The 65,817-nt window shown below is 50.4% G+C and overlaps 1 protein-coding gene across 2 annotated transcripts; it reads right to left on the bottom strand.

Annotated features, from left to right (window-relative positions):
• Positions 1 to 5,080: 5,080 nt before the first annotated feature.
• Positions 5,081 to 20,324, bottom strand: LOC133344766 (homeobox protein DLX-6-like). Of its 2 annotated transcripts, XM_061554905.1 has the most exons (4): positions 20,208 to 20,324; positions 16,628 to 16,966; positions 14,533 to 14,726; positions 5,081 to 6,816 (listed from the first exon to the last, which is right to left on the bottom strand). In XM_061554905.1, exons 2-4 carry the CDS (start codon positions 16,908 to 16,910, stop codon positions 6,550 to 6,552), a joined length of 744 nt encoding a protein of 247 aa, XP_061410889.1. In that variant the 5' UTR covers positions 16,911 to 16,966; positions 20,208 to 20,324; the 3' UTR covers positions 5,081 to 6,549. The 2 variants fall into 2 exon arrangements, with proteins under 2 accessions (XP_061410889.1, XP_061410888.1); XM_061554904.1 differs by lacking the exon at positions 20,208 to 20,324 and having other exon boundaries at positions 16,628 to 17,055.
• Positions 20,325 to 65,817: the final 45,493 nt, after the last annotated feature.

Below are 65,817 nucleotides of genomic sequence, written 5' to 3'. Positions count from 1 at the left end.
TCTGTCTGTGTGTCTGTGTGTGTCTGTGTGTGTGTCTGTCTGTGTGTGTTTCTGTCTGTGTGTGTATCTGGGGAGCGGTAGTGTACCGGTTAGCGCGCTGCGCTATGAACCCGGCGACACGGGTTCGATTCCCGCTCACGGCCAACACCAGTGACGATTATCTGAACCGGTCCCGGGCCTCCCCTAGGTCGACTCAGCCTCAAATGAGTACCTGGTGCGGTGTGTAAACATCGCCACTGGGGAGACAAAGGCGGTCGGGCGTGGTGCTGGCCACCCACCCCCTTGTGTACCGTTGCGGCCTTCATAGGTGCTCGCAACAGCACTTGCCCCTACAGTCTGTTAAGGCTATACGGGGGATCTTTATCTTTATCTTATCTGTGTGTGTCTGTCTGTGTGTGTGTCTGTGTGTGTGTGTGTTTCTGTGTGTGTGTGTCTGTATGTGTGTCCGTGTGTGTGTCTGTGTGTCTCTGTCTGTGTGTGTGTCTGTCTGTGTGCGTGTGTCTGTGTGTATGTAACGAGGGGGCGGTAGTGGGAGCGGTTAGCGCTACGCTGCGCTACGAACCCGGCCACCCAAGTTCGAATCCTTCTCACGGCCAACACCGGTGACGATTATCCAAACCGGTTCTGGGCCTCCCCTAAGTCGACTCGGCCTCAAAATGGATACCTGGTGCGGTGTGTGAACATCGCTACTGGGGAGACAAAGGCGGTCGGGCGTGGTGCTTGCCACCCACCCCCTCGTGTGCCGGGCCGGTCTTCATAGGTGCTCGCTAAGAGGCTAAGAGCACTTGTCCCAGCAGTATGTTAGAGGCTATACGGGGGATCGTTGTCTTTGTGTGTAATGACCCTGTGTAAGTGCATATATGCACTACACGTGCAGTGTGGCGTGTGTTTTGTGAAATTACTACGTAGACACGTAGGATCAGTCATAATCATGTGACTTATACACGTACATGTTTACCTACGTGTGCGCGTCGATGTATACACGTGTATGCACGGACGTACCTGACGTATGCATGTGCGCGTGTGTGTGTATACACGCGTACAAGCATACACGTATGTATCGTGCATGTTTGTTGGGATAAGGGGTAAGGACGCCCGCCGCCCCACTCCCCCCGCACGTGTGAGCGGAACACGAGGCAGGAAGAGGGGGGAGGAGGGGGGGATGGGGTGGGATGGGAGAGGGATGGGATGGGGGAGGGGTGAGGAGGGATGGGGAGGGGTGAGGAGGGGGAAGGAGGAGGGAAGGAGGGGTGAGGAGGGGGAGGGATGGGGAGGGGTGAGGAGGGGGCAGGTGGGGGAAGGAGGGGGGAAGGAGGGGGGAGGAGGGGGGAGGGATGGGGAGGAGTTAGGAGGGGTGAGGAGGGATGGGGAGGGGTGAGGAGGGGTGAGGAGGGGGAAGGAGGGGGAATGGGGGGAGGAGGGAGGAGGAGGGAGGAGGAGGGGTGAGGAGGGATGGGTAGGGGTTAGGAGGGATGAGGAGGGAGGAGGAGGGAGGAGGGGGGGGATTAGGAGTGATCGGGTGGGTTAAGAGGGATGAGGAGGGGTGAGGAGGTTTGAGGAGCGGTAAGGAGGTGTGAGGGGGGATTAGGAGGGATGGGGAGGGATGGCGATGGGTGAGGAGAGATGGGGACACGGGAGGCGATGCAGGACAGGGAGGGGGGGATGCGATTCCTCTTTTGTTGGCGGTGGTGCCGTTTTGCTGTTTCCTCCGTAATTTCGGAGCACGAGGAAACAAAAAGAAATCGCACTTAATTAGGTGGCCGGGTAAAAAAAAAACGGGAGGGGGGGTCGGAGGGAGGGGGTTGCACGCGTCTTAGAAGCCACTTTGCCGGAGATTATCTCAATTATTTCTATTCACACTGCGCCTGCAGTCACAAAGGGAATAGAGATGCTTTAGAGACATGGTGTGTGTGTGTGTGCCGTCTGTGTCTTTGTGTCTCCTGCATGTGTGCGCGTGTAATATGTGGGGAGCGGTGGCGTAGCGGTTAGTGCACTGCGCTACGAGTTCGATACCCGCTCACGACCAATGACAGTGGTGAAATAATTTGAAACCGCTCCGATACAGCCTTCAAAATGAGTACCTGGTGCGATGCGTAAACATCAAGAGTGCTGAACACACACCCTGTGTGTGCAATCCCGGCCTTCATAGCTGCTACTCGCTAACAGCTCTCGCCCCAACAGTCTGTTAAAGGCTATACGGGGGATCCTTGTGTGTGTGTGCCGCACTTTTTGAAGCTAACGTCTACGGAACTGTGGATTGAATGCTTCCAAGATAGCGCGCATAGCCTCCCGAACACGTGCTTTTAGGAGCAGCTGAAAATTGCGAAGTACAATTATTACTGAAAATGTCGCTGCGGTATGAAGTGGGCGGATGAAAAAAATAACAAGAAAAACATCTGAAATGAATGAATGTGCGTGTATGTGTGTGTGTGTATGTCCCGGGCCATCGCTTAGAAATTAGATTTTAATCCAAAATTCCCTGCATTTATTAATTCGTTTTAATCTGCACACCCGACCAATAACATCGATCAATGGGAATACTCTTGTCATTTTATGTGTTTTACTAAATTCGTTTTACCGTGGTTGCAGCAACAACAACAACAACAGGTTATATATAGGACGCACGTGTGTGTGCGTATGTACGCATGCCATCAATGTGTGTATTATGTATATATATATTATGTATATATGTTATGTATGCATGAAGTGTCTGTCTGCAGCTGTAATCTGTTGTGTATTAGGTGCTTAATTTTAGCTGGAACATTTGCAACTCTGATCCGGTGGTAATTATCTTGGCTACTCGCCACATCCATCGGTCTGGCGCGTATGAACACGTCCATATATGATTGTTTTGAATAATAGTGTCCAATAATACGGGATTATTATGCTAGATTGCCATACCTTGCATTGTAGTGTTAGTGCCTTATGCCAACGACGATCCCGACGGCCAAGCACGGACAGCCCATAGTAACGTGTACGTACCACGTGTATGTATCTTGTGTATGCACTTTCTGTATGTACCTTGTGTATGTCCTTTGTGTAACTACTTTGTGTGTATTTACACCGATAATGCCGGACTACAATATGCATATCGAAAGTAAATTAGTTATCAAGGTATTTGATTGACAAGCGGGATGTAAACCTTCATTATATATATGTGTGTGTGTAGTGATGCTATACAAAATGTGCACGGTTAAATGCACGTCAAATGTATATACAAGTGGCGTGCTTAAAGTTTGTATGCAGCGTCTTTGAAATCACTGCAAGAGTCTTGATCAGTGCATTTATGTAACTCCTGCTCACTGCTGCTGCCTGCATGTGTGTGTAGTGCATACTGTGTATACACATATATGTTTACATATATGTTTACATATATGTGTATACACAGTACGGTAGTGTCGCGGTTCGCGCGCTGCGCTACGAACCCGGCAACTCGAGTTCGATTCCCGCTCACGGCCAACACCAGTGACGATTGTTTGAATCGGTCCTGGGCCTCCCCTAGGTCGACGCCGTCTCAAATGAGTACCTGATGCGGTGTGTAGTAAACACCGCCACTGGGGAGACAAAGACGCCCGGGGGTGGTGCTGACCACCTACCCTCTCGTGTGCTTGTTGCGGCCTTCATAGGTGCTCGCAAACAGCACTTTCCCCAACACTCTGTGAAGGCTATACGGGGGGGTCTTTGTCTCTGTATTAATTTATTGCGAGTTGTGACGTCACTAATAATTATTTATCAATCGAGCTACGTTCATGGTTTGTGTTCAGTGTTCACCGACTGATTGATACTCGACCCCGTGAGCAATTTCTGAATCTCTTGGGGGGTGACTCATTGGCTTCCTTGCGGCCACACGCACAGCAGCCGCCATTCGCCACGCGGTGACCGCAGTGTTTGTGCCAGGCTAGGTGCACTGCCAGGCCGTCGCCTGAAGTGTGGAAGGCTCCCTGCCGGCAGGTCACGTGGGGATATATCCCAGGTGTTATGGGCTGTCTAAGATATGACTGATAGATGCATCCACCTGTGTTTCTCCACTGTGTGCCAATTGCGGCAGCGAATGGTGAGCTGTGTGGTTGTCTACACACAGCTACCAGCTACACCGCCGTATACGTATTCACAAATATAATGCCGTGCGCTACTTATAATTGCAGTATTACAACAAGGATATATGTATAGTGTGTTGTACTTGAAACTGTGAAGAGTACAATGAATTGCACGTGCCGATTGGTTTTGAGCGTGACGCGAGCGTGACGCGTTTGGTTTTAATTGTGACGCAATTGTTTGTAATTGTGACGCGATTGTGAGGACCTAGCCCTGTCGCTCACCAGCGAGTGTTTTTGTTTTGTGCGTTTTAAAAGCGATTTATGTATTTATTTGTCCTGGATTGTATGTTTGATTGCTGATTGATGTTTTATAACGGGTGCCTTGTACAGCATCATGAGCGTATAATGGTAGTATTTATAATATAAAATCAAGTCATTGTTAACGGTAACATTATATTGCCTTTATCTTGACACACGCGCTTCTTGTTAATGTTGTCACGGTTTACGTACGTATGTGTGTATGTATATATGTGGGGATCGGTAATGTAGATGTTGGCACGCTGCTCTACAAACCCGGTGACCCGAGTTCGATTCCCGCTCACGACCCCCAACAACCAGTGACGATTTTCTGAATCGGTCCTGGGAAACCCGCTAAGTCGACTCAGTTTCAAATGAGTACCTGGTGCGATGTGTAAACAATGGCACTCGGGAGACAAAGGCGGCCGGGCGTGGTGCTGGCCACCTACCCTCTCGTGTGCCGTGCTGGCCTTCATAGGTGGTTGCTAACAGCACTTGCACCAAAAAGTTTGTGTTGACCGGTCTGGGTAATCTTTGTCTCTGTATATATGTAAACACATTATATGATGCATTTTTAATAACCTCAACTGTGGCGATAGGAAGATATAAAGTCGACACAATGCTGCACGTTTATAGTTCACGCGGTGTTGTTGTTGTTTCAGCGACATGTAAAAGCAAACATAATAATAAATGAACACATCGAATCGTTCAACAGAACCGAGTCGCGACAGAATGCACGTTTTTTTTTATTCTAGCAACATTTATTTATTTCATCGTGACGGCTTTTGAAAAAAAACTACAAACCATGTAACATATATTCCGTTATGTACATCTAGGAAGAAAGTCCATATATACAGAACACGGGTGGGAATGCCACGCAATCGATCAATATCCTTCCGTCCCGTCCTGCGCTGCGATCAGTAATTTCTCAGTAATTTACAAATTTTGGGACGAAGTCAAAATTCCAGTGGGGAGCGGTGGTGGTGGTGGTGGTGGGGAGGGGGGGCGGAGGGTAGGCAAAACGTCGCTAGTTCGTGATCATTGTTAAATGTCACAAAACCGCTTCCAATCCACGGCCAATTATACACAAATAATGGACTGTGTACATCCAAGCGGACACACGTGTACTGCAGTAATAATAAACACGGATGGTCAACACGTCCAACAATAGCAACGACGACAAACAACAACGACTCCAACGACAACGTCTTCTTCTTATTATTATTATTATCATCATCATCATCAAAGGGACGCGCACCCTGCCATGTCCCGGCCACTCTCTGTCTGCACCAATCAATGGATCCGGTCCGAGATCTGTTCCTAGTCCGGCTCGGCGCGGCCTCCTCCGTCTGTGTGTGCGAGATCGTGTGTGCTCGTGTGTGTGGCCTCAAAGTGCACCTAGCCTGGCACAAGCGCCGTGGTGATGTCACCACCACTTGGTGGCGAATGGCGGCCGATGTTGTTGTTGTTGATCGTGTGTGCGTGATCCTTCATAGGTGCTGCTCGCTAGCAGCACTTGCCCCATACAGTATGTTAGGGATATACGGGAGAGCTTTACCTTTGTGTGATCCTTCATTCGATTCGGAGGTGGGACGTTCGCTTCATAATTCACCCAGTTACGGAGGCCACGATGCCCCGAACGAACTCGTTTCTGCGAGGCCACGAAGCCGCTTTGGGTTCCGGCGGGAGTGTCGGTAGCTGAGAAGTGCCGGCAAGGTGTCTGATCGTCTACTCCTGATTCATCTGCCAGACCGGCTTAGCCCAGAAGCGTCGCCGCTGTCACTGCTGCGCTGAGGACCCCGTTAATTGCTCATCGCCTGCAGATAAGTCACGAATTGGAAACCACCAACAGCCTCGTCAGTTCGGTTCTGATCACTCGCGTGCGTGCGCCCGTGCGTGCGTGTATATATATATATATCCACGTGTGTGCGTATCTGTAACGTAATCGTGCGTGCAAGTGTGCGTACGCGTGCCACAGCGGTGTGCGCGCCGGTGCAGTCGTGTATGCCGTGTGTCAGCGCATCCCCGTGTGCCGCGTGGCGAGTGAGAGAGCGCGCGTGTGTTCAATTCTCTTAAAAATATATATATTTACAGCTTATGCAGTTTAAATTAAACCGCGGCACCGAAGCTCCGTCTGGGAGAGGGGTGGTTTCGCGGGCAGTCGTGGATGGAGGATGAGGAGGAGGAGGGACGCACACGTCCCGCGGAGACCTGGCTACATGACGGGCTGGTTGGCCATGCTCTCTTGATGCGCCGATGGTGAGTACCAGTGGGAGTAAGGGGGCATGTAGGCTCCGGGGGACATGACCGTGCCCTTGACGGCCGGGGGGCCCATGTCCCACACCGCTTGCTGGGGGTGCCCTGACACCGGGCTGGGCGGCAGGCAGCCAGTGTTCACTAACGGGTTGTTCTCAAGCCCGGCGCCGCCAGCCTTCATCAGCTTCTTGTATTTGGAGCGTTTGTTTTGGAACCAGATTTTTACCTAAAAGAGACAGAAACACACGCTTTTGGTCAATTAATATTCACAGCAGCAGCAGCAGCATCAGCATCAGGCTATGGTCGATCTCCTGCTGGATTAAGGCCCTCCACCACATCCTGTCAGTCATGGGGGTGGGGGTTGTTTGACCATACTTCACCAGCGATGGTCAATACGGGTTGGTGAATTCAATTGGCTGGGTTCACCACTCATCACAATACTATTTTATAATGCAGTTTTTTTATTAAAATGCAATTCAAGGACTGTGCTGATACTGGTATACAATCATGTTTAAAACACACACATCTTCATAATGAAATACGACACCAAAATATAACAAGAGAAAAAAATTTCCGAGACCGATGGTTCGGATAATGACCTTTCTTCAGAGCTGAGAGAGGGCAGATAGATGAAATGCAGTATAGTTAAGTCTGTGCTCTTACGCGATCATTTACATGTTAAGTAAAACAGAATTTTAGAAAATTAATATATCGGCTTTTCATCTAATCGATCTTTGATCACGAAAAATATTGATGTTGTTACAAAACATCAATGATAATATACACGCGCTCATAGGAGTGTACAAACACTACTGTGTTACAAATTCAGTTAATGAGGATCCACTATCCCACAGCATCAGAAGCGTCTCTAAACATATTATTGCAACAAAATAATATCGTCCATTGTGCATTGTCCGTTATCCCTGGTTGGTTGTGAGGCGTATGTGCAGGCGTATTGCCCACAGATACGGCGGTGGAATTGCATTCGGTAATTCATCATAATCAATTATCATCGGCAGTAACAGTAGCATCCATGATCAATCCACTGCTGGATGAAGGCTTTCCCATGTCTACGTCAGCGCTCAATACAACCATCAACCCCACCCAGAACCCACGCCCGTGCCGATCTAATCGCTCCATCTCCGAGGTCCACGCCATCCCTCCCTCCTTCGGCTGCTGCTCGGTAGTTCGTCTCGAGCTCGAGACTGGAAATCGCGCTGCCCCTCCGGGCATTGACTGTGCATCGTTACGAGAAGGACACACACACACGCGAGTAGGACACACACATCATCCTGTACACTTACCGTGGGCACAATCATCGCTCACTCTCGAGGGGAGACGACGACTCGGAGTCGCGAGAATGCAGCCACGTGGTGAGCCGACCCGAACCCCCCTCGACACAACCCAGCTCTGCTGTCCTATATCTATATTATATATTACAGACGAGACTGTTAAAGTCCACATCTGTTGTACCGCATTCTCCTGGCGAGCCAGGAGAATGCGGCACAACCTCGTTGTCCACGACCGGTAGGGAGTTTTATAACAACATTCGTGTGATCCATCAACCTCGGATTACAGGCCATGTGCATAGCCACCGCTGCCTGGCGATGTTTGTGGTAGTGACGTGTGTGTGTATACATCGAGTGTATGTATATAGGGTATATATATTAGTATATATATGTGTAGGGGGCAGTAGTGTAGTGGTTAGCACGCTGCGCTACGAACCCGGCGACCCAGGAGTTCGATCCCCGTTCTGGACCAACACCGGTGACAATTATCTGAACCGCTCCTGGGCCTCCCCTAGGTCGACTCAGCCTTAAATGAGTACCTGGTGCGGTGTGGAGTAAACATCGTCACTAGGGAAACAAAGACGGCCGGGCGGGGTTCTGGCCACCTAGGCCTTCGTGTACCGTGCTGGCTTTCATAGCTGCTCGCTAATAGCACTTGCCCAACAGTCTGTTAAGGCTACACGGGGGATCTTTGTCTTTATATATATGTACTCGTGCTGTGTGTACGAATGCATTGAGTCGCATGTACTGTTGCAATACGCTCCATCTGCTAGTGCAGAGTGTGTGTGTGTGGGTGTATATATATGGTCATCAAGTACCTAAACCATATATAGGCCTTCATCAATCCACTGCTGCATTGGGGCCTCACCCGGGCTCTGCAGGTTGCGTGATTGTTCGACTTTCACAATAAGAACACAACCAAACGCAACACAAAATGGAACAACAACGAAAAATGGCCAGATTGGTGCGCTATTAGAAAATAACAAAAACCCATTGTCCTCGTGCTTGTCAGGGCACGGTACACAACAATTGGATATCGTGTCGAGCAGTGGCTCCGCTTGTGTTCGGCGTTGACGACAAGGCAGAGACAAATCGCTTGCCTCGTCGTGAAAATGTCTCCACTTTACTTGCGAAAGTGGACGTGAAGTTTTTTGTTTTTCGTATAAATGACGCGGCTGGTTTAAATAATTGGCGCGCGAACAGTTTAGATGTTTGTACACCCGACTGTTGTGTAGCCGATGGCAGTGCAGCACATTGCACTGTTGTACTACACTCCTATGCTTCTATGTCACCACCCTCACCAACCCCGTCACTGACCAGCGCGGTGAAGTATGGCGCGGCGTGTCGAGGTGGAACACCACTTACTTTAAACAAATGCTGCTGCGGGACAATATTGGATGGAAAGGCCAATGCAGTGAAGCCGATTGATTAGAACCACCACTGCGCAGTTGACACGTGGAAACGCATCGAGACGCGTCAATTCATCTCCACGTTGTGCTCGCAACGTGGACCCGTTGCCATGGAGATGCAGCCGCGCCGCGTGGGGCGACTGAGCATCGCCGATCGCGCCCGGTGCTGTGATTGGTCACCAGGCGGCAGTGCGCATGGGGCTCTGCGTGCGGTCGCCCCCCCTCCAGTCCCCCCCCCCTCCAGCCCCCCCCTCCAGCCCCCCCCTCCAGCCCCCCCCCCCTCCAGCCCCCCCCCCCTCCAGCCCCCCCCTCCAGCCCCCCCCTCCAGCCCCCCCCCCCTCCAGCCCCCCCCCCTCCAGCCCCCCCTCCAGCCCCCCCCTCCAGCCCCCCCCTCCAGCCCCCCCCCTCCAGCCCCCCCCCTCCAGCCCCCTCCTCCAGCCCCCCCCTCCAGCCACCCCCTCCAGCCCTCCCTCCAGCCCCCCCCTGCAGCCCCCCCCCTCCAGCCCCCCCCCCCTCCAGCCCCCCCCCCTCCAGCCCCCCCCTCCAGTCCCCCCCTACATCCCCCCCTCCCCTCCACCAACTCCCCCCCGCCCCCTCCACCAACTCCCCCCCCTGCCCCCCCCCAACATTTTTTGTCCCTCTGAGTAAATAATTTCGGTTGCCTGGCTAGGTAGATCAGTGGCGGTCGCCAACTAACAACTGTCCGAATGATGGTTAAGGGGATGGCCTCAGCCCATCATATTACACGGTGGTCGATACAATAGGTACCTCCTTTGTACGGAAGTTGTCCTTCTCTTGCAAATACTCGCCCCCCCCCTCCGCCATAGGAATGAGGAATTGCAACAACTGGCTCAGGGCTGTAGGAGCAGAACAATCATCGCTCTGTGTTTTGTCAATTTTGGTTTTTATAATCGAGTCATAGGTTGTTTGTATTACTTGAGTTCTTATATTTGTGTAGTCACAACCCTGCGTGATATATTTAATTTTACAGTCCACACTTTGTGTTGCAAGAGAATAACTGACCCCCTCCCAATCCACACACATTAAGACAAAGATCCCCCTTATAGCCGCAACAGACTGTTGGGGCAAGTGCTGTTAGCGAGCATCTATGAAGGCCAGAACAGCACACGAGGGGGTGGGTGGCCAGAAATACGCCCGGCCGCCTTTGTCTCCCTTCTGGCAAGGTTTACGCACCGCACAAGTACCTCATTTAAGTCTGAGTCGACCTAGGGGAGGCCCAGCATCGGTTCAGATAATCGTCACCGGTGCTGGCCGTGAACGGGATTCGAGCTCTGGTCGCCGGGTTCGTAGCGCAGCGCGCTAACCACGACACCACCGCTCCCCATCACACACACAGCCCCACACGCCTGTGAACATTGTCAAGTCGCGCCACACCAAATGATTACCTGTGCACAAGGGCACATACCAATCTCCCCGCTCACATCGAGTATTCGTGGCCAGGGCCCACACAGTTGATATTGCTTTTTGTCAATTGGCACCCCTGCTTTCTTACGCAACTGCTGGTAAGCATTAGGGACTCCCTCCGCCCAGGAACGACCTCCAGGGGTGGGGGGGGGGGGGTGGGTACAGTATTTGGTCTACTCTTCCACGTCGACCAGACGTGTTGGAAGAGGTGGGATTACCCACACGTCATCCCACCGCCTGTCCATCGACTACAGCATTACAAGTGTGGTGCGCTACACTTTTCAGTGCTGGGTGGATAGCAGCTGCGCAGGGGATTTGAGACACTTTAAACCATTTATATATATACACACACTATATATATATACACTATATAGATAAAACTGCCGCGCCTGAGAGCTGGGAGCTATCGGAGACCCCTTGCACTGGGAGTCCAGTTGTGCGGGCTTGGTGTCCCAGACGTGAATCCTGAGGGGTGACGTCTCTGCCTTCTCGGAGATAACAAATTAACGCGGTGTCACTGTCAATTGTGTGCTGCGTGTGCGCGCGCGTGTGTCGGGTGTTAGTGCGCGTGTGTGAGTGTATTGGGTGGGGAGCGGTGGGGCAGTGCTTAGCGCGCTGCGCTAGGAACCCGGCGACCCGGGTTCGATTCCCGCTCACGGCCAACACCAGTGACGATTATCTGAACCGGTCCTGGGCCTCCCCTAGGTCGACTCAGCCTCACATGCGTACCTGATGCGGTGTGTAAACATCGTCACTGGGGAGAGAAATGTGGTCGGGCGTGGTGCTGGCCACGCACCCCCTCGTGTGCAGTTCCGGCCTTCATAGGTGCTCGCTAACAGCACTTGCCCCTACAGTATGTTAAGGTTATACGGGGGATCTTTGTCTTTGTGTATTGGGTGGGGAGCGGTGGGGCAGTGCTTAGCGCACCGCGCTACGAACCCAGCCACCTGAGTTCGATTCCCGCGAATATCGGAACAGGGTCTTGGCCTCCCCGAGGTCTACTCGGCCTTAAATGAGTACCTGGTGCGGTGTGTGCATATCCGCACTGGGGAGACAAAGGCGGACAGACGTGGGCGCGGCCATACCATCTCACTAGCAGCACTTGCCCTCGAAGCCGGTTTAAGGCTATACGGGCGACCTTTGCGCGCTGTCTTTGTTTTGGGCATGCGTGTGCATGTATATGTATCAGGCGCGAGTGTGTGTACGTGCGTGTACCTGCGTGTTTATACTGGGGGTGTTCGGGGCGGTGGCGCAGTGGTTTGGCGTGAATCCGGTTCGATTTTGGACCACGGGAAGAGCGTCAGTCGCGAGTGACATCTACACCAGGTGCTGGGCCAACACTAGGTCGACTCCGCCTCAATTATAAGTACCTGATGCGATGCGTAAACATCGCGACTTGGGGAGACAAAGGCGGCGCGGGTTTGGGGGGGGGTCGTGCTGGCTACCCGGCTTTGACAGGTGCTTGCCCCAACAGTCTATGTAGGCTACACAAGGTGGGAGGGGGGGGGTTACTCTGCTGCGTGAGAGAGAGAAAAGCGTGTCCCTGGTGCATGCAATCTGCATCCACGCGGTGTCTGTCTCGCTGTTCGCGGCATTGCACTCACGCGCACGTGCGGAAACGAATACAAGTGGCACACAAGCGCAGGTCTAATGGTTTTGCCGATTGTGGTTGCGTCGAAACAATTAGACACATTCCAGAGCTCGCCTCGCAACATCGCACCCCGGGACCCGCTTCCTCCCACGACGGGCCCCGCGGTATCTCACCCGGGAAGGGGTTAGGGGATAACGTGGCAATGGCGTGGTTGATGGTGGTGGTGGTGGTGATGTCGGGTGATAGCGGTGGTGGTGGTAATGCTGGTGATAGTCGTGGTTGTGGTGGTGGACCTGATGTTAATGCAGAGGAATAACTATGATTTTACATTGAGCCAGATAATTGCGTCTTCGAGTAGCGGCGTGTGGTGGTGGTGGTCGTAGTGGTGATGGTGGTGGTCGTAGTGGTGATGGCGGTGGTGTTGTCGTTGTGGGATTAAAGGTGGAGAATGTGTGTGCTTTGGCAGCTTGGGAAATCCTGCCCGGAAATCAAGCGAGTCCGTATCCGCTGGTGGTGCATGTCTGCCATCCAAGGGTTGGTGGTTCACGCATAGATTCGTGTGGAACTTACATGTCCGCTGAGCTGTGAGGTAAGCCAGCAGATGGCGGTGTCAGAAAATGGATTCCTGAATCCATGCGTGTGGAGACTCGAGTGTTGTCCCCTCTAATGTGTGGTAGGGTTTCTTCGAGAATTACATTTTTAGAGAAATACATTTTTCGAACGGAATAATGGGCCAAACATCCTTATGCAGGAATCCATCGAAAAAGAGTCTTGCGACTCATAAATGGCGTTGAAGCCAACACACACCCCCCCGTATCCTACACACACACACGATTACAACCACACAATGTCATGGCGAACGTCAGAGGTGAGTGATATCTAAAATGGGTGATTTTTTGTTCAGTATTTAAATTGAGAGTTCATCCAAGTCGCACACATACACACACGTATATATACACACGAGACAGAGGACATGGCAGCAATCATCAGTTATTGTACCGGACTTGTATGCTCCCCACCTTCACCAAGTCCGCACTGACCAGCGTTAAACAAAACCGCACAAACCAAACCATCTTCATGTACACGGCGCGTGACTCAGAGAGGGCTCTGTATTTCTCCGACGTGAAAAGACAAAGACAAAGGTTCCCACCTTATCGCTAGCACAGACTGTTGGGGCAAAGTGCTATTCGCGAGCACCTAATGGAGACCGGGAGCGACGCACGGGGTGTGTATTGAACACCACCTTTGTGTCTCCAACCCCCCACCCCCCCTCCATGTGCTGAAGTTTACACGCTACAACCGGCACTCGTTTCAGGCTGAGTCGATCTCGCCTAGGCGCAGGACCAGTTCAGATATTCGCCATTCGATGTTGGCCGTTAGGTATCGTCAAAATCGGTCTAACCACTGCACCGCAGCTTCGCGCACGTGAAAGAATACGCACACTCACAGCAGACGCCGTTCGTCCACGAGAGTGACGGTGACCTCACCACCAGCGCTCGTGCCAGGCTTGGTACGCTTTGAGGCCATCACGTGAAGTGTCGACAGCTCGTGGGTAGGAGGAGGTCACTGAACAGACCCAGGTGTTATGGGTTAACTGGCTGAGATCACTCGCAGTTGCACCACCTGTGCCCTCCCTGTTGCACCACCTGCGCTGCGCAACGGCGCAAAGACAAAGATCCCCCGTATAGCCTTGACAGACTGTTGGGAGAAGTGCTGTTCGCGAGCACCTCTGAAGGCCGGCATGGCACACGGGGGTTGGGCGGTCAGCACCACGCCCTGCCGCCTTTGTCTTCCCAGTGGAGCTATTTACACATTGCACCAGGTATTCATTTAAGGCTGAGCCGATCTAGCGGAGGCCCAAAAACGGTTCATATATTCGCCACTGCTGTTTGGCCGTGAACGGGAATCTAACTCGGCTCGCCGGGTTCGTATATATACACACACACAAAAAGACACAGATCCCCCGTATAGCCTTAACAGACTTTCGGGGCAAGTGCTCTGAGCTAACACCTAATGAAGGCCCGGCACGACACACGCGGTGGTGGGTGGCCATCATCACAAAGACAAAGACAACCCCACCCCTATAGCCCTAACTAGACTGTCGGGGGGCAGGTGCTTGTTCGCGAGTTAGCACCCTAACGCGTGCCCGGCACGGCACACGAGGTGGTGGGTGGCCAGCACCGGGGGGACACGCACGCACAGAGACGCCGTGGAGACGCGCGGGGCACCTGGGTCTGCGTGAGTCCCAGGGAGGCGGCGAGCTCGGCACGCTCGGGCAGCGCCAGGTACTGCGTCTGCTGGAAGCGGCGGTTGAGCGCCTGCAGCTGCAGGCTCGAGTAGATGGTGCGCGGCTTGCGGATCTTCTTGCCCTTGCCGTTGAAGCGCAGCTCGCCGTTGTGAATCACCGGCGTCTTGTCGGGGTCTGGGCAGAGGGACACGTGGCCGTTGTTAGTGATGTGAATTAAACGAACAACTATTTGGCGTTGTTGTTGTTGTTGGTTTGACGTCAATATTTTAGTGTAGCGGGTGGAGCGGTGGCGCAGTGGTTAGCGCACTGAACTGCACCACGATCCCGACAAAGCTTAGTTTGATTAACGACTACGGCTAACATCAGTGGCGAGCGATACCAGCGCCGCACTTGAACACCTCCCGCCACCACACACTACTCCTGCACTAAATCACGCAGTCTATCGTGGTGAAGTATGGCCACATGACCGACACGAGCTGGGAAGGCCTTCCTCTTGCAGCGGATTGACCACAGAGCTGTACATTAACATTTGTTTTAATTATTGTTTAAACTACACATAAGACTGCGCTGTTTGTGAATGTGTATGTGTGCGTATAACATCGCTGAACATTTGTCCAAAATGCATTGACATTGATTGTTTTTGTTATTATCAATCAATTAATATCTACAAATCATTGTCCAAGTTGAACACCGCTTAATTGACCGGGCTAACCCGAAACGGCGTCAAACCTCCCTCGTAAAACGTTGAAGACAAACTCGCGGGCAGCATTCGCTCGCCGTGTTATGGTCAAAGATCGACGTAGTTCCAGGCTAGGTGCACCTCGAGGCCGTCACGTCAAGTGTCAAAAGCCTCGCCCGCAGTGGGTCACGGAGCAGACCCAGGCGTTACGGGCAAACTCACCGAGGTGACCGGCAGCTGCACCACGAACGCTTTTGGCGATGTGGGGTTTTGGCTACCGAGTCTGTCGACGATGGTTTGATACCAGTTACGGTAACCAGCAGCAACGGCAGTCCAGCAATTATCCTCTCGGAGGGCAATTACCAAAGCGTGCTGTTTGTCGTCCGATTGTGAAGCTGACAGTGAATACCCCTTCCTCCCGGGGACTAGGACCGCCGCCGGTTTGTTGACGTCGTATGGAACAAAAATTAAATTACAAACGAGATGTCAGAGACACACATATTATAATAATCATAATAATAATCGGGCAACCAACGTTGAAACACACAGCCGTGTAAACGTGGCTGCCCGTATAGCGTGTGCGATAATTCAATGCAAGTGATATATGAACGAATGAATGAATCAATCGTCCCGCAACATCGTTCGCGGATTGCGCGCGAGAATCCAAATCCGGCTAACGATGCCGCCGCTTTCCCGCGCCAAAACTGCAGAATCTACACCGAGTTTGTTGGTTACCGATATAAAGAGTCATATCGATCGATACAGAAATTGTCGACGAATAATAGATGTTCACTGATAATAGTCGGAGTCGTCGTTTACACCGCGGGTTACACGCGCAACGTGTTACATGCGTTCACTCACGACGCGTGTTATGCACGTGCTACGGTGAATGTCGCTTTAAATTTTTGTAGATTAACATTTTTTTTTAACAGAAAGTAAATGATAACTATTAAAACGACGACAACACCACTGCTTGGCTGTAACGTCGAGGTCACAAGTCGTACGGTTATTTTCCGGCTTCGGGAACGCGGCAGTGTCTCCCCCCTACGGCACGGGACATTTTTTTTGTAGCTCGTAAATTACGCGAGTGTCTCTCAATCTCTCTCTCTCGTCGCGCGTCAAGAGCGATTATACCACGCGGCATCATTCACGTAACGAGAAGAGTGCTCTTAATTTACCTTCAAATAACCATTTATGAATAATGAACGGATCAGCACCGCCAAACAAAGCATTGCTAACGCGCTGTTCGCGCACGTCCTACACACGCGCACCGAGGCCGTCTTGCAGTCGCAGAAACAACAACAACCAACAACAACCACGCGCTGCGTTAACAACCACAGCAGCAGCAACAACAACATCGACAACAAGAACATCGATTTGCCGGCGGCGCGCTCACCCGTGTCGTCGAGCCGCGTCTGGCTGAGCGCGCTGCTCGGCTGGTAGGAGGGCAGCGCGCCGAGGCTGTAGCCCCCCGAAGCGCCGCCGGTCCCGCTGCCGATGGGGTTCAGGTAGGGGTAGCCCAGCGGTCTGCTCTGGTACGACGAGGCTGCGGCGGCGGCGGCTGCGGCTGCGGCGGCGGCCGCGTACGAGCTGTCGTGCCCGGCCGAGGGCAGGCAGTGTGACGGGTAGTGGTGCGTGTGGTGCGCCATGGACGTGGCGGCCGTCGATGCGCTCATCATGTGCGGGTGGCCGCCCTGGCCGAACTCGAGGAAGGCCGACTTGCCGCCGCTGCAGTCTGGCGCGTCCAATCCGTCAGCCATTGCGCTCATGGTCATCATAGAGCGACATAACCACGCCAGGCGAGTGCGTCTGGGTGTTACGGGCTAGCCGGGGGGGGGGGGATGAAGGGGGGGGGGGTGGTGGGGGGGGGTTATGATGGGGGGGGGGTGGTGATCGATAAAAGGTGGATTCTTTTTGCGCCCCCCCCGCGCCCCCTCTCCCCCCCCAACAACCACCACCCCCTCCGAAAAAAAATCTAAATATAATAAGATGCTGATGATGATGACGACGATATACGAGGAGGCGAAGACGAGGAGGAGGCTGCTGCTGCTGCTACGATTGCGAGCGAGGATGCCGGCGGCGAGGAGCGGCGATTGATCGGACGCTCTCTTTTACCAAACCCCCGGGGGGGGAGGGATGGCTGGAAGGGCGCGCGATTTAAGCCGAGTCGAGTAAAAACTTCTTCACCACCAACATCGCCAACATCGCCAGAGCCGCTGTCGCTGCTGCTGCTGCCCGGCTACCTGCTGCATATGGATTAGACTGGGGCAGATATTGGAACGGCGTTGTCGCTCGCACGCCGCGCTCCCCCATTGGCTGCCGCCGTGTCGTCACGATCCCGGCTCAACCCGGGGCCACATTAATATTATTACTCGTACTCCTTCCACTGTTACCAGCACCACCACCAACACCAGCCACCACCACCACCACCAGCGACCACCACCACCACCAGCATCATCATCATCATCCTCGTCTTGGGCCAAAATTACCAGTTGAAGGGAAGGGTGTCCTCCGAATGGGCTCGCTGTACTGCGCGTTTATTGGGTAAAAAAAAAAACAAATCTGTATGGATTGTCTAACTTTCTATTTTTGAGACAATTGAATGGGACGGGCTAATTTGTTTAAATCACTGGTTCATAGCCACTTCTGAAATATTTCGTTAGGGGTTCGTTTAATTGATAAAATATGGGCCCGCGCGAATGCAATGGACCGACGGCTATTCCATTGCACGCACACAAAGACAAAGATCCCCCGTGCAGCCTTAACAGACTGTTGGGGCAAGTGCTGTTAGCGAGTAGCACCTATGAAGGCCGGCACGGCACACGAGTGGGTGGGTGGCCAGCACCACGCCCTACCGCCTTTGTCTCCCTCGCGGCGATGTTTACACACCGCACCAGGTACTCATTTGATGCTGAGTCGACTTTGACGGAGGCCCAAAACCGGTTCAGATAATCGTCACCGGTGTTGGCCACGAACGGGAATCAAACTCTGGGCGCCCGGTTCATAGCGCAGCGCGCTAACCGCTACACTACCGCTCCCCACACACTAAAGCACGCACATACGCAAATTCAAACGCACACGCATTTGACGCCGCGCATAGAGGAGAAAAAAATAGCGATCAATATTGCGGCCGCCTACCTCACGGCGTATATAATATAGTGGTTGTGTATGTATATATATGTGTATATGTGTGTATATATATTTGGCTGAAAAACATGGGACACGAATCGCCAAAAAATGTTACTTTTATTGCGAAATTGTATGGTTCTTACATTTGACGATAATAAAACTCTAATGTGGAACCTGTTCTGTGGTGGTTGTTGTTGTGTGGCGATGCTTGTTGTTGGAAATGTATCGCCAGTTGAAAAACGCTGGCGAATTTAAAAGACACGAAATTGCGAAAATTCGTCTATGTGTGTTAAACAGTCCAGCGCCAAAGTGTATTCAGATAAATTCGCCGTGCGTTTAGACGATCAAACGAGTAGATATTTTTTCGTTTTTCATTTACATAACATCATTATTTAAATCGGGCGTCAGAGCGCTCCGTTAAACCGGTTCGATATCGGTTCAATATCGGCGAATCATCGAAGGTCTGCCCGCAATTGATTTCGTTCAACGGAAGTCAATTAAACCGCCTTCGACTTGTTTTGTTGTACAGTTAGATGACGATGATGATGATTATTATTATACCTATTATTTTTAAAGGGAGAATATATATAATGACCTCCAGCTCGAAGGTAAACGCCATTTTAAATGGTCGAAGCTACGTCACACAGGAGAAGCACGTGCGAGCTCGCGTCTCTGTCGAATCTCGCCCCCCCACGCCGCTAATTAACGCAGCTCTTATAGAGATCGCGGAGTGCAGTCAACAACACGAAACAAAAAACTTGCAACATGATGCAGAGCACGATTAGCGAGCCACCAGAGGCAATGTTATATATATATATATGTACGGCATATGTATGCGCTGTGTCTATGTGTATACTGTCATCACGCGTCGCCTAGAACAGACCGGAAAGGATTCAACATGCCGAGCGAACCAGCAACAAGCAGCATGATTAATGTAAACACGTGTTGGATGTTTTTGTTGTTGTTGTTGTTGTTGCTGTACTTCTTAAAAATAACAAAGCGAAATGGCGCCATGTGCGTTACGCGTCCGTGATGTCTACAACCACAGGCGTGGCGTAATAATTCGTAATTACACACCGACAAAAAATCACGTTAAGATAATCTGTTGTCAGTTGTGAAAATAGTTATCGACGCGTGTGTCATTAACATTGCCTGGTGAAGTATGGTCAAAACCACCACCACCACCACCAACCACCCATCTATGACTGACACGGCATGGAGCGCATTCGTCCAGCAGTGGATTGTCAAAGCGCTGAAGATGATAACATTATCATAATCGCGAGTTATAATCTTCTGCAGAGGTGTATGTGTGTGTATATATATGGTGGCTGATGTTTCGTGCTTTCGAGGTGACCGATATGTAAATCACTGCGTAAAGACCAGACGACTGTTACGCATTTTTACAACAACAAAAAATCAGGAGCAGCGCTACTTTCTGAGCTGTGAAGATCCATTCCCCGAAACGCTGTCACGATTATTACGGTGTGTGTTATAACTTAATGCTGATGCCAAATATACACATGTATACATCTGTTTAAATGTGCGATCCATATATATACACACACATATACAGAATCAGAATATTTATTTATACTGGAGGAATCCGATCAACTATTAAGCTTTTTTTCACATATGCCCAGTATGGCGGACAACACAAATATCCATATATACACAGCCTTGTATACATTTGATCGACATGCGAACACCGATTAATAGCGACGGTAATGTGGCATGCCGCGGGGAGTGGGGTGGGGGGGTCTTGATTGGAGTCTCCAGCCGGCAGCGTGCTGCTCTGATAGAACAAGTGGGGGTCCGGTAATGGGGGGGGGGGTGTCGTTATTCCTCACCGTGTGGGGGTGACGGGGGGGGTCCAGGTCACGCCGAGTCGCCCGCAATTCCTCCCCGCGACTTCGTCTTCAGCGCCGCTCGCCGCACGCCGCAGAAACACGCGCGGCGCCTTCGCGGCGAATTTCCGTCGAAACGGACCTACGTGCGTCCCAAGGCGGCATGGCGCTGGGGGTGCTGGGGTGGGGGGCGTGCGTGGTACGCGTAGCAGCGGGGGAGGTGGGCACAGTACACCGGTGTGGGCGTACGACGTGCTATCACTCCTTCTCACGCTCTCTCTCTCTCACTCCTTCTCACGCGCGCTCTCTCCCTCACTCCTTCTCACGCTCTCTCTCTCACTCACTCCTTCTCACGCTCTCTCTCTCTCTCACTCACTCCTTCTCACGCGCGCTCTCTCCCTCACTCCTTCTCACGCACGGGTACCGTGTTGGGTCTCACGCTCGCGCGCGCACCACACGCACGGCCTCTCACGCACAGCCTCTCACGCACGGCCTCTCACGCTCTCTCACGCTCTCTCACGCTCTCTCTCACGCTCTCTCACGCTCTCTCTCACGCTCTCTCACGCTCTCTCTCACGCTCTCTCTCACGCTCTCTCACGCTCTCTCTCACGCTCTCTCACGCTCTCTGGCGCGCTCTCTCACGCTCTCTCTCACGCTCTCTCACGCTCTCTGGCGCGCTCTCTCACGCTCTCTCTCACACTCTCTCACGCTCTCTCTCACACTCTCTCACGCTCTCTCACGCTCTCACTCGGGCGCGTCGAGTCGTCATCGCGCGTTCACGGGGGGGGACGCCGCGGACGCCGGCGGCGCTCGGTGACAAAAATCTTCCGCGCGTAACGCGGACGCCTCGCTCGCTCGGGTGGGGGGGGGGGGCAAGGAGAGAGGAGGGGGGGGGAGATAGAGGAGGCAGCAGCAGCAGCAGCAGCGGCAGCCCTCTATAATTTACCTTACACGTGCTTGCACCATTCAAATAATAACTACACGCGAATGCCCACAACGACTGTTTATCCGAGTCGTGCGCTCTCGAGACGTACATATATGTGTGATACAGTATATATATACAAAGACAAAGGTCTCCCGTGTAGGTTTTTTCCAGACTGTTGGGGCAAGTGCTGTTAGCGAGCACCTATGAAGGTCGGCACGGCCAACAGACAGCACTCCCGGCCGCTTTTGCCTCCCCAGTGGCGATGTTTACACATAGCATCGGGTACAAATTTGAGGCTGAGTCGACCTAAGGGAGGCCCCGGACCGGTTCAGATAATCGTCACTAGTGTTAGCCGTGAGCGGGAATCGAATTCGGGTCGCCGGGTCCTTAACGCATCGCGCTAAACGTTGCACTAGCGCTCCTCATATATATACACACACACATAACCATGCATGCATGCATGCACACACATACACACATATGTATAATACTATAGAGATGCGCACAAACGACGATTAGTTTCAATCAGAACAGTCCGGAACGCTGTTGGTCAGCGGAATTATTTGAGGAGGGCATATTCACCTAACGTGATGTTACCACTCGTGGGGCTGGAGCGATAGCGGCTCTCTGGCTCGCTCTGTGTGAGCCGCGTCGTCTCTCAGAGACGTGGGCAATTGTGGACTTCCTTCCATTTAGCTCTGTCCCATGGTATTTAATCAATGTTCTGGCGCATCAGAAACGCCTCCCAGTGGGCATCCAATTTTGTTAAACTGCGTATGCAAATTAAATTCGCTGTCTTAACTCACTAGAGAGAATATATCGGGTACAATAATATCGGATTGTTATGGATTGCCGTATCGTGCACTGTTAGTGTTAGTGCCTTACGCCGATAACTCCGACCTTGCGACAAGCCAGCCTTGAGACTATCAGAATTGTGGAAAATATCGAGAGAGAAATTAAGCGCGTAGTTTATTTGAATAAATTATCGAATGCTAGCAAAGGCCCATGAGGCTTAACGTATGACGAGTAACGTGATAATATTTTGATTTACATCTCAGGGTCGTGAGCTGGCCGCAGCTTGATAAATGCCTCCAGGCCAGCGGTGACTTGCACAAGGCTCCTGCTCATGACCATCATATTTATAACACGTGCAACACGGTTGGTTGTTAAGTATTTTTGCTATTGGGATGTAATAACGTCGCCTTGTGTGAAATCGGGCTGCGTCGTTTTAACATGCGACTGGGAGTTCAATGTATGTGATGCTGAACTCGGCCCTAAAGCAAAATGGTTTGGTGAGGCTGCTGCTGCTGCTGCTGATGGGTTGGCAGTGGTGCACAAGCACCGCTAACGACAACAAAACTCAATACGTTTGTCAAGAACACTGTGGCCTTAGAGGAAATATACAGCGTGTATATTAGACGACGTTTCGGACAACGGTCCGTTTTCATGACACACATCCCAAAGCCAGATATTCTTTGTTATAAATCAAGGTTGGTTATAAAAATTCGTACGTTTATCTGGTATGCTGGATTTTCAGAATACTAATTATCACATTTTTTTCATGGAGGGGGGAAAACACAATCACATAAATCACTTATATTCACAGGTGGCTCCGTGATTCATTTAATTATAGAATGTTACGGATATTGATTCTTGGAGTGAAAAACTATCGAGTCGCCACTCATTTCGAGTCGACGGGTACTTCCGCTTAACAGTTTTGTTCAATTCATGAATTAACGCAAGAGTCACCGTCGAGTAATTTAAAATTAGCAGCGTCGATTTAAGCGTGCAGCGTCATCATCATCAGCATGCCTTCTGCGTAGGCATACGCGTAAGCATATGACGTGGAGAACACACACACACGCACGGAATATGCAATTATACCTCGGGACCACGCGTTCACTGAGTTAATACTGCCCGAGCTACTCAGAATCAGTATCTTCATTTGCTCGCAAATCAAACAAAGTCAGCACCAATATATTTACGTAATGTGGGTGAGAGAGAGAGACTTTTAAGTATACGCTTATTTAATTTGTTACACAGATGACGGTCCCCGCTTAGCCAGTTATTGTCCAGCTATTGTACACATGGAGATCCGTGGTGATTCGTGGGAGCACCAGAAGCAACAACAACAAAACAAGGACCAAAAAACCAGCCAACATTGCCGAGAACGAGTACAAGGCCCTTAAGAAGCGAGAGAGACCGAGATCACAGCTCATTAGCAAGCGAGATCTGTACAAACAAAAACCATGCCCACTTCAAAGAGCATTCAAATAAAAAAAAATCCCCCAATGTCTAAAGGATAAGTCAACAAATAAGAACGCCTGTAAACTGAACGCAATGTATCCTGTGTGTGTCTGTGTGTGTGTCTGTGTGTGTCTGTGTGTGTCTGTGTATGTGTCTGTGTGTGTCTGTGTGTGTGCGTGCATCTGTGGGAAGAGGTAATGTCGTGGTTAGCGCGCTGTGCTACGAAACCGGCCACCCGAGTTCGATTCCCGCTCAGGGCCAACACCGGTGACGATTATCTGAACCGGTCCTGAGCCTCCCCTAGGTCGACTCAGCCTCAAATGAGTATCTGGCGCGGTGTGTATTCATCGCCGCTGGGGAGACAAAGGCGGCCTGGCGTGTTGTTGGCCACCCACCCCCTCGTGTGCCGTGCCGGCCTGCATAGGTGTTCGCTAACAGCACTTGCCCCAACAGTCTATTAAAGGCTATGCGGAGGATCTTTGTATTTGTGCAAAGGTGTGTGTAAGAGGAGCGGTGGCGCTCCGTACCTAGCTTCCCGAGTTCGATTCCCACTCACGAACAATAACCCAAATTGGGCCTCCCCTAGTTCGACTCAGCCCCAAACGAGTTTCCGGTGCATTGTGGCCTTCATAGGTGCTCGCTACCAGGCTATAGGGGGGATCTCTGTCTGTGTGTGTGTGATACGCGTAAATCACGTTACGTCTGTTAGCTGATCATGTTTGTGTGCAGCGTGAGGTGTGTCTCGCCCGGCACGCGACGGTATCACGATTCCTTGCCCTCAGGGCCCAACCCCTCTGTCGATAGCGATGATGATGATGATGCTGCTGCAGATAATGCTGATGCTGCTGCAGATAATGCTGATGCTGCTGCAGATAATGCTGATGCTGCTGCAGATAATGCTGATGCTGCTGCTCCTCCGATTTCCCGCACCTGCGATGAGCATGATTAGCTACGTACGGTGCGAAAGAAGTTCAATATCGATACACACAACTGCTGCTCACGATGACGCTGATGCCGCAGTAGATGGCCATGCTGCTGCCAAGTTAATCGAACATGAGCTCCTTGAGTAGCGATGGTGTATTGTCTTATTAATGAGGCTAATTGTAATTTACAGGCGTTAACCAACCCAATTACACCCCCCCCTCTACCCCAGCGTGTCTGGCTGGGGGGTTGGTCTCACCAAGCTGGTCAGTGCCGATGACCGATTTGGACATCACTCGCCACTGCATTTGACAGTACACGCGTGTGACATGTTAACTACCTCGCCTAGTATGCAGGAGGACATGGGGTTGATCCCGACCCTGGCATTTAGAAACGTGCGTTTAGATTATTTGGCTGCTTTATATTTTCCACGTGACAAGCCATTTCGTTGAGCTGTCGTTTGTGGCCAGGTCGTTTCTGACAAAGAGACACATAACTCATTGGGCCTTAGCTGGTAACATAAAACAATGCAGTAGTATACTATTTAAAACCCTTCATAACATACAAATTGAAGAAGGGCCATTGCCCGATACGTCAGCCTATTAAATGGTATTTTTCTGTAACAAGGCAGTGTTAAATTTCTACTTAAAGCTTTCGTGACTGCAGGGATTCATATTCTTGGTTCTTTCGGTAAAGTCACGTAGAAGGGAAATAATAAAATAATACTATTTAAATAATACAATTCTCACGACGTTTCGATTGCAACACAAGCAATCATCATCAGGTGTGAAAACCACAGCTAGAATTTGTATTTTTGTATTTTTGTATTTCCCTTCTACGTGACTTTACCGAAAGAATCAAGAATAAGGCAGTGTTAGTTGCGAATATGGTATTTCGTTGTTTGTTGGCACAGTGGTCAAAATATCGTTGTAATCGCACAACAGTGTTTCTCATTCCACACGACATTTGCGCCAGACGTATTACCATCTAAAACACAAAATAAAACAGGATATCATCCCGCACACCGACAAAGGCATTTCCCGTATTTTAAAACCGTTTGCAATACGAGATGCGATCTATAACCCACAATGCCCTGGGTGACGGAGACTGGATGGCAGTGGCGCAGAGATGCAGGGTCCCCTCGCTTTACGCGGCAGTAGATGCGTTCCAAAAAAATGGGTGCACAAAGCGAAACCGCGTAGCGTCAACCACACGGTCACCCAAGCCACAACGCACCACACGAGGAGACAGCTACCTGCCGAGTAGTGCACACAGTACACACACAGTACACACACAGTACACACACAGTACATACACAGTACACACACACACAGCACACACACAGTACACACACAGTACACACACAGCACACACACATAATACACACACATTACACACACAGTACACACACAGCACACACACAGTACACACACAGTACACACACGCAATACACACACAGTACACACAGTACACACGCAATACACACACAGTACACACACACAGTACACACACAGTACACACCCAATACACACACAGTACACACACACAGTACACACACAGCACACACACAGTACACACACAGCACACACACAGTACACACACATCACACACACAGTACACACACACAGTACACACACAGTACACACACAGCACGCACACAATACACACACAGTACACACACAGTACACACACACAGTACACACACAGTACACACAGAGTACATACACGGTACACACATAGTACACACACACAGTACACACACAGTACACACACAGTACACAGGGTACGTACAGGACACACAAACAGCGTTGTCTCACGCCCGACCGCATAGCCGCATGTAGAGTGAATTCACGCCACAGCACGGAGCGATGTTTGGGTGGAAGTAATTTAGCCGCATTTACATAGCGCGACATCGCACAAACCGAACCCGCATAGAGCGAGAGAAACCTGAGCTCGCTACAGCACCATGAGTTCGATTCCCGGTGACGGCTCAACTTAAATTTGGCGAGTGGAACCTGAACCGGCCCAGGTGGATGCGAGCCCCCCCCCCCCCCACCCCCAACCACTGCCACCTTCACCACCCAACTGATGTTGACCGACTTGGTGAAGTATGGTCAACTTGCTGGCATATGTCGTCAAGCAAGCGGTGGCTTGATTTGTTGTTCGGGAAGCCAATTCGTGCGAGCGTGCTCTCTGCAGCAATCAACCAGTGCCACCGCCCTTAACACATGCACATGGATACAATGCAAATACAAGGTCGTATTGTTTACAGAGTGGAGTGTATCTGCACGTGTTGTAGGCATATGGCTGGGGTGTTAAGCGAACTCAAGAGTGGGCTACATATGTGACACTGAAATTGGGTCCATGCGTAGTATATGCGTGTAGAGGCTTATGCTCCTCTATGCAATACATACAGACATACGACTATAAAATAACAATAAAAATGTACAGCCCCTTGTCAATTCACGTTTGGATGTCGGCATCTTGATGCCGTGTCAATCACGGGGGTCGTTGCTTTCCCATACTTCACCATGCCGGTCAATTTGGGGCTTCTGCAGGCTGCCCTTACGCGCGCGCACACGCGCAGAGAATATGCACGGCGACGATGTCTCACGGGATATGTTCTGGTGTCGAATATTCGATTGGAGCGAGAGGTATCCTGGACGTGGCGTGGCCGGGCGTGGAAACATCTGCCCGGCTCGGTGACCCGGACAGCCTCGCCTAAATGTGAGCCCTCAAGTCATTTGTCGGCTAAAACGTGGGCACTCACAGCTTTTCCCAAGACGTCCGTCCAGCATATGGAAGAGTCGGCCAATACTCTCTCGAGAGGAGGTCTCTAGTGGAGGAGGCCGTTCCGCTAGCAGTGGCTGGAGCAAGTAATTGGAAGGCTGAGCCTTTATCTTCTACTCCGTGTGTGTGTGTGGTTTTACGAATCTGACTGGGTTGTTGTGTTGTATAGAGGAAATACGACTCCAGGCACACGGGTATCGCTGTCCAGCCACTCCTGCCACATTAACTGTGCAGTACATTTTAATTCAATAAACAGACATCCACACACAATTGTAAAAAAAAACATGTTTTATCAGTTATCTTGAAGTTATTACAGCCAAAGGTGTGGTGTGCCGGGCTGTCTGACGCGACATTAAAGCTTGAATATTGGGAACACATATTATTTGATGTGAAAATAATTTAAGCCTCGAGTCTCCAGGCTGACTGCTGACTGGGCTCTTTTCAACACCCACGCAGTCACCCTGTTATTAGTGTCTGCTGCGGGGCCGTTGCAAACCGGAGCTAGCTGGGTAACTGGCTGCACGTGATTTTTCCGTGTAACGAATGAACATCGAATTTAATTGAAACAGCGGAAGACAAAGACAAAGTTCGGAAGACGTTCATCTTATATCTTAGATAGCGGACACTGAAGAGTCCTTGTGAGTAACGGATACGGAATCAGACTCACCACTGTTCATTTGAAATTGCTGTAACTTTTCAATTCGTGCTCCAACGAACGCAATTCTTTCGCCAGAATATTATTTAAACCCTCGCGAATGAATATACACATATATACACTCCTTAAGCACATAATCTTGGCATTTTATTACGTGAATAAAAAAAAACAGATACAGATTATAATAAAATAATTATTTTATTATTTCAATTTTACGTGACTTTACCGAAAGAACCAAGAAGATGAATCCCTGCAGTCACGAAAGCTTTAAATCGAAAAAGATACAGATTACTTTGAGTGTTTCCGACTATCGGGGTACTGTGAGAAGAGCCTGAAGAAGACAGCGGCCGTCGCTTGGCCAATGGGCTCTCTCCAAGTTTACTGCCAAACACGCGTGGCCGTGAGGCCCCATCGTAGCCCTCTGGCGACGTCACCACCACAGCACTCTCCCACCCACACACACGCACCCGTCCAGTTCTGCGTCCGCCTGCCCCCGCCTTACGGAGACTCCGTCCTCCCCAGTGCCGGATTGTCCCGGTAGCACAAGTAGCTGCACGTGTAGCTCCACGTGTAGCTCCACAAGTAGCTGCACGTGCTATGGGCCCCGCACTTTCAAGGGCTCCGCGCTAAATGCTTTCAAGCTGTCAATTCCGGTTCAGCGATTCTGCACTTCCTCGATGACTATAGTACGACACTGCATTCAACTTTTATGAACGACTGGGTGTTTAGGGTTAGCGATTTGTCGTATTATCTGGCTGTACAGCAAATGAAGAAAAAAAAACAATGACTTTATTATTAAAGTAAAAAATGTGTTTTTTAAAATGTACGTGTTTTTTATTTTTATTTAGAGCCCCTTTATAACATCCGGCACTGTTCCTCCCTCCCAGTCCACCGTGCTGTTGACTCCCCGCCCCTCTCCGTTCAAAAGTCCTTCCCCCGCCCCACCTACGATTAGTACGGTTGGCTACGCAGTTCAACACACGTACGTACGTAGTACACCAAAGGAGACGGCACCGTGAAGTCTTCAATGGATCGTCGTCGTGGATGAACCGCGAGAGATGGCAACGGCCTTGGTGGGAGGCCTCCATCCAGCAGTGAATTGGACGTGGCTGATAATGGGGGAAATCGTGCCACGCATTGCAATGTACGCTAATTGTTTATTTGCTCAGCAAAGGTAAATCAAGCCACCGTGTCCTTTATTTAGCCGTTCTATTGCAAGCGAGGTGCCGGCAAGTGGCGCGGCGGTGCCGTTTACTGTTCAAGGAGGGGGAATTAGCGCCAACTTTACTGAACAAATTAAAGTCCCTTCATTTACATGTACAAACAATAAGGATGTATTTTAGGCCAACAGTCAAATAAATGTATGGAAATACCTCGCCTGGTATACAGGAGGATGTGGGTTCGATCCCGACCCTGACGCCTGTTGTATATTCGGAGTTAGCGTGTCTCTCTCCCCGTGGTCGAGAGGATTTTCTCCGGGTCCTCCGGTTTTCCCCTCCACATTTAGAAACACGCGTTCAGAATATTTGGCTGCAATGAATTTTCACGCGATAAGTGCTGTCATTTGTGTCCAGGTCGCTTCTGAAACGAACTCTATAGCTCAGTGGGCCATACCTGGTAAAATAAAACTAGTTTAGTATATTTATGTATTTACCCACAATCCTCTACGACAGCGCAACAATTATTCTATGGGACAATGATTCGAGCGCTGTGACGACTTTGCGTTGTCCGTATTGGTTAATTCAGAGCAAGTGACGTGCATACATTCTGGGTGTATTTATTTTAGATGACCGTTTAATCACCATATGATTAGTAGACATACAGACGGTTCCTTTGTCAATCCACTGCTGGATGAGAGCCTCCCATTCGTTAATCAGCAGCCATGATCTTTCATTGGCGGCGAACGGAGAATCGAACCGTGCGCCTGCTTGCTCAGTGGCTCTAATTCGCCTGGTCGTACGCTAGCCCAACACAGTCGCTCGATTTCCACTTTTACAATGAATTTAACACGTATAATGTATTCACATTGGATATATAAATTGCCTTTTACAGAGCAACATTATACTTGCAATCGCTACTAATCAATTTTAACACGTACCCACGTTGGCATATTACGGGGCAGATCGATACATCGCATTTTGTTTTCAATTACCACCGCGAAGTCTTCAGTGTCGGCGAATGTAATACAATTTATTGCATTGCAATGCACGATGACGGTTTGGAGGGGACACGTTATCACGATGGTTTATACGACTCCTCTGCGATGTGTTCAAGCACATGATCGACTTGGAGCCAGCAGACGGAACCTATATCCTTGTACACATTTGATGCGGCTAACGGTTGTTCGACAAAGGTTTGTAAAAGTTTCACACAGATTATAGGCGTCATTGTAGCTGCAAGCGCATATATATTACAAGTTATATCACCAGTATTGTATAGAGATGTATAGTACATGACTATTTATACAGTGGCCGTCGCTTTGAAAAAAACCTTGCATTAATCTGTTGCAATGGAGTATACACACGGACATTATATGTACAGTATATATATTAACAAATGCTGTTACAAATGCCATGCTTACTTTATTTCGTGATATTTTTATATGTACAGTATTTGATATTCCTTCGATGCGAGTGTGTGCGCTGTAATGACAATCCGAGCACTGCAAATCACAGAAAGTTCCGCTGTTAGAATAAATAGTGATCATATTTTAAATCCATTTGCTAGTCCACTGCTGGATGAATGCCTCCCTCCTCAGGGCGTATCGGTCATGGGGGTGGGGGGAGGTTGTTAAACCGTGACCAGGACCAGTCCAGATCATCGCTCGCCACTGTCGTTAGCCACAGGGCCGGGAATGGAACCAAGCGAGGTGTAGCCGAGCAGATAGGGCCGTGTGATCACCTACACGCCGCAGATCCACTCATGTTACTCACACAAACATACACCACGCGATAGCTTTATCGCGCGATCTACAACAAGTAAAAACAAAAATCAAGGCGCGATCCGGTGTCATAATCCAGACTCCTCGGGGCAGACTCTTCAAGCCTTCAAGCCGGGTCCACGCTTGAGAGATCGGTTGCACGCAACTCGCGTTGCATACAAGCGAATTGCTGACACCGCAGACGTGTTCTGCAACTCATTTGCGAGCAGTTGCGCAAACAGGTTGCTCACAGCAGAGGCTGCAGACTCGAGTTTGCTACGGCGGTTTTGATGTTAACTTTAAAGCGCAACTACTCGCTCAGAAGTGGACAAAGCGGCGTGTTCAGTCCGTGCGATGAAGTTTGCACGACTCGCTCTCTTCGCTGAGAGATTTACGCAGCGCGACCGGTGGCTGGAGGCTCAGGTGTGTTGGGACCCGTGCTATTAGATCCCCACCCCTCCCCCCCCGTGCTCCGACGCCGAATGAGTTTCAACGCCGCGTTGAACACGGGCGACGATGTAGGACTGTGACGCCGCTGCCGGCTGGCACGGCCGCCGGTTGAGTCTTTGTGGGAGCCATCACCGGATCGCCGCCGACTGTCTCCAGCTAAGCCCCCGTGGTCACCTGCCGCACCATCACACGTGGAGGGGGGGGGGGGGAGAGCCGGGGGGGGGGGAGGGGGGAGATGAGTCGGGGGAAGCGGGGAGGGGATCAAAGAGACGCCGCCCGTGTCGCCGTCAAGAGAGAGGCATTTCTTTAAACAAATAGCCGGCGCTGCTGCTGCTGCAGGGCATGTTATAGGGTGCACAGTTTATTTTCGCTCGCGTATGTGGCGGTGGCCTATCATCACACACGTTGACACCAATGTGTGTACAAACACTCATATATCATCGTCATCATACACATGCATACACTCGCACACACCTATGAGCACACAAAGACAAAGATGCCCCGCATTGCCTTGAGCAGGCTGCTGCTGCTGCTGTTGCTAGCGAGCAGCACCTATGAAGGCGGGCACAGCACGCGAGGTGTCAGGCCGGGCCTGCAGGTTTGATACCACGCCCGGCCGAATGTTTCCCGACATTACACACTACCGGCCCAGGTACTATTTTGAGGCTGAGTCGACCTAGGGGAGGCCTAGGACCGGTTCCAATTATTCGCCTTTGTTATTGGTCGTGAGCTGGAACCGAAATCGGGTGGCCGGGATCGTTTAGTGCTGGCCATCCAACCCCTTCGCGTGCCGTGCCGGCCTTCATACTGTGCTACTCGCTAACATCACTTGCCCCAACGGTCTGTTGAGGCTACACGGGGGATCTTTGTCTTTGTGCAAAAAATACGTTCCGAATAAAAGTTTTAGATTCAGGCAACAGCTCTACGACACACCACCCGAAGTATCCTGAACGTTTGTAAATAATGCAATACACACATTATTGATAATCGTCATATAAACTAAAGGGTGTATCTGCTAGATGCCGTGATAATGTTACAATTAGTCCACGTGAAATGATGAGAAGGAATAAGAAAACACAACACAAATGGATGCAGTAAAATGCATTCACGTTTACTCGATACAGACACGGACATTTGATTTAAGTGGGAAAACCCAGTTGGGTTATACAGCCCCCCCCCCTTTTTTACAGGTGTCCAGTCCAATCTTGGGTCCAGCAATGGATATACGTTATTTATATACATTATCTAGGTATCCTGTAATAATAAATGACGCTGTGTGTGTGTCTATTTCCTGACCATGAATTGTATTTCCCGTCGAATTGCGGAGTAAAAAAGAGAAATCCCCCCATCATTCCAATATTTGTTTTTGAAGGAATATGACAACAGAGGAGAAAGGCTGACCAACTGAGCAGGAGGAGGAGGATCATCCGGAGGCTCAAGCAAAGTGCCACGATAAAGCAAGGGGATGGCCCAGTATGGTCGCCTATCATTTGGTCACCCGATATGAAATGTCTTCAAGAGAAACTCTGACCCGCGAGACACCCGGAGCCAATCAAGCGGTAGCGACGCCAATTGGAATTCACGCGCAGGCGCCGCGATATTTAATCAAATGACTTTCGTGGCCGCTTAGCGATCGAATTCCGGGTAGATCTTTTACTATCAACTATCAGCTCATTACCAACGAGCGCTCTCGCGCACCTAGGCGTAATTTGCGGTGACAATGGGCAAAAGTCTGTGTATAATAATAATAAGAAGAACAATCCACGCAAAGCAAACCAAACCTTTTCCAATTTAGAACCATCGTGTGCTTTTGAAGTGCGCGAACATTATTTTAGCGTATTATTTTATACCATCCGATGATGATGGTGATGATGGGAAATTGGGTTTATGCGAGAGAGAGAGAGAGAAAGTGAGTGAGAGTGAGAGAGGGGAAAAAATGGCAGGTAGTGGGGAAGGAATAAAAAAAAATCGTAGTCAGAGAAACATTGATGACATGGATGTCCTGACAGGTTATGTCTATAGCGGCCGCTGATAACCTCTGCTATGCTATTACAACTAAGTAGTGTATACTACATTTGTTTCTCAATAAGGTCACCACATTCCTGCGCCACACGGAGATGGGAAATTGATTTTCAGGCCATTTCCTCACTTTTGGCTGGGGGTGGGGATAGGGGCAGGCGAAGTCGCTGGCTCGGTGCTGCCCGAGCGATATGGATTGGCGAGCGCGCTTTACGCGCGCTGTATAATTAGGGGCCGGCGTGAGTGGCAATCAGCGCGGGGCCTTCCCTTTTCCATCCATTAGCCATGATGAGAGAAAATTGTGCTGTTGCCGGGATGCGCTGAGATGGAAAGGGAAGAGCAGCTTATAGAGGGAGAGAAAGAGATCTTGAAAGCAAGAGAGAGAGTGTGTCGGTAGGTGTGTGTGTGGGGGGTGTGAGGATGGGTGGTGCGGGTGGAGGAGGCGGGGGGGGGAGCAATGAGGGGGGGGGGTGGGCAGAGCAAACCTCAAGACATCAGAATTGGGAGCAGCATCAAAACAACATGAGCCAGTGTGCCACGGGGGCAATGTTGTACTGCCGAAAGGCAGAGAGGAGTAGAACAAAAAACGCATCTCATGACGAGCGGCGATTGGACAGGTGAGAAAATAGAGCACATCAGAAGGTGACGTCCTCTTAAAAAAAAAGCGATGGCTAATTTCAGAGCTGCCACTCAGAGAAGGAGCATTAGTATCTGTCCCTCCGTGGCTCGCTGCAGCCCTCCGATTATACGATTCACGGCTGTGGCGGCGCATCTCGTTTCTCTGGCTCGGCTTCGCGAGCGAAGCCTTTGCAGGCAACTCGCGTCGCTGTAGCCGGCAGCTTCAGAGCGCGCTTATTCACTTACGCGTAATTGTGTAGAAGATGTTCGGTATCGTGTGTTAGGAATTAAATAAATGCCCCCGTATTTATGCTACGGCGTGCATTAAATTGCATTTGACAGTGCAAATTAAATGTATACCTGCATCAAATATGGCATGCCGAGGGAAACGCCATACCCCCCCCCACCCCACCCCACAGGAGGTTTGTGCGAGCGGTCTGCAAAAACTCACAACAGTGGAGCTTTTGAATGAAGCCAGCGGTGGTGTGAGTTTCCAAATCCACCTTTTCGGTTTCCCATTTAAATCTGCATCTCATAGCCGCTCACCGCCGATTACATGGAAGGAAACTGCTCGTGAATCGCTGTGTTTGACCCCGTCAACCCATGCCTACGGGTCACACTCGAATGGGCCGTCATTTGATTTGTAAGAAGGCGCGATCTAAAATTTGCGTAGCCCTGCTGTGCGAGCGTAGCTTCGGAAATACACCATCGATTCAAGAGAATGGTCACATGGGGCTCGACAAACAATGCTGTTCATATGATTTTGGGGGGGGGGGGGTTGGTGGGAGCAATGGCCTACCTCAATAAATGTTTTGGTTACCACAGGAGGCCTTTCCTGCGAATTGGCATTGCGCCTGACACGGAGGGATCCCGCTCGGACGCAAGGCCCAAGGGACGACATCCTGTAGGTTCAGTCCGCCTCCAGGTTCGATGAGCCGAACGACAGTGGTGCCGTTCGTGGTGTTTTGTCGCGAAGTCCGTCGTTTCAAGCCACGTGCTGCTGGGGAGATCCTCCAGGAACCGAATTGAGAAATCAATTGGTCTACGGGGTCATCAAGGTGTCTAGGCAGGGGTGGCAGCCAAGTTATTCACCCACAGTAGCAGCCTTGGTGCAGGTGGGCACCGTCAAGCCTCTTTGTGACGTAGCTCTGCGCACAAATATCCCAAACGAAAGGTTCGTGAGGTATATACACAAACGTCGCGTGAATCGTTGTGCTCGTGAACAGCGTTGGGTGCGTTCGCTCAAACAAATGGAAATGCGCTTTATTTTGTTTGGATGCAGTTCACCGGCGGTGTTCCAGGTGGAAAGTTACACCACGTAACGAGAGGCAACGGTAGAAGTCAACGTTGTGTGTTGCGGTGTTAACGTGCAGCTGCTAATCCTCGGGAAACGCGAATTGAGGTCACTCGCTCAGTGCTCAACCCAAAAATCCCAATGAGAGGTGGGTCCCACGCCGGTGATATTTCATTACAGGCTGCTCGGCCTATTATATCACTAATGACACCATTAGGGGGGGGGCCTAATTAGGTCCGGGGAGTTCCTAGGGAAACTGCTCGCCAAATTTTGTCCAAATCCATTTCCGTCTGCTGTGATGATGTGCACAGTTGATTCATTTCAAGGAAAGTTTTTTTTATTGCATTGAATTGAACACATCGCAACGGAGGTTTTTTTTTTTTAAATCCCCCGTGGGTGTGCGTTGCAGGCTTTTATTCACCTTTGCCACTCACGCAGAACCACGGACAGACTATCAACGACACCCAGCGAATAAAACGATACAAACAGACGCGCACACGAACACACAGAGACCATGAGAAAGATACAGACCAACAAAAGTTGGTCAATTTGCCTTCATTTTGGGAGTCGGGAAGTATCCAATCGGTTTAAATGCAGGTGAGAGATTTGCTGCGAACAGACTGACAAATAAATTTTGACTAAAAACTTTCGTGACTTGCAGGAATTCATATTCTCTGGTTCTTTCGGTAAAGTCACGTAGATAGAAAAATAAGAAGTAATATTTGTTATTATTTTTACTTACATTTTTTATCATTATTTTTCTCTCTACGTGACTTTACCGAAAGAACCAAAGAATACGACTGACAAATAGTATTTTTTGGTGCGTGTGTGTGGTTTTGTGTGTGTATTAGCGTACATTTCGTTACACTCACACACTAATAACCTCTGATGTGACAGCCCATCATCATAGACCCCCCCCCCCGGGGGGATAAATCCGTCGCTCGAGCACGTGACTTTGTGGTGGAGGGGACACCCATACTACATTCACGATAAAGTGGCGGTGCCGAGTCTATTAAAGTGCAACACCGAGCGAGATGTTCCACCTGCTATCAGCATAAATAATACGGCGGTGTTAAGCCGTGGTTATCGCGAACTGCCACCACTTGCGATAACGGCTGTCAGTTATTTGTCCGTCAACATATCAAGGCAGGTGTTACTACATCGAACCAACAATAAAAAAACACGTGTGCTCCCAAAAAAAATACGTAGAGAGAGAGAGAAAGCTTGGTTGGCGAAATTATGGAGTATGGATTCCTGCAGTCACGAAAGCTTCAAATCAAGATTGGTGAAATTGATCACGCGTGAAACATCTTGCTATTTTTTTTTATTTAAGTAGTGATTGTGATTTTTCTTCTTCTTTTAAATCAGTGTAAAGGAATCTGTTAAATGTTTCGCAAGTTGCACCCCGGTTCTTGCGTTATTACATCCGCACCTCCGATTAGTACGGATGACTACGTACGGTACGCAACAAGTTGAACATACGTCACTTGCATACATGTAGAAACACGCATAAGTGAAACGACACCCTAAGGTGTCGTTTCACTTATACATTTGGGAAACATTCCAAATCCAACGGTGACGTAGCTATCGAGTGTGCAGGTAGTGCAAATGCACCGGGTCCCCCCCCCGCCACCAGAGCCGGCCCGAGCAGCCGAGGTGCCGGTCTATGAGGAGCCGGGGAGAATTTGGTCGAAGGGAGGGCCCCATTTCATTCCTTGCGCCACAAGGTCCACGCGCTAAGCACGCCGCGCTGCTGAAACGCAACTTTTTCTGAACAAAAAATGTAACTAAAGAAATCGACGACTTGAAGCTTCCATAATAGAGGTTTTTTTTGGGGGGGGGGGGGGGTTAAATCTCGATTTACGCCATCTAACCCCCCAAAAGCATCTCTATTATGGATGATATTGGTCGCGATGTGTTCAACTGACTTGAAGCGTATTGTTTCATTCCGCCAGGTGCGGCGTTTTAGCTCTCGCATTCGCGCCCATGCTCGCGCCCCGTGCCCACTTCAAATAGCGAGCGGCAAAGCAAACCGCGAACGAAGTTTTCGCCGTCGGAGTCACGCGGTTTGCTCGTGCACTCATCCGTGTCATTGTGACGCGTGGCGAGCAAAAGCCGGGACGACTGTACGCAGACCGGGGGTTTAAACACACCCCCCCCCCACTCCTCCTAATTGCAATTATGAAACATATATTTGCTCAGGGGCTCGGCACCTCGCTTGGTTGGATTGGTCAAGCGGAGCGGGGGGCCGTGTCCAACGGTCCATCGCGGGCGCGTCTCCAGGACTTCGCTCTTCCTTGTGCAGCGCGTTTGCCCACCCACCCCCAACCGCAGCCACCTCTCTCGCAAACTCAAACAAAGGCCGCTTCACCAGGGCGGCACGGGATCTCCCCCCCCCCCCCCCCGGCTCTCTCTCCCCAATCAAACCCGGAGGTACGCCTGCTCCTCGACGAAGCATAGAGACCCGCGCGCACATCTGAAATCGGTTTAGAAAGGCTGCAGATTAACTGAGAAAGTTGTATTTATTTTCCTTTCATTTGCCAATCACAGCGGCGCTCGGCTCGCAGCACGTGGGGGGATTCGGGTGAAATTGCAGACACGTTGTGTCAGTTTGGATATAAAGAGACGCCGCTCTCTCTCTCTCTCTGTTCCTGCGCTGCACGTGTTTGTTGACTTTCGCGTTTCGATCTCCCCCCGCGTTGGCTCTCCTTGCCAAACAGACGCGGGTGACGTTTTGTTTCGGATTATCTCAAAAGAGACAGGTTGACCGTGAATGACTTCACTTCCATGTTTGCTTTAGCGGGGTTTTGGCGAGCATAGCATTATGCTTACACGTTAAGAAAATAAACATTTGTCCGAATTGTTTTTTACCAAAACACTCTTGGCAGCTTTTGGTCAGTGTCTTAAAAGCAGAGCTTGTAGAAAAGGAAAAAAACGTTCCTATAAGCCTCTACCATTCTACTTGAAATCATCTGTGCTTGAAGAGACACAGAAACGTCCGTTGCGGATTTACACGACGCGCTGCTGCGCGCAACGTTGATTCCGCGCACCTCCAATGAGCGCGGTTGACTGCGTACGGTGCGAAAGAAGTTCAGCATACGTTCGAAACGAAACATGAAAAACTGTTCATTTTCTGCCAAATATTTCATGTGATTGCTTCTTTACAAGTTTGGCTCTGGGAGCAAAGACGCTGTTGATGGTGAAACGAGCCCCTCGCCACAACACACACACACAGCACACACGCACACAATACACACACACAACACACAGAACACACACGCACACAACACACACACACAACACACACAGAACACAACACACACACAACACACACAACAAACACGCACACAACACACACACACAACACACACAGAACACAACACACACACAACACACGCACACAATACACACACACAACACACACACACAACACGCACACAACACACACACAACACACACAGAACACAACACACACACACAACACACACGCAGACAACACACACACAACACACACACAACACACACACAATACACACACACAACACACACGCACATAGCACACACACAACACACACGCACACACACAACACACACACAACACACACAACACACGCACAGAACACACACACACAACACACAGAACACACACCGGGGGCAATCTTCTGGTCTCGGTGTCTGCTGGCAGTTGTTCACTTGTTGGTGACATTTCTCTAACAAGTGGGTCCGACTGCAGTGCGCTGCTTTGGCCACAAACACGTGATTGGACAATGGCGCGGCTGGCGTTGGGGGGTAGTTGAGGGGGGTGATGGTGAGTGGCACACGGACGGGTAGAGAAAAGCGGAGAGGGAGCGAGACGGCGAGATGGAAGAAGGAGGACCGACGGAGAGGGGTGGCTGACGGAACGTGGATGCATCTGATCCAAGGCCCTCTGTCCGCACGGCTGTCACAACAACGGCTTCTCCGGTGCGCTGTGCGATCAGCAGTCGCCGCTGTCAGCAGTGGCACACGGATGCCGAAATAACCATCCTGGAGCCAGCGAGGTAGCATTATTCTCGCGGCTCCGTACGGCGAGGATGTAAAAAAAAAGCACACACACACACACACTCTGGCCAGGTGTATAACCGTCCAGCGCGCACGTGTTTATTTTCCAGAGACAGGAAAATCGAATTCGAATTACAAGTGCGAGCCTATGTTGTTACCCTCGATGATAGGTTTAATTAGATATAAAAGCCCCGCGGCGCTTTAAATGATGAAGTGGATCTCATTCGAATGAACAACGCGCCATAGTGCTTCGCAGTCTTGAATTTAAAACGAATTCCCGTGATGTAGAGCAAATACATAAATCCCAAATATTTGTAGCGCTTCAAATATCCGCACACAAAAAAAAGTGGAACCCCCCCACCCACCCCCCCCCCCCTAAACCAAATTGCGCGCTCGTGTAAATTACTAGTTTGTGAAACACCAAATCTGGGCTCCCCGAGCGCAGAAGGTTCGAAGGCTGTGTACCCCCTATGCCCCTTTTGCCAGACTCGCTGTAATGAGCGGCGAGCCCGTGCTGGCGGTCCTGTAATTAGGAGCCTGGACACAGCATTAGCAAACAGCCACCAGGCTAGCCTCGCGGTGCCCTCGAGTCCCGAACAAAGCGCTCATCGTAGCATCGAGCACCATAACCCGGTTACAATCATTAAGCCACAAGGGACCAAATTGCCACGGATACTCATCCATCCATCTTCGCGACTGTGACCGGGACGTGGCAGTGAAAGAGAAAAAAAGAACCGACATAAACCCCAACAGCGGCGTTCACGAAATGTGTACCCCCTTTGTGTCGTCACGCGATTCGCGCGTGAGATATTGATCGACGATTTTTTTGCTGTCGTGCCTGCGTGCCGCTGAGATGCACGGTCAGGGTCGCCCAGAGGATGAGGCGCGTGGGAGGGGGGCTGGCGGGGGATGGGGGGGGGGCTGGCGGAGGGGGGTTGGTCAAGGGACAAATTTGCCCAGGGCTTCAAACAAATGAGGAGGGCCTCACTACGGGCCAGTTTATTTTGCGTCGCTAATGAATCCAGGGGGGCCTCACGTGGCATTCTGCCTCCGGGCCTCAAGCCCTTGAGGCCTGCAGGAACCTCTGAGCGGCCAGCGGCATGGCCGCCATGGGTGGTTACGCACAGCAAGAACTAAAGAGTAATTCCTGCAGTCACGAAAGCTTCAAATCAAGTTTGCATGTTTATGTGTCTGCCAGCTGGCAAACGCAGATACGTTTAGTCTTAGGGAACCCTGCACATGCACAAGAAACAACGGTATACCTCTTGGCTGAAGTCAGTCGTCATTATTGAATCGACAGTTTGGATGCAGCTCGGCAGATTTGCCGCTCTCGGAGATATTTAAGTTGCTTGAGAGTTTGATAAATGTTTATACAAATATAATAATGTTGTCGCTGGTTTATGATGTATCGTCAGCTATAGTCAATCCACTACTGGATTAAGGTCTCTCCCATCCCTAATCGCTCTAATTATTTGTCTGACTATACTTTGACACAGTGCAGATTGGTCAAGGGAGGTCCATATTCGGTTCAGAAATCATTCAGCACTGATGTTAGATGTGGCCGGGAATCAAACTCAGGTCTTTCAGGTTCATATAGTCCAGTGGGACTATCCACCATGCTACCGCTCCAACCCAAAAGTTATATAACCTGTGCTGGTACGAGAACTGAAATCTGGTCCACCACCACGATGAGAGTCACAGAGAAGTGGAAAATGAACGTCTCTCAAAAAATTACATCAAACGAACTTCACTTCACTGTACCTTCAGTTCTTGGGATCAGTCGTGTGCGCGTGCGTGCTTCCAAAATGAGGTCATTATGTTGGCAGAGTAAACACGGCGGTGTTCAACAGTGGCTGGGAATGTTCAAATTATTTTTTATGCCCCCTTTTCAGAGTTATTAGGCAATTAGCTAATTACCCAATAACTCATGTTAAAAAAAATGCATTTGACTTGAACAATAAAATAAAACTTCCAAATTGAAGTACCGATGTAATGAAATAATTAGGCGCGTAATGATAATAATAATTAGATTAAGTAGAAATAATAGACTTGCGGGGGGGGGGGGGGGCTTTTAAAATTCATTACGGGCGAAGCTCGTTCTGCCGTGACCCGCTCGTGTGCCATTGGCGTCTCGAACCACGGGGGGGGGGGGGCGGGGTTAAGCCCCCTGCAATGTGACGACTGCGCAGAGTTAGCGCCTACCTCGATCAGACCGCGCCAAAGTCGGGGCAGCCTCCGCATTCCTTCAAGGCGACCCCGTGCACATTCAAACCGCCACTTCCGGGCTCCGAGCTTCCCACCCCCCCCCCCCGTCCCCCGTCCAGTCGCCCGTGCCCAGCGCCGCCGAGACGATCGCGATAGCGCGGCCGTGGGGGTCATTCGGTCTCTTGCCCTCTCACACAGAGCGGAGTGTGTTCGTTCTCTAGGCTGCCGTGACCCCACTGATGGTGCGCTCGCCACTCTCTGGCTGCGTGCGCGCGCCACTGCCTCGGCGCGAGTTTTTTGTTTTAGCGTCACGCGGGGGGGGGGGGGGGGTTGGGGGGGGGCTCCCGTGAGATCCGTGGGACCCTTGGGACCCGTGGGATCCGTGGGACCCGTGGGATCCGTGGGATCCGTGGGATCCGTGCTTCCGTTCTTCACGTTGTCGCCTTTGATCGGACCGCAACACCTGGAGCTTGGCTCGTAACAGATTCGTGACAAATCATGGCGATGTGTTTATTGCCTGTAAAAATAAAGATTCACGAATGAATGTCAAGAGTCTTTATTTAGATGGTCATTAGATGGTCATTCATTGGAATATTTGACCTTTGTTATTATTCATGATTACGTCAATTTCAGAATCAGAATATTTATACTGGACGGTGAAATGGGAATGAATGCCACGGGAACAGAATGCAGATTTGTCTATGAGACGCCTCCTTTGGGCATCTCGTCGCTTTGCAGGTTTGGTGTGTCGCACAGCATCCATCTATAAGCGATCCACACTCTACACCCGAGAGATGGCATCGATTATCCATCCGCCACAACACGGACATAACAAGACGAAACTTTACCTTGTTAGCACGATGCATCCCACATCTTTTTGCCCCTCCCCCCTCCCTCCCTCCTCATGGGTGCTGCTGGCACATTGTGTCAACCACGTGGAACAAGGGGGATTGAAGAGCGGGCGCTTGGCACGCGCAGCCCCCGAGTCACGCTCGTTGGCTTCCTGGGCAGCCAGTGTCCTCCTTGGACGTGTGGTGCCTTCTCGCCATTTTCCGACGACGTGCGGGGAAGGCAGCCGTCGCTTTTGCCAAGTCAAGTGATCCGTGCGAGCAGAGGAAGAGCCAGCGGCCGAGAGGATGAGGACGTGCGTTGTCTGCCTCCGCATCTCCTGTCCCAGGGGCCGCGCGATCTGCCCGCCGTGAGGACAATTAAAATAACTTGTCTCGCTCCATTAGACACCGGAGCCAATTAGATGATGCGGCTGGCGGTTTTTTGGCAACGCGCACTCGTGTAAGCGGGTCAGAGACGGATACGATGAGACGTGGACCTGGCTGCGTTGTTGCGGTGTTGTGTGCCCTGGGTTAGTCGTTTAGCTCTGGGGTTTTGAGAGTGACAACGTCTTTGTTGTCATGTCTGTGAACTGTCATACATCAATGCTTAAGGCTGATGAAGTTATTTTTTGTTGTTGGGCAATTGCAAATATTTCTTTTTTTTGTGTTTAGTTTAAATGTTCTAATTTTGTATTCACACTTTCTTAATACACCAGAGGATGAAGGCACCTATACGCGATGTCAGTTACGTGGGGGGTTTTGACCATACTTTACCACGATGGTCAGCGTGGGATGGTGACGGCGGGGGTTGTATATGTTCCAAATATTTACTTAAGATACGGTGAGAGTGGGTGGAGATATTTTCATATTCACTGTGAATCTGTAGCTTCACATGTTTCATCCATATTCAACGTTCAATCCTTTATTTAACCGAGCGAGAATACATTGAGATTGTTGCAACGGAGACCAGGGAAGTTACAGTTGCACAAGAGCTGTTATTACTATTTAAAAAAAATATCATTTGTGAATTTTGTCTTTGACACCGGCACATAATGGTGCACATTTGTGATTGACGCTCCTGGCACTGTAATAGCAAAGTCACGGCACACTTTGATAATTTTCCCGGAAAAATTAGTGGGTGGCAGTGGGAATGAAACTGTCGACTCTATGCACACTGGCTCAGTGAAGAGTTGCCGCCACTGCCAGACTATCATAGCCACCTATCCAGCCGCAGAATTGGCCAATTAACATATATACACGATTTTAATTAATTCACTAATATAATTACAACTCATTACTAATATACAGCCATTTGTTTTTCCACCGCTGGATGAAGGCTTCACCACGCCGTGCAGTGTGTGGGGGGTGGTTTGCCCATATTTCACCAGTCTGGTCAGTGCGGGTTGGAGGCGATGGGGGGCTCAGGACTGGTTGAGATGTCACTTGCCACCGATGTTATCCGTGGCCGGGAATCGAACTCGTGACATTGGGTTCATGGCGACTTGTGCCAAGCGCTCCACCACCACCACTCACCTTTTAATGAACTTCATCGAAATTAGTGAATTGAAACAGATTTTTCAGGTTGTCGGCTTCATCCTTTATGGCTTCATAATAAGCTTTTCAACCCTTATTTAAAAATATATTTATGTTTTACTATCAGAGCAGTTGTGCAGTGATTAGCACACTGCAGTATGACCATGAGTTTGATTCCTGGCTGTGGTGGCCCCTCGCGCCCTGGGCACGCCGCCTCGACACATTTCACTGCGGCGGTGGTGGTAGTTGGAGGGGTTGATGAAGAGGGGCTGTTGCAGCCGAGATTGTTTTCTGTCCGTGGAAAGGCCATGTGAGTGGATGTGGAGGTGGAGGGGGAGACTTTACACCCTCGTCTGTCACACTGGCCACTGCTGACAACAGTCGTCAGTGATATCTGAACCGATCCTGGTGGACCTTTGGCAACCCAGCGTGTCCAGCGAGGGCGAAGTATGTTCAAACAACCCTGATGGCCGACCTGGCGTGATGCGGCCTTCATCAATCAGTCGATTGAAATTTTTTTTTTTTCCAAGTTGTTACTTTAAGTTTCAAAGTGCGATTTTTTAAGCCCCTTATGAGTAACTGTAAAAAGTGTGACGGTGTTTGAATCTTAAAAGATGGAGCCAACATAAACGTAGTTTCCTGAGAGATTAAAACCCGATAGCTTGAGCCAACAGGTCAGAACCTGATCGTAATTAGAGCGCGTGCACATGTGAAATAATTATAATTATGTGAAGGTTGAACAAACTCTGGTGCTTACTGCCTATACAAAGCTTTCTCTTGGGGGAAATTTTGGAACAGAGATTCACATGTATTGTCTTACACATTTCTATCTAATTTGTGTCGATATGATTCCCATTCTCGCACTGACCGGCGTGGTGAAGCATGGTGAAAACAACCCAACGATCGATGTGGCGTGGTCACGTCTTTTTTATCTATCGCAAGATGTATGCTGGCTGCAATTTTTTAAAAGTGTCGTTATCTTGTGCAAGTGCACTATACACGCAAATAAAAATCTCCTCAAACCACCAATTTCCAAACATTTTTTTTTACTCAACAAAATAATGTGACACTACCGCACTGGCATTCTGTGCACAAATACCCAACACATTTGTGAATAACCCACCCCTCTACTCGAGAGGAAACAACTCTTACGACTTCTTCTTGTTTCTTTCGGTAAAGTCACGTAGAAGGGAAGTAATAAAATAATAAAAATAAAACATAATAAAACAATTCTCACGACGTTTCGGCTACAACGCAAGCAGCCGTCTTCAGGTGAAGAATGAGACACTACCAAACTAGGAGCTTATATATAAGCTGCATTGGGGGTTGAAGAGCGCCTTAACAAAAAGAATGTGCATGTGAAGAGGAATTTAGCATATTCATGGAAAATGCGTAGGCGTTGGGCGGGGGGGTGTCAAAGTCATATTATGCCCATGCATTATGCAGGATCAGCAGCAACCAAGGGGGGTGCAGGGATTAGCAGTAACAAAGGAAAGGAATGTTAATGATATGTAGCTGCAGTTACTCAACAACCACGTAGAAAACTAAAGTATAAACTACATAAAAAACTAAAGTATAAACTGCATCGCACCATCAGTATACTTACTATACTCTATAATAAGCTGAGTTACTAACAGCAAGTAATACATTACAATTCTACCTCGTAAAAATTCTATAATATGCTTCCATCTAAACCTTATTCTCTTATATCACACGAGCATATACCGTACTATATACTGCCATAGATAAACCCCAACATTAAATTATATACTGTATTGCTGTAAACCAACCTATATCTTATACATTTAATATAACACTATGTATTATTCTACACACCCTAATGTGTATCGAAATGGTTTATTACGTCCTTCCAATGATTGCTGAGCCAGAATCCATCTTCTCGGTTAAAATTGTCTCTGTGTTTGTATATGTGGATCGCCTCATGAACGAATCTCTCATGATAGCCAGATGGCTTGCAGAGAACCTCTGTCTTGGAGAAGTCGATATCATGTGAGCCCACTGAGTTGTAACAGTGATCTGCCACGGCTGAGGTGTTTGTCCTACCGTGTTTCAGGTCAGCTTTATGTTCACGGATGCGGTCCGAGACATGTCGTTTGGTTTCCCCAATGTAACTGCTGGGGAAACCAAACGACATGTCTCGGACCGCATCCGTGAACATAAAGCTGACCTGAAACACGGTAGGACAAACACCTCAGCCGTGGCAGATCACTGTTACAACTCAGTGGGCTCACATGATATCGACTTCTCCAAGACAGAGGTTCTCTGCAAGCCATCTGGCTATCATGAGAGATTCGTTCATGAGGCGATCCACATATACAAACACAGAGACAATTTTAACCGAGAAGATGGATTCTGGCTCAGCAATCATTGGAAGGACGTAATAAACCATTTCGATACACATTAGGGTGTGTAGAATAATACATAGTGTTATATTAAATGTATAAGATATAGGTTGGTTTACAGCAATACAGTATATAATTTAATGTTGGGTTTATCTATGGCAGTATATAGTACGGTATATGCTCGTGTGATATAAGAGAATAAGGTTTAGATGGAAGCATATTATAGAATTTTTACGAGGTAGAATTGTAATGTATTACTTGCTGTTAGTAACTCAGCTTATTATAGAGTATAGTAAGTATACTGATGGTGCGATGCAGTTTATACTTTAGTTTTTTATGTAGTTTATACTTTAGTTTTCTACGTGGTTGTTGAGTAACTGCAGCTACATATCATTAACATTCCTTTCCTTTGTTACTGCTAATCCCTGCACCCCCCTTGGTTGCTGCTGATCCTGCATAATGCATGGGCATAATATGACTTTGACACCCCCCCGCCCAACGCCTACGCATTTTCCATGAATATGCTAAATTCCTCTTCACATGCACATTCTTTTTGTTAAGGCGCTCTTCAACCCACAATGCAGCTTATATATAAGCTCCTAGTTTGGTAGTGTCTCATTCTTCACCTGAAGACGGCTGCTTGCGTTGTAGCCGAAACGTCGTGAGAATTGTTTTATTATGTTTTATTTTTATTATTTTATTACTTCCCTTCTACGTGACTTTACCGAAAGAAACAAGAAGATGAATCCCTGCAGTCACGAAAGCTTTAAATCGAAATTTAACTCTTACGACTGTTCTGTATACAGTATATAGTCGTCTATTATGTTTATTCCGCTGTTGGGGGGGGGGGGGGGCGATGTTATTCATGAAGATGTCGAGGTATTATTTTTAAATACATGCCCTTTCATTGCACTTTGTCTCACGATTGCCACTGCAAATAATCAGCAGCACGAGTGCGTGGCCATCGCAATCAATGCTGGGTTCTGTTCTCCTCCACAAGTACAAAAGTGGCAGGGCCCTAGCAGCTGGCTCCGGCCGTGGCTCGCATCATCACCCCTCTCGACAGCTCACGGCCACCGCGAGTGTCTGCCACTCCATTCACCACATTTAGTTCCATTAATCACGAGCTGCTCATGGAAGAAGGCCCAAAACGAACTCCCGGTCTTCCATTACTTGGCCTGCTGGCACCAGCCTTCCTGCCATCTCTACGCTCGCCACAGAACCGACCACGAGGTTCGCACCACCGCGTGATTGGAGAGCGTGCAAGAGGACGTGCGTGACAGAGGAGAAGGCAGTCATTTATTTTCTTGCTCCGCTAAGTTCGGAGACATCGACGCTGCTGTTGCTGCTGCTGCTGCTGATGTGTTGTGTTGAGGCCCTGTGGATCTAGGAAAGCCAGGCCCCGTTGCCTCCGGGGCAGGCAGGAAGACCGTTTGACCCCGTGATGGGATGGAAATTGCCTTGTCTGCAGTGACAGAAAAAGCCAGTCCACGCTGCTGACAGATGTCTTTATTGCTAACAAGGAAATTATGGGCACATTAACAGAGAACACAGCTCTGTTTGGCCCGCAAGTTCAAGCTTACATTCTACATCATTTGGGAAAGACAATATTTCATTTTCTCGTGACATATGCAGCCATTCATTAATGTGATGATGCAATGCACCCGGCTTCCCATTGTATGTTAACTCCCTCACCTGGTATGCATAAGGTCGTGGGTTCGATCCCGACACCACGCTTGTATATTTGGAGGCTGCATCTTCTCCCCGTGGTCGCGTGGAATTTTCTCCGGGTCCTCCGGCTTTTCCCTCCACATTTAGAAACAACGTGGGTTTCGAGTATTTGGCTGGTACAAATGTTCACATGATAATGATAATTTCGTTGAGATATAATTTGCGATGAGGTAGTTTCTGAAAAAAGAGCTATGTAGCTCAGCGGGCCTTACCTTGTACAATACAAAAATTGTTTAATAGTTTTGAGTTTATAATAGATTCCTTAAAACGAATCGTGTTTTTTTGTAAGTATTTTTTAAAAAGTTATTTCTCCCCCACGACCCCCTCCTGTCGCATTTCAAGCATGCGTACGAATATACACAGCCATCAAAACCTGCCTTCTGTCTCGCCACTAATAACACACTCCCGTGGGGCTCCGTAAACGTCTGGTGTGGCATTTCAGGTGTGCACTATTTGACACGGAACCTTTCAATGCTTGACAGTGGGGGGCCATTTTGGTAAAAAGGCTCCATGCAGGGGTCGAACACGTTATAGATTGGCGCACAGTAAATACATAGCTCTTATGGGGTAATGTATAGATCCGCTGGTTTTTCAGCAGGGAGCGCGTCCCTTCTCGGGAACCGCTGTGACCCTGGCCAGTGACCCCCCCCCCCCGGTCCCAACTAAGGAGAGGGACCTCGAATGCCGTGCGGGTTTAATTCCACCGTGGCGGTCTTCGCCTTCACGCGGGTAACTTGAAGCTGCGGCAGAGGCGCTGCCGCGTCGCGAGGATTGAGTTGAGCCGTCGAGCCGTCGAGCCGAGCGGTCGGTGAGAAGGAGAGAAGGAGAGAGCGCCCGGGGGAGCCGGGAGGGGTGGGGTGTGGGGAGAGGGAGGCAAAAGAGAGAGGGAAGGAGGGAGACAGGCATGGGGGAGGAGGAGGAGCGCACAGTTTGCCGAGAGCTAATTAGAGACCGCCTGCGCCAGCCATTACCACAACAAAACACAAAAAAACAGAAAAGAAAAAAAATACCCAGGGCATTTTGCTTTCTGTCGCCTTCCCGTCTACTCGCTATGTCTACTCTCCGAAAATACCACTCCCCCCCCCCGTCTAGCCCGCCTCGCCCGGGCTCCCCGCAGCCACGACTGCTGCACCAACCTCCAGCTGCCGCTGCTGCCGCTGCGTGCCGCCTCTGCACGCGATGCTGAAGCCCGCAGACGGCGCTCGGTGGCTCCCAAGACACCGCCCCCCCCCCTCCCCACCGCGACAACGCGAGGGTAGCCACTTGTCCTGGGTTTCACGGGATCGTCCTCTTGTTGATGTGGCACGTCACTTTTTAAATCCTTTATATTAAGTTCACTTGCTTGCTTGCTTGCGCGCTTACGACCGTGCAAATCTTTCGGTCGTTTTTAACCCACTTCCCGTGATTCAATCGAGCTGACATTTTGCACACAGACTCGTTGTGCGTGACAATTTATTTTCGTGAAAATTTTTTCCAAAATTTTACACTTTTTAGGTAACAAAAAATATATTTCATTACCAATTGCTTAATGGTGGCAGGCAATCATCTGACCCATAGGTGGCAGCCATCTCAAGCCAGAGGACGAGAGGACTCTAGCCGCCCGTTTCAAAGACCAATGTAGGCTGGGTTGTGGCTCATTGAACACGCATATAAAGGATTTATAGTGAAAAACTTTGTTTTTACGGGTTAATGTTTTTATTTGTTTTGTCCCTCCGGGACGTTACCCATGACGCCCTGGCGAAAAGGGGGTTTATTTAATCTCATGATTAAAATAAAGGACAGTTCATTCATTCAGCGAGGGCGTACTCGCACCGAGCCGTGCGGGTGGCGTTCTGGGTGGCCGCGTGTTCACTCTCTTAGAGATCAGCCGAATTGAGTCGGTGGGCAACCAATCAGCGATGTGCGACGTCGTCAGTTGGTTTAATAATAAAGCACCCAGGAGGCAATGCGTAAACATGCAGCTCCTTTCCCCTCTTCTGCTACTGTGAGATTTTCTTCGTAATTCTCATGATGATACCATCCCCGGGATTTGTAACGCACACGGTGGCAGGCAGCCCTAGCCGAGACGAGACCTGTTAGAGAATGCGCCGGTGAGTTTGTTGTGGGTCGGACTTTGGCATTCCAGTTTGAAGTAGAACATCAAAGGGCCCTGCTCATAAGCATCTGGAAGGTTACCACCATTGGTAACCTGGGGCCGCTGCGATGGAGTTGTTGCGAGATGTTAACTACCTCGCCTGGTATGCAGGAGGTCGTGAGTTTGATCCTGACTCTGACGCCTGAATATTTGGAGTTTGCGTGTCTCTTCCCGTGATCGCGTGGATTTTTCCTCCGGGTCCTCCCGGTTTTCCCTCCACATTTAGGAACACGCGTTTAGAGTATTTGGCTGCTATACATTTCCACATGATAAGCCAGTTTAACACGTAAGCTGTCGCGAACAATATTATTATTAACGATAAGCCACTTCGTTGACCTATCATTATTTGTGGTCAGGTCGCTTCTGAAAAAGAGCTAAATGTCTCAGTGAGCCTTCACTGGTAAAAAAAAAAGATGGTTCAAGCAAGTGTGACTGCTGATGAGACGTCGAATTTGAAAACCGGTCTCGCGTTCGCTTGTGTTGAACTAATGTTTACTGAAATGATGCACTCCCAGAAGGAAATCCGCGTGGCTGATGGATTGTGCAAAAACACGTATATATTTTATGTTGAAAGATAGATATGTGAAGAAGGAGGAGGCATATTGCTCGGTTATTTTGTTCAGAAAAGTTAGTGGGCCTGGGCAGGAAGCAGTACTATACGAGGTGGATGATGATGATGATGATGGACAAGACTGGTGACGGATTAGTAGCCAAAGCAGCGAACATGCCCGCGAGGGAAGAGATCGACAACAATGAGATCAGCTCTTGCGCAGCATGAGGAGTGGGATGATTGTCGGCAGAGCAGGACTGTGAATGACTACAACGGCCTGTAAATGGGTCCTTAGTACCAAAGCAATGGATAGACCCATAGCTACTACTACTACGACTGCTCCTGCTGATGATTATTGTGTGTGACGATGAACTGTGACTTTTACCATCCTTGAATGGGGGGGCCTGCTTCTGACCGGTGGTGGCTCCACACAAGGCCGGATTAAGGCACGGGGCTGTAGCCCATGGGCCTTCGCCAGCTGGAAGACCTCCAGATATGTAAGTGAAAAGTTATTTCATTTGTAAATGCTGAATTTTATTTGTTGTTAGCCTTGTAAAAGTACATTATATTTTAATTTAACTTTGTTTTCTTTTTGAAAATATTACTGGGGGCCTCACAGTACCCGTAGCCCATGAGCCTACAAAATCTTAATCCGGCCCTAGCTACACGTATTGGTGGTAATTACGATGGTGTGCGTCTGTGCGCGCGCGCGCGTGTATGCTTGGGTGCGTCTGTGCGTGCGTGTGTGCGCGTGTATGCTTGCGTGCGTATGTGCGTGCGTGTGCGCGCGTGTATGCTTGGGTGCGTCTGTGCGTGCGTGTGCGCGCGTGTATGCTTGGGTGCGTCTGTGCGTGCGTGTGCGCGCGTGTATGCTTGCGTGCGTCTGTGCGTGCGTGTGCACGCGTGTATGCTTGGGTGCGTCTGTGCGTGCGTGTGGGCGCGTGTATGCTTGCGTGCGTCTGTGCGTGCGTGTGCGCGCGTGTATGCTTGTGTGCGTCTGTGCGTGCGTGTGCGCGCGTGCATTGCTTGTGTGCGTCTGTGCGTGCGTGTGCGCGCGTGTATGCTTGCGTGCGTCTGTGCGTGCGTGTGCGCGCGTGTATGCTTGTGTGCGTCTGTGCGTGCGTGTGCGCGCGTGTATGCTTGCGTGCGTCTGTGCGTGCGTGTGCTCGCGTGTATGCTTGGGTGCGTCTGTGCGTGCGTGTGCGCGCGTGTATGCTTGCGTGCGTCTGTGCGTGCGTGTGCGCGCGTGTATGCTTGTGTGCGTCTGTGCGTGCGTGTGCGCGCGTGTATTGCTTGTGTGCGTCTGTGCGTGCGTGTGCGCGCGTGTATGCTTGCGTGCGTCTGTGCGTGCGTGTGCGCGCGTGTATGCTTGTGTGCGTCTGTGCGTGCGTGTGCGCGCGTGTATGCTTGTGTGCGTGCGTGTGCGCGCGTGTATGCTTGTGTGCGTGCGTGTGCGCGCGTGTATGCTTGTGTGCGTGCGTGTGCGTGCGTATGCGCGCGTGTATGCTTGTGTGCGTCTGTGCGTGCGTGTGCGCGCGTGTATGCTTGTGTGCGTCTGTGCGTGCGTGTGCGCGCGTGTATGCTTGCGTGCGTCTGTGCGTGCGTGTGCACACGTGTATGCTTGGGTGCGTCTGTGCGTGCGTGTGCGCGCTTGTATGCTTGCGTGCGTCTGTGCGTGCGTGTGCGCGCGTGTATGCTTGTGTGCGTCTGTGCGTGCGTGTGCGCGCGTGTATGCTTGTGTGCGTGCGTGTGCGCGCGTGTATGCTTGTGTGCGTCTGTGCGTGCGTGTGCGCGCGTGTGCACACGAGGCGCGCTTGCATGGGGACCGCTCGGGGCGCCGCGTGACACCTGCGTGGCTTCTTTACGCGAGAGGAGCGCGTGGCGGCGATGGCTGCGGACGATTGATGCTCGGAGTCGAGACGAAGGCGCGGGACCCCCCTTTAGAAACGCGCCTGCAATTTTCCCCTTGCGTCGGCCTGTATGTATAATATATATTTTTTATCTCTCTCTCTTGCTCTCTCTTGCTTTCTCTCTCTCGCGCGCTCTCTCGCCCTCTCTCTCTCTCGGCGGAGCGGTGCCGCTTCAGGGAGTCCTTTTGTGAGGCCCTGAAAGCACGGCTGTAATCTACTGTAATTATTGCGCCGACAATTTTCGAGCTCTCCTCGCTCCTTCGACTCTTTCGCCTCCCTCTTGCCCCCCCCCCCTAGCCAGCTTTTCTTCCCACATCCCCCGCGCCCCGCCCGCCCGCCACTCCGTCCTCACCGGCTCCACCGTCAACCTCCTCCCCCCCCCCCACCACCACAACCACAGCCACCACCCGCTCCCATCTCGTCCACCAACCCAACCCTGGTCTTTGCGCTTTCATATGGAGAACGCAGAGCCACGAGGGCGCTCTCTGGACGTCCCCTCACTCTCTCTGCGTCGCTCGGTCGGAGCTGTCGTGCTCACTATCTGTGCGAGATCGGTCATTTTCTGAGGTTGTTGTTGTTGTTGTCGCAGCGTCCGAGTTGGGAGGCGAAAAAAAAGTTGAATTAAAAATAGCAACAACAGAGAGTGAGAGAGGAGAAGGGGAGTGTGACCGCGTAGAGAGAAAAAAAAGAATAATACTAAAAGGAGGGGGGGGGGGTGGTGAAAAAAAAAGAGAATAGCTAAAACCACCCCCAGAGAAGCGTGCGAGAATAGCCGAGCCGACCTTCCACAACTCCAATTTGACTGTCAGTGAAAGGGTGACAATGTGTGCGTGATTATGCAGCGGCGCTTAATAGCGCGGCGAGCGCACGCTGCGTGCATTCAAAACCGAAATGGGAACGCGTGCATCACGGCTCACATTTGCAATTCGGTGGCGGCAGGGAAAAACAGAGGTGTGAGTTCGTGTGTGTGCGTACGTGTGTGTGTATGTGCGTACGTGTGTGTGTGGGGGGGAGCGGTAGTGTGGCGGTCAGCGCGCTGCGCTATAAACCCGGCGAACCGAAATCGATTCCCGCTCGCGGCTAACGCCCGCGACGATTATCTGAACCGGTCCCGGGCCTCCCCGAGGTCGACTCAGCCTCAAATTAGTACCTGGTGCGGTGTGTAAACATCGCCACTGGGGAGACAAAGGCGGTAGGGCGTGGTGCTAGCCACTCACCCCCTCGTGTGCCGTTCCGGCCTTCATAGGTGCTCGCTAACAGCACTTGCCCCAACAGTCTAATGTGTACGTGTCTGTGTGTGTACATGTCTGTGTGTGTACGTGTCTGTGTGTATGTACATGTCTGTGTGTGCGTGTCCACGCGTGTCTGTGTGTGTACGTGTCTGTGTGTATGTACGTGTCTGTGTGTACGTGTCTGTGTGTGCGTGTCCACGCGTGTCTGTGTGTGTGTACGTGTCTGTGTGTGTACGTGTCTGTGTGTATGTACGTGTCTGCGTGTGCGTGTCCACGCGTGTCTGTGCCTTGTGACCGCACTTCGCTACGAACCCAGCGACCCGAGTTCGATTTCCGCTCATGGCCAACACCAGTGACGATTATTCTCACCGGTCCCTGGCCTCCCCTAGGTCGACTCAGCTTCAAATGAGTACCTGGTGCAACGTATCAACATCGCCACCGTAAAACATCGCCACTGCAGGGAGACAAAGGCAGCCGGCCGTGGTGCTGGCCACAACGCTCCCTTGTGCCCCATACCGGCCGATTTAGGGGCCATCCATTTAGTCCGTACGCATGGAGGGGGGAGGGGGGGTTAACCCAAATGCGTACGCTTGCGTATGGGGGGGTCTACTGACAATGTACACATAGGAAACGGGGGGAGGGGGGTGAAGCCTCGATAATAATATGTCTACATTGGCCTTCAAATGAGTTAGATAGTCCGGCGGTGGACTATCTGTTTGCTTAGACACGTTAACATTATTAATCCTTGATCGTTTCTGCGTGGATTAAATATTTACCGTTCTATAGGATTCGGCTGGGGGGGGGGGGGTGTAAAAAGTACGCGTGCGTTCAGGGAGGGTGGGAGGGGTCAAGTTATGACAGATTTTTGCGTACCTACTAAATGGATGGCCTCTACGGCGTGTGGACGTGCGTAGTATATAGGTCTGTTAAAGTCTATATGGGGCGTTCTTTGTTTACCTGCGCGTGTGTGCGTGTATGCGTGTCTGTTTACACGGGTATTAGTGTGCGTATACCCGGTGCGATGTGTAAACGTCACCACTTAGGGAGACAAAGGCGGCCGGGCGTGGTACTCGCCACCCACCCCCTCGTGTGCCGTACCGGCCTTTATAGGTGCTCGCTAACAGCACTTGCCCCAACAGTCTGTTACAGGCTATATGGGGGATCGTCGTCTTTGTGTTTTTGTACAGGTGTGTATATGGATGTGTACATCCACATGTGTACAGGTGTGTGTGCTATGCTAGACATACATGAACACGCGCTTACGTGTTTACTTGCGCGTGTGCGTATGTATCCTTGTGTGCGCGAAATATCCGTGTACACGTGAGTGTGCGTGCACACATGCATATCCTCCCGAGTGCAGACGAGCCTTAGAACGGTCGTGACAAAAAAATAAGAATACGATAATATACTAATAACAATGCAATGTTATTATGTTCATACAAATATGTCAGACACCCGCTTGGATATATTCAGACGTACATTATTGCGAAATAGTCCGATTGCATAAATTCGCCCTCGGCCCGTCATAGGAACGTGGAATTTCAACCACTGGCTTAGGCTGTGATCAAGAGATGGAGCAGCAATAGTAGGCACGTTTATTTTTTGAAAGACAAGAAACCGATGGAGTTTTGTTTTCCTTACTCGCGAAAACATCGCCACGTGATGATCGTTCTACATCTCATTTGCTCAAACAGATGCAACAAAATCATTTCACCTCCCTACTTGCTGCATTCATATTAAGAAAGAGGGGGGGAACTCGTTTTCCTCGGCTAATGCGCTGCGCTGCTCATTTATCGGCCGCGCGCTCTCCGCAATTTACACTTTACGGACGAAATTCAGCGTTGCGCAAAACACGGAGCTTGCTGCACTGTAGCCGTGCTATGTTCTGCAGATTGCAACATTCGGCTTATAAATTGAGTTGCATGCGAGGCAAGAAGGGGAGACCCCCCCCCTCCTCCTCCTCCCCGCGACCGCTCGTGCTGGCGCTTGTTAGGGCGACGTACAATTTGAACAAACGACAATTGGCGCTTCTCGTGCGGTTACAAATGTACACGCGGCTTCCATCCCGGCTGCTTCATCGAGGAAGAAGTCTCTGAAGGTCACGCAACTTTCCGTTGGGAAGAACATCGGGCAGACAGGCAGGCAGGCATGTAGGTAGGTGTCTGTGGATTAGCATCATCATCACGCGGTCACGTCACATCTCTCTTGTCGTGAATATGAACCACTGTTATCAACTGGCCCATGGCTACTATTGGTTGCTTCAACATAGATGTGTTATTCATATACATCGCGGGATGGTAAGAGGCGGCGGCGGTCTTCATCCAGCGGTGGATCGACCATGGCTACTGCTGCTGACAGTTATTTACGCCTATGATCAAATCAACCTGAATGTGCCCGATCCGGACAAATCTTGGAATCTAATCAGGGTTGAGCGTGGATAGCGCCTGGGTGGGTACGATACCTTTAACAATGGATTTTTTTTCTGGACTAAACAATCGTCCGATGTCTAGACTTCGAGCCGCCTTCACAAGCCCGATACAATAATGTAGAGCCGTCTCATACATCCCACTTGTGGTTCAAGACTTTCCCAACGTCGTGTTCGTCACGTGGGTTGTGTTTGCCCGTTTGACCATACGTCGACCGTGCTGGTCGGAGCGGGTTCGTGCGGTGGGGATGGGCTCCGAGGAGAGATTCAAATATCACTCGTCACTGATGTTAACCGTGGCCGGGAGTCGAACCGTGCCCGTGTAGCGCCAGCACGCTAACAACAGCGCCACCACTCCCCATGTCGCTTCGCGTGCGTACGGAAGTTAACAATACGTAAGCGATTTAAAACTTTCGTGACTGCAGGGATTCATATTCTTGGTTCTTTCGGTAAAGTCACGTGGAAGGGACAGCGTCCTTATAATTAGGACGCTGTCTTCCCGACAGCTCTGTTTCTTCACCTGAGGACGGCTGCTTGCGTTGTGGCCGCAACGTCGTGAGAATTGTATTTTATTATTGTTTCATTTGTATTATTTCCCTTCTACGTGACTTTACCGAAAGAACCAAGAATATGAATACGTAAGCGCGCTTGTGAAGTCTCTAGGCATAGCCGCATGGTGCCATTACTCACGTGTTGCGATGCGCGCTCGTGATCAGTTCACGTGCCGTGAGTGAGACGGATTGTTTGATGTCGCATGCAGCGGCACCGTGAGACGCGTGGGGGAGACCTTCGTGTAGCAGTGGATAGCACATGGCTCTTACCGATGACGACGATGGCATTCCAGAGTAATTACTTTCAATGTCACACGGCATTATTACACGTACTAAACAAGAAAGTTTTGCTGACTGGCTGGCTGGCTGCATGGAGGGACGGGCGCACGGACGGTCGCATCCAAAGGACGCGCAGGTTGCGAGTTGTTCTCTGAAGCTAAACTCGTTGCGAGGAAACCGGTTGCAAGGATCAAGTTGGAAGCGAAAAAAATAGATTTCTAATCCGACTCTAAACGATCAAGGAATACAGCTGCGCGCGCCGGTACACACACACACGGAGACACCTCCATTGTGCGTATTGCATACCCTCGCAGTTACCACCACTACGTGGCAGGCCCCGTTGACATTAATTAATGAAGGGGAATGTCTATAATTATATTAATTGCGGTGGCGTTCGTACATTATATATATACGTACATGCGATTCAAAAAATCGTATTCAATACGAAGGGCATAATGGATGTAATAATCTTCATGTTGGCAAACATTGCACCAATATACGAAGATATCACGCATGCGAGCGACTTAATTAGGAGATTAGGTATCTTAATGTATTTTTATTTTTGTATATGCAGCACTTAAGACCGCGTGATTAAGCGTCGCGTGGTGGTGGAGTAGCGTGGCTGGGATCACGTGGTGGTGGAGTAGCGTGGTCGGCATCACGTGGTGGAGTAGTGTGGTTGGCGTCACGTGGTGAAGGAGCGTGGCTGGGATCACGTGGTGGAGTAGTGTGGTCGGCATCACGTGGTGAAGGAGCGTGGTTGGCGTCGCGTGGTGAAGGAGCGTGGTTGGCGTCACGTGGTGAAGGAGCGTGGTTGGCGTCACGTGGTGGTGGAGGAGCGTAGCTGGCACTGGGCCCTGGTGCAAGGATTTCAATGAATATTGGGGGATTCTGTCAAACCTCCCCCCGCCGCCCCTATTCCCTGGGGCCCCTCTGGCAACGTAGCCTCCTCCGGTGCAGTTGCACCGCCTGCCCCACTCGGTAGCTCGCGCAACTTGGTTTGGTCATTTGTGTTCACGTGACAATTCACCCACACAGGGCTTTCCAAGGTTGTTGCACAAACGGGTTCACATTCAACTCGGCGTCAGATTTCATATGTTCGCAAACCCGCAAATGACCAAGCATGGTGAAGTATGGTCAAACACACCCTCGTGTATCTTGAACGTCATCACAATCGTCGCTTTTTATCTTCGTAATGGAATAATCAGAACACGAAACTAAATGCATCTGTCAATAGCTCTCTGGCCTTCAAAGGAAAGTAAAACATAATAGGCGACGTTTCGGGCAATGGCTTGATGAATAGTGATTCATTTGAACTTCATAATTATGGAAGAGTTCATTAGGATGCATTTTTCAAATCAAATTCGTATCAGCTCCCCCCCCTTCTCCCAATTCCCGTGGTGTAACCCAGTACAGTTTCCACTTCCTTATCCACTCTCTCCTGGGCTCTCTGTGTATTTGCTACGAAGAAGGGACATTTCCCGATATGTCTCCTATTTTATACTTTTATTTTTAAGGCCACAGTGTAATTCATAAATGTGTTGAGTTTGTTGTCATATGCGCTTGTGCATCACTGCCGACGCAGTAGCCGAACCAGATAATGTGCATTAACAACACAGAGTTTAACATACACAGCATGAGTAAAAAAAGGATTTGTTTAATGATTTCATCATCAAGATCATCGTCATATACGTTTTAATGGACATATGCATTGTGTTAACTTGAATACTAATTCGCGTTTTCATAATCATCATCATCACCGTAACCATTATTCATCCGTAATCTGTATTTACAATGCGGAATCGACAGCACTGCCTGTGACCATTACACCTGGAAAGCGCCCAAGTTTCGTCAGCTCTCGGAAGCTAAGCAGGCCTTTAGCCTGGATAGTGTTGAAATGGGCGTCTACAGGCGGCAGCGCAGTAAACAATACATCAATTGTTGTACTGTACATTGCGCCAACGTCTATGCTCTCCTATGTTTACCAACTCGCACAGAGCAGCGTGTTGAAGTATGGTACAGTAAAAACAATCCACCCACAATCCACTCGGTGTGGGGAGGCTCTCAACCACCAGTGGATTGATACAAGTGCTGCACATGCATCCGTACGTACCATCATGTACGTAGACACATATACTACCATGATGTACGTGTACACGTACGTACCATCATGTACGTAGACGCATGTACTACCATGATGTACGTGTACACGTACGTGCCATCATGTACGTAGACACATGTACTACCACAATGTACGTGTACACGTACGTACCATCATGTACGTAGACACATGCACTACCATGATGTACGTGTACACGTACGTGCCATCATGTACGTAGACACATGCACTACCACGATGTACGTGTACACGTACGTACCATCATGTACGTAGACACATGCACTACCATGATGTACGTGTACACGTACGTGCCATCATGTACGTAGACACATGCACTACCACGATGTACGTGTACACGTACGTACCATCATGTACGTAGACACATGTACTACCATGATGTACGTGTACACGTACGTGCCATCATGTACGTAGACACATGCACTACCACAATGTACGTGTACACGTACGTACCATCATGTACGTAGACACATGCACTACCATGATGTACGTGTACACGTACGTGCCATCATGTACGTAGACACATGCACTACCACGATGTACGTGTACACGTACGTACCATCATGTACGTAGACACATGCACTACCATGATGTACGTGTACACGTACGTGCCATCATGTACGTAGACACATGCACTACCACGATGTACGTGTACACGTACGTACCATCATGTACGTAGACACATGCACTACCATGATGTACGTGTACACGTACGTGCCATCATGTACGTAGACACATGCACTACCATGATGTACGTGTACACGTACGTGCCATCATGTACGTAGACACATGCACTACCACAATGTACGTGTACACGTACGTACCATCATGTACGTAGACACATGCACTACCATGATGTACGTGTACACGTACGTGCCATCATGTACGTAGACACATGCACTACCACGATGTACGTGTACACGTACGTACCATCATGTACGTAGACACATGTACTACCATGATGTACGTGTACACGTACGTGCCATGATGTACGACGCATCGAGACGACGTGGTTGCGCGGTATGAACAATAACCGATGCTAGGTGTTTGTGATGATTACGATAAGAATCTTCATGCACGGTGCGTAGAACGCGTAACAGAGACCTCGATGCGCTAAGCACGGCTTGGCAAAGCGTGCCGCTACGGATCGTAACAGAGAGTGGCGCGCGCGCGCGCGCGCGTGTGTGTGTGTGTGTAATGGAGGGTGACAGCTGATGGCGATGAATGAGGAGCTGTCATCGATAGTGACGGGATTCGAGCGAGGCCGAATCAAAGAACCGGTGCCCGGCACGGAGCGAGCAGGGGATGAGGAGGAGTAGGAGGAGAAGAGACTGCTCGGCTGAGTGTTTACAGGTGTCGCAGTCGAATTCCTACGGCGGATGAGCGGAGGAGAAGGAGGCCGTGTAAATTGCAAAGAGTAGAAGGGATGTTATGCGGGCCCCTTGGAGAGCAATCACGCGCAGTAATAGGCGCAATTGCGTGAGAGCGCACCGTTGCCGGTTCAGGTTAAGGCAAGCATTCGGGGGATCATCACCTTTCTAAGCTACAACATCTGCACTGTGTAAGAAGATGGGCCCACGTTGTTGCACCGCCACGTACCGGGAGCGTTGCACGACGCAGTGGCGGTGACCTTCGCGCATTGAGGACCCTGAGCCTCAATTATCGTCGATGCCTGAAATTCTGGTGAGACGATAAATAGACATCGACAACTTCAAAAGGAAAATTTGCGATGTGGTGAGCTGAGAGAAATCCGTTAGACGTCAACGAGATTTACTGAGGCAGTGCTCATCACCCGTTTGCAGCTCTGAGCAAATGCTGGAAATTCCACATTCCTATGGCGAGTCTATCCATGGGACAACCACTGTTGATTTCCCCACAAGTTGGAACGCACCTCATCGACCCCGGAGGGATGATGGGCTGAGTGTGGACCCCCCTACCTGCCCCCCCCCGCTGCATCTCCCCCCCCCCTGCACCCCCACCCCCTTTCCACTCGCAACCTTCAGATTGCGAGCCGCTCGCTCGATCCCACTGAGACTTCTGGGCGGTTCCATAAATGTCACGAAAGAATATAGATTCAAGTGTTGTTCGACTTTTTTTGCTGACTTTTTTGGTCAACCACTATACAATATATATATTTTGTTGCTGAATCTGGGGGGGGGGGGGGGCAGGGGCCTTGCGTTGCTTGGGGTGCTATTCATGTGCTCTCCTTGCTCGTGCCGAACTCCGTTGCCGACTCCACGTTGAGTTCCTCTCTTTATTCACAGCGTGAACTTCTTTTTCTGTTGGTGCGGGGCGGGCGGGCGGGAGGTCGGGGCGACCGAACGTTAAATCCGAATCAAAGAGGCATGCACGCTCCTCCCGTGAGAGCTGAGCCCAGGAGTTCACTGCCATTATTGAATAGTTTTAAAAGAGGCCGTTCGTAGTGCATTGCAAACGTCGCATCTTAATCGCTTCCACCGTTGCCTTATCATTGCCACCATTAGGAGAAGATGTCACGCTTAAATCTTCCGCAAAAGCTCGCGGGCAGCACGACGGCTAAACAGCACTCCGATGCGCGGACCACGGCAGCGGCAGGAGCAGATGCGTGATGTTTGGTTTCAGTTTCAGTTTTTCAGTTTCATTTATTAGGTATAGCCATGTGAGCCATTCGGCTCTTGAATCGGGTGTAACCGCAACAAACCAAAAACTAAAATATGAACAAGAAAACATCTTAAAGTGAATATGTGACTGAGTGCAAACAGAAAATCCAAGAAAGACAGCAAAATATTGCAGAAAAAGCACCGTACACCAACGCTGTGTGCACAAACGGACAGTGTGGGAAATTCACCCGGGCGACGTGCCACTTCGGTCACTGCCCAGAGCAGCACCGTGGGACGTACAGAGCGACCCGTGGCCTCGATTCACGAACACGGAGGAGGAGGCATCATCGCAGCAGAGAAACGCTCCGCTGCTGCCGACGCAATTAAGCTGCGCTCAACCACTTCCGTGTTAAATCGCGGTGAAATCACAATGAAATCACGGTGAAATCACGGTGAAATCACGGTGAAATCACGGTGAAATCACGGTGAAATCACGGTGAAATCAACGTAAAATTGCGATTAAATTGCGGTTGTCGCCGTGTCTTTGGTTAAATCAAGTCTGACTTGGTGAGACATTGAATGTCGAAACCGGCCCACGGTTGTATTGCACCAATGCTGCTGCTGATGAGATGGACTTGCGTGATGGCAGTGCAGCTGACCTGTTGTGTGAAATACACTCCAATCGTGTTGTTGTCTATCGATATGTGGGTTGACAAATACTGTATGGGAAGCAGCCGCTATTCATTTGTTGCCATTGACGTGATCCTTATCGCCGTGTCGGCATCGCTCGCTGGCTCGTCACGTCTCGCCGAGTGCTGGGCAGAGAAGCGCTCGCGAATTAAACACCCGTTCCATACACCTGTGCCCTCGCGGCCCCTTCAAAGGAGATGCCTCTGCGTGATGGCCCATTCATTCAGCGCTTTGATGGTAAACCACTGCTAGGAGTGTGGTGCGAGGTGGCCGAGGTAGTAAAGTGTACGGGTCACGACACAGCTCCCCCCCCCCCCAGGTGCCGTGTCGCTACCAGCACTTGCCTCGACATTGTTGGATCTTTTTTTGTTGCCAATTGGGAGCCGTGTCATGAGAGGAGTCCCTCAGGACACGGGGAATCGGGGCGACCGCCCCGGGCCCCGCACTTTGGGAGGAGGGGGGGTTGTCTGTAATATTTCCGGTTTAGTTTGAAGGCATCGGGGCGCCCACACGGCGTAGTTTGCCCAGCCCCCCCACACCCCCTATGGACGACCTTGCGTGTCATCATGGCTCACTCACCATCTGTTAAAGTTCGATTATAAAGACCGCGTCTAACACCAGTTGCGACTGACCATCTTAACCTGGCATGGGGCGGGGCGATGTGGGTCTCCCCCCTAGGTCAACTCAGCCTAAATTTACTTCACCTTGCGCGTTCTTGGGTCGTTCGAACGTCATCACTGTGAGGGCGAGGCCGTGGGTGTGATTCACTTCGCCCGGTGTGATTCACACCGCCCGGTGAGCCGCGGTGGCCTTAATAGGAGCTCGCGAAAACACCACTTGTTCACCACGGCCCATCAAAGTAAACAGAAGACGAACTGGCCATCGTTGCCTTTGTTGGTGATTGTTAAAGAGAGTAACGGGGTTTGAGGAAAGGCTCTTGGATTTGTTGAGGAGCGGTAGGAGCGGTGGAGGGATTTGGGAGGGGGGGGGGGCGGTGGCGGGCGGCGGGGGGGGGGGGTATTTGGGTGAGTGCGTGGCGAGGTTGCGCACGAGGGTTGAGTCCCCACTGAGGCTCGAGAGACGAAACGCAGAGGCGAGGGAGCTTCTCGGAACCCGACTCCTCCGCCGCGTTGAGCTCAGCCTGGGCCGCTGCCCCGTTGTGTCACCTTCAGAGCTGCGATCTGAAACAACCGTCGTGACGATCCACACCTCATCGCTTCACTTCTCCTGGGAGTTCTGTAAAAAATAAAGGGGGGGGGGGGCGGTGACTGGAGGACACGTGTTGGTGCGCACGCGCGCGCGTGGTTAGTGTGGGGAGCGGTGGTGCAACGGTTAGCGCGCTGCGCTCGCAACCCGAGTTCGATTCCCGCTCACGGCCAACACCAACCGTTATTCTAACCGGTCCTGGGCCTCCCCTAGGTCGACTCAGCCTCGAATGAGCACCTGGTGCGGTGTGTAGTAAACATCGCCCACTCGGGAGAGAAAGGCGGCCGGGCGTGGTGCCGCCCACCCACCCCATCGTGTGCCGCTCGCTCCCAACAGTCCGCTCCAGCGCGCTACGCGGGGGATCTTTGTCTCCGCGTGCGCGAGTGTGTGAGAGCGCCCGTCAAGTGGGACAATGCCGCCGCTGGTGTCTTGCCCAGGACGCACCTGCCTCCGGTTTGTTGTTGCTGCTGCTGCTGCTTTGGCGGCGGAGCAGCTGTGATGGGATGTTCATGCGTGGTGGCGCAACCGCGGTTATATCTCCCGGGTGTCCTGTCGTTGTTGTTGTTGTTCCCCGCCGAACAACAAACGGCGACTATGTCGCCAAAGCAACGTGCGTCGACGTACCCAGCCGCATTGTGCGTGGCGCGTTTAATGCGCCACGACCGAGACGATGTCCACCCCGGAGGGATGGATGGTGCGGTGAGATCAGACCGCGTGCACGTGCCGGCTGGAGTTGTAACATCGCACAACCGTAGCGGCGGCTTCGGGAGGCTTCCATCCAGCAGTCGATTGAACATGGCCAATTATAATGATATATACAGTCACATGGCGTGTATACCCTTTACATCATAATGCATATTTTTTAATATGTATATCATGGTCAGGCCTGTGTAAATCCACTGCTGGATGATGACCTCCCTACGTCGTGTCGCTCACGAGGGTTGTTTGACCATACTTCACCAATCCGATCGGAGCAGTTGTGCGTGAAACACGTGGTTTACACCATGCGCCATTGCAAGAGAGATATTGGCACGTGGCTTAATATACATATCATCATTATGTAATTGAAAAGCGCCGTTTCGCTTGAACCACAAAGTGATGTTGCCCACAGCCACACTGCTCATACCCTCCCTCTCCCCAACACTAGGTGTATAAATGCGGTGGCTCGAATCCCATAATGATAGTCTTATATGCGAGCGCCGCCGCAATTATAACTGTTTAACAAAAAATATATACATTCGGGAAGTTAACGACTATTAGCTCCAAATCGCCTTACAAATATGCGCCACTTACCACAGCGTGGCCGTCGACCCAGGGGTAACAGCCTTGGCCGGGTCCGAGGTGAAATACGAAACCGGTGCCCGCATTCGTGAGAACAAATCCCAGAGGCATCACCTGGCGTCTTCGGTGCCATTCACGTGAACCGCAGACGCGCGCGACGCCTTTCTCACGCTGACTGCACCGTGAATTGTACTCAGATCTCTTAGCATCGCGCGCGCGCCACGTTCGGCACACCACATGGAACGCAACAGCAATGCGTCTCTACAGTGCAGTTGAGAGGTGGGCTTTTTACCTATGCACGTTGAACTTCTTTCGCGCCGTACGTAGCCGACCGTGCGAGTTGGAAGTGCGGGGGAAGGACAGCTAACTAAGCGCAAAAATCTGATTCAGATTTTAAAATGTCTAGGTCCGGTGGCTTCATAATATCGGAAGAGCGTTCCAGATGGCCGCAGCAGCGCATCTGAAGCGCGCGGTGCAGCCGACGCCTTTGTTACAAACTGGGATTTTTTTATGTTGTTTTGTTTCAGAGAACAACAAGCCTATGCATGTTTTCCACCTATGTCTCGGTCTTGTGTTGTAAATGAGCTGCAAGTCGCAACGGGCTCTCTGGTTGGCGTAATGCGTTTCTCACCTGTTTCTTTGTTTGCTCGTTTAGCTACCAAAATATACGTTGAACCGCGTTGGCAATGGTCAACAATCACACACGCAACGACAAAAACAACTCGTCATGTTAATGACACACCTTCACGAGTCATTTGTGTTCGTTTTATCAAGACCATAGACACTGAGATAAATTTAAAAACCATTGCAGTGAGCAGCCAGAAACACAGTTTAAGTCATACATATGACACCAAGCTACCGAGATCTGTAGAACGCCGGAAATAAATGCGGACCAAAAGGGCATATTTTGTTGCGACAAGCAGCATGCGGGGTTGGTTAGGGGTAGGAACAGAGTTTGGTCATCACGCTCTCTCTACCCCGAACTGTCACCAACAAGACCAACCGATTAATAACCAACGTTTTTGGGTTAGATCGCGTTATTTATAAATGTGTCGTAACCCTCCACCACCCGACACGGCCAATCAGCAAAAAAGTGT

This window comes from Lethenteron reissneri, chromosome 20 (genome assembly GCF_015708825.2).
Source record: "Lethenteron reissneri isolate LAM-NWPU_2019-01 chromosome 20, ASM1570882v1, whole genome shotgun sequence".
NCBI lineage: Eukaryota > Metazoa > Chordata > Hyperoartia > Petromyzontiformes > Petromyzontidae > Lethenteron > Lethenteron reissneri.
This window is presented reverse-complemented; position numbering and strand designations above follow the sequence as displayed.

What these genes read in the sequence shown, in the direction of transcription:
- LOC133344766 (XM_061554904.1), bottom strand. Translation starts at nt 17,009, where the DNA reads ATGATGACCATGAGCGCAATGGCTGACGGATTGGACGCGCCAGACTGC. An exon ending in GACGCGGCTCGACGACACGG is followed by an intron (nt 14,727 to 16,627) that starts GTGAGCGCGCCG and finishes CCCTCTGCCCAG; the next exon opens with ACCCCGACAAGACGCCGGTG. An exon ending in TGGGACTCACGCAGACCCAG is followed by an intron (nt 6,817 to 14,532) that starts GTGCCCCGCGCG and finishes TGTCTCTTTTAG; the next exon opens with GTAAAAATCTGGTTCCAAAA.